The sequence below is a fragment of the Lactuca sativa genome, chromosome 2 (assembly GCF_002870075.4).
Source record: "Lactuca sativa cultivar Salinas chromosome 2, Lsat_Salinas_v11, whole genome shotgun sequence".
In the NCBI taxonomy this organism is placed as follows: Eukaryota; Viridiplantae; Streptophyta; class Magnoliopsida; order Asterales; family Asteraceae; genus Lactuca; species Lactuca sativa.
Genome location: NC_056624.2, coordinates 164528473 through 164600561, shown reverse-complemented (window position 1 = coordinate 164600561; position 72089 = coordinate 164528473). Strand labels below are relative to the sequence as shown.

The 72089-nt window shown below is 38.1% G+C and overlaps 2 protein-coding genes across 4 annotated transcripts; one reads left to right on the top strand and one right to left on the bottom strand.

Moving 5' to 3' along the window:
- The first annotated feature begins 60536 nt into the window (after positions 1–60536).
- LOC111902573 (aconitate hydratase 1) lies at positions 60537–65300 on the top strand. 3 transcript variants are annotated; one of them, XM_023898398.3, is made up of 20 exons: positions 60537–60665; positions 60759–60863; positions 61057–61217; positions 61332–61424; positions 61550–61735; positions 61804–61965; positions 62040–62184; positions 62264–62406; positions 62477–62533; positions 62629–62708; positions 62794–62869; positions 62937–63122; positions 63200–63267; positions 63350–63468; positions 63562–63668; positions 63738–63836; positions 63925–64404; positions 64557–64655; positions 64736–64978; positions 65079–65300. In XM_023898398.3, exons 1-20 carry the CDS (start codon positions 60662–60664, stop codon positions 65172–65174), a joined length of 2709 nt encoding a protein of 902 aa, XP_023754166.1. In that variant the 5' UTR covers positions 60537–60661; the 3' UTR covers positions 65175–65300. The 3 variants fall into 3 exon arrangements, with proteins under 3 accessions (XP_023754166.1, XP_023754165.1, XP_042755182.1); XM_023898397.3 differs by having other exon boundaries at positions 63547–63668; XM_042899248.2 differs by having other exon boundaries at positions 60648–60665; positions 60759–60924; positions 63547–63668.
- LOC111902575 (probable prolyl 4-hydroxylase 10) lies at positions 64650–67412 on the bottom strand. The gene is made up of 8 exons (XM_023898401.3): positions 67042–67412; positions 66866–66944; positions 66440–66537; positions 66056–66153; positions 65837–65966; positions 65539–65726; positions 65379–65466; positions 64650–65139 (listed from the first exon to the last, which is right to left on the bottom strand). The coding sequence occupies exons 1-7, from the start codon at positions 67245–67247 to the stop codon at positions 65393–65395; spliced, it is 873 nt and encodes a 290-aa protein (XP_023754169.1). The 5' UTR covers positions 67248–67412; the 3' UTR covers positions 64650–65139; positions 65379–65392.
- Positions 67413–72089: the final 4677 nt, after the last annotated feature.

Below are 72089 nucleotides of genomic sequence, written 5' to 3'. Positions count from 1 at the left end.
AAGATATGGACCAACTTTTGAGAGGCCAGCAGGGCCGAAGTTGGTGCAAAACTTGCGGGAAACTGCACGATAGAGTTTTCGTTCCAAGGGTTTGGGTAAGTGTATCTCTGGGTTTGTTTCCTTGCTTGTGTGGGTTACATCTTCGAGTGATGTCATATGTCATTTCCATGCCGTGAAGTATTAGTGGTTAACAAAAGGTCATTTCCCCATTTGCGGGTTGGGAGTGTTCGGTATTATCTTGGCTTATGGTCGAGATCGGTTCAGGGGTATTAAGTTGAAGGTCCGTGGACAGGGTTTTGAAGGATAGTCATTTAGTGGTTTTAGTAACCTTTATTAATTGGCAGATGAAAGCGCTATGTATGTATAAGAGATTTAATTATTATTGTGGGTTGAAAACCCTATGTGCTCACCAAGCTCCTAAGCGTAACCCACTTTGTTTCTTTGTATCACAAGTAGCAATACAAATGTATATGGATAGTGATATTTTGATCTTCTAAGAAATTGAAGGAGATGTAGGTCATTAGTATAATAATATTGTAACACTCAGTTTTGGGATGTTTCTTATTTCTAGATTTTGGACCGTAATTCAATCATGCAAAGGTCTTGGGGCTTCAAAGGAATAGGGTTTAGACCCTCTTGTATGTTGATGATGTTGGTTAAGTGATTTAAGCCTTGAATTGTACTTTGGAGCCGAAGGATAAAATGGGAAAAGTGATATTTCAGACTTCTTGCATGGATTTATGAATTTAGTTCGGTACATTTTAAGTCAAAACTAATTAAATAGAATTTGAGGGCTTGTTATTACCTTCACACACACACACACACACATACACACACACATATATATATATATATATATATATATATATATATATATATATATATATATATATATATATATTAATCACCTAAATGGATTTGAAATGAACAAGTTATGATTGTTTAAAGTTGAAATGGAAATTGGGAATTTTGCCCTACGCTAAGCGTAGGTGAAGAAAACTAGACGCATATTTAATGACCTACACTGAGTGTAGGTTATGCTACACTAAGCGTAACTGCTATGGAAAAGAAACCTAACCCTATGGTTTTGAGCCATATTTAATGGCTCTAAATTCTTGGGATCCTCCCCAAATGAGCTCCTTGAAACCCTAGCCACCATTTGAAGGTTTTGAGCTTTTATAGTGTTTTGTGCTCACTTTTGAAGGAAGAAAATGATTATACAACCACTTGGGAGCTCAAATCAGTGATGATCCATAAGTTGCATCCTCTTATCCATATCCAGAAGGTACGAAGTTTCTATCATGATGCTTATTCATGTTAGATCTAGTTTGGTCTTAATATTATAAGCTTTTGTCCGCATAATCTTAGTTTTTGTGATTATGGGTTACTATAAAACATGTGAGTGTCAATTTATGATGTCTTTGAGTTGGAAGAGTCATAAAAAAGATAGTTTGGACACTCTCATCTATCCATGCATGAGTTATTGAGCAAAAAGTGATATCTGGACTTAAGGTTTGTTTTGTGCTCTTCTTGGCCATGCAAAGGGATAAAATCAGAGACTTTATCCATTAATACATCCATTAGATTCATATTTAAGAGCTTGGGAGCTTGGCCTTCTGTATTGAGAGCTTAATGAAAAGTTTGGACATCGGCTCAGCTATGTTGAGCGTAGCTTTCTCTATGCTTAGCGTAGCATGAAAACCTCCTATTTTCCACCTGGAGCTTTACACCGAGCGTAGAGCAGTGTGTTATGCTAAGCATAGTTAAGTGCTACGCCGAGCGTAGCGCTGAACCGTTAACTTTTTTTGACTAGTTTGACTTTTGGTCAATTGTGTTGGGATTTAGTCTTGAAGGACAAAATGGTGTTTTGCCTAAATGAGGATTAATTATGAACCAAAACTCTTTGTGATTTAGTTATTCCTTTAATTGCTAGTTAGGTTTATTATGTGTATGTTTAGTGTGAGGAGACTCGGTATCATTAGCTTGGGTGCGTGGATTATATCGTCTTTAAATTAAGGTGAATCTCTAACTATGCCATGTATCCTATTGTATATCCTGTACATGGTAGGATAAAGGTAATATTGGAGTAAAATTATGCTAGTTGGCTAGGATAAATCCATGTTATGTATATACAATTTAGGACATTCAGTGTATTGGTAAGCTAGGATGGTAGGGTTTTATATGTTGATCGTATGATACTGCTAGGAGTTATTTTTAGTTAGCGTAACTGGGGTAGGCCAGTTATCTGGATTATGTATGACTAACCAACAAAGAACTTAATTGAGAAGTGGTTAATGACAGGGTAACTAGGGAAAGCTAGTTGTTAAGGGTATGGATATGCTAGTACTCTAGTTAAGTGTTTATGTTTGTATGGTTAGGTGGTAATGATAGTTTTGGGTTCTATGTAATTTAATTTGGATAACATAAGAACTCTTGATCTAATTGATGGCCTTCTTAGATTACAACTACAATGCTCAATGCCGAAAACATTTAACAATTAAGATTGGGCACATACAACCTAATAGGATCTATGTATTCAATTAAAGGAAACATACTTTCAATTAACAAAACTAATATGCATCTAGTAATTTTGAAAATCATATACTAGAGATACATACCTTAAACTTGTTGTAGTAAATAAGTTTTTTGATTCCTTCCTTTTGTAGACTTGAGAAGCTAGAACCAAAAGGATGATGCCTCTAATGGCTCACACCCAAACCCTAGAACTAGAAGATAATTAAGGAGATAGGAAGAGAGGGAAATTTTGTTCTACGCATGATGGGAAGAGAATGAACAAAATTTTAATGTATTGGGGTCCTATTTATAGCGTGGATGACTTGCAGAAAAAGCCAGATTTAAATTTATTAAATAATAGATTTAATCTCAATTCAAATCCTTTCCTTATATGCAAGTAGGAGACTTCTAGAACTCCTATAAACCTTTGAAAAACCTTCCACCCCTATAAGGGTTCTTCAATTTTCCTTCCTTGCTCAATTATGAACAATTACAATTCAAGACTTGGACCTTTAATTGATTTTACTTAATCCCAAACTAACTCCAAATTAATTCAAATTAATAGCTAATCAATTCTAATTGATCTCAAATTAATTTGTTAATCATATAAATTAAAAAATCATATTATTTAATAACTGATCTCATATTAATTTATTAATCACATAATAAATTAACAAATCAACTGTCCATTTTCAATTAATATATTAATCATATAATATATTAACAAATCATTTATTAAAATTTATTAATCATATAGTAAACTAATAAATTTATTCTCTATGTACAAATGTCATTCTAACCAAGTTCTAGTTATGAGGCCAACCCAAAAAAGACTTTGCTTCAAATTACAAGTTTATACCAATTTAGTTATGAGCCTAGACACCTTAATCTAACTGTCTCCCATTTGGATAAGTCTATAACTATAATTTCAAGTATAACCTTGTATCAAATAGCAAAGTGTGCTTCCCAAATCACTGCCAAAATTAGATTCAAATCAAACATGACCCTAAGATAAGTGATAAATTGTTCCTTCGTTATACAAGATATCGTATGAACAGACTCATGGATTAAATGATCAACCGTATGTTCATTTATTCTGTTTCCCAATTTCCTGATTTATGATCAAATTCAGACTACAAAATCGAACACATCAGGTTAGGTCAGACTAGGCCTTGTTCTTATAGATCAACTTAAATCACCGAGGGGCCCACAAAATATTGCATTTCTTGTTCAGGCAAAAGGAACGATTAAACTTTGACTATATAATCATACATTTTACTTACCAATTATTCATGGAATTACTCTTTATCACACCCAGTTACGAGATGTGTTGGAGTAAACCAATGCACATTTGTTTTGAAAAACATGACTTATAAATCTCTGTTTGAAGAATAGAAGATATTATCATCTTAGAAATATTTGTGATTGAATCTATGAACTAAAGAGCAAGATATGAACTTTATACTCACAAAGGTCTAGGAATTGAGTGAATTTTTTGGATCTACACTTGGAACCACTTTCCTTACAACAAAGGAAACCTTCTACACCTTCAAGTTTCACTAAATGGAAGAAATAATCTCTAAATCACCAAAATGCTCAAGCACAAGAGAGAGGGTGCTAGGGTTGAGAGAGAGAGAGAGAGTCTCTACAGTTGTATTTTAAGCGAATGACAAAACCTTAGATGTTCATGTCATTAAATAGGCCAAAATCCAGAGGTTCATGGCTTAGCCTAATATGCTAGGCACATTACGCCTAATATGCTAGGCACATTGCGCCTAAAATGAGGTGCCTCGCTCCCTCGGATAAAATTCTGACATTTAATAGTTAAATAAAATACTTACCAAAAATTAGGTGTTACAATAGAAATGCTTAAAGGCCAAAGATTTACGGTATCTAGTCTAATAGTATTTAACAATTCCATGGTTTTATTGGCAAAAGAACCGGTTTTTGATTCCTTTGTTTTTAAAAATCATGGGGAGTGGTTCGATTACTAAGTTGTGGGATATAAAATGGCTTGGTCCTGTTAGCAAATATTTCATAGATTGTATGATTTAGAAAATTAAGAAATTTGTTTGATTAATACGCGATTTATCAATGGTGTTTGGTGTTGGAAGTGTCATATATTTGGTGATTTCTTTACCAAAAGAAATATCAAGCATATTTTCCAAAACCAAAGATTTGGAAAGGGAACTTCCCTAACGAAGGTTTCCGGGCCAAAACCAAAGATTATCAAACACTAAAATAAGTCTTTCTAAACATGTATAAAAGGCTCTGATACTACATATGATTTTTGATAACTAAAAACAATCTTAATTAAAAAAAATAATTTTAGTGGCAAACGGAAGACTTTAAAAGTAACTAGTTTCTTTCTAGATCATTATAACAAAACCACCAAGAGGATCCATATACATGAACTAGAAAGATAATAACAACCTTAGGATGTTTAAGAAATAACCTCTGAAACCTTTGATCCCACTTGGAATTGGTGAGTTGATTAAGATAGTAAAATTCAATAATATAATTTCTCTACAATGTATCCACCATCAAGAGTAAGGTACTTGGAATGTTAGTTCTCATCTTGTATGAAGTACTTCTTAATCCTTTAAGTGTTTAACACCATTAAGCACTAAAAGAGAAGCACTTCTAAGCATCAAATCTTCATTAAACTTCAAAAGACAAGAAGAAGTAGATGAGATGAAGAGATATTTTTGGCCATGAGGCTTTTCTATGAGAAAGATTGGTCATTTTGAAAGCATTACACTTCTTTATATAGTCCAAGTAAAGCAAAAGCAACCCCATATAATAATCTAAAGTATTCTCTACACTTTAGAGGCATGGGGGACAAAGGAAGGAGATCGACAAGCAAACTCCATGCTTAAATAAAATATCTGGTCATGTCCTTTTAAGAAGAGAACAAAAAATTAGACTAGTTTTTTTAACCAAATAACTAACTAACTAGTAAGTTTAAAGTTAACCAAAGTATCTAAAACTTTGTATATGACTTAAAAAATCATACTTTTTGATATAATAACTAGTTTTGCTCTCTTTAATTATTATTTTCACAAAATAATAATTATTTCCTAATTAAATACAATAGCTGATTTTATTTATTAATAATCATATTAATGATAAATATTCAAAATTTGTCAACTTGATAAAGGTGTGACACTGTGACCTTATATGATCATATGTTTTAGCAATATTATTCAATAATAATTCTTGAGCATACATATCCAACGTAACTAAGTTAAAAAAAGATAAATAGTAAGTTAGTCCAATGTTGTAAAAAAAAGCATTCTGTTTTCGGATTTAGTCCAAAATAGATCATATTTTGAGTTAACAAACTTGAAAAAATTAGAGAAAGTGTAAAATTTGAGTTTAACCCAACGTTAGTTGTTATTTTTGAATTTAATACGTAGTTTTATTTATACATTTATCACATTTTAATCAAATTCAAGTTCAATACAAAATTGGAATAAATTTGTACATTAAAAAATCTAGAATCATCTCTTAACAATGTACTTTTTGACGCCTCTACTGCTCCAAAAGAGAATTTTCAGCTTTGGTAATAACATCCAATGACCTCCTATCCATAATAACTTTTGCTACATGTATAAATGACCCCCCTTTTATCGTCTTTCCATTGCAAAAAACATAGAGTGGCCTTTATGCAGCTAGCCTTATACATGTATCTTGTGTTATGTCATTATGCTTATTAGTATCGCCATTATGCAAGTGGTCTCTCTTTGCATTTCATCTCTTTTAGTAAATGACATGTTTTCTTTCTCTAGCATCCTGCTCCCGAGTTCATTAAAGGAAAGAAAAGAAATGAAAGGAAGAACAAGGAGAGAAAAGAAAAGAAAGGGAACGGAAATAATAAAGTATTCAGTGCTCCCGAGTTCGAAAGAAAAGAAAAGAAAGTATTCATTTTAGGTGCTCCCGAGTTCATTAAAGGAAAGAAAAGAAAGTAAAAAAAAAAAAAAACAATTATACCCTTTTAATTCTTAAACAATAACGACATTAACATTAAACTTGTAAGCAGTTTGAGCATTTCAAGTTAAGGGTATTACCTGTACAAACAAGTATAAATTCTCTGTTATTATGAACAAAAGATGGACAAAATATTACAATTTTTAGGAGGGACAAAATATTACAATTTTTGGTCCCATTGATAAATTTTTTTTTGTCAAACCGCATTTTCACGTTTGACAAAACTTTTTGCCAAATCTTCACATTTAAAAGTTTAGAAAATCAATTGTAGTTTCTTACGCTTTTGCTATTATTCTAAATATGTGAAAGACATTATTACTTCCACATAATTATAAAGGTTTACATTTTTTAAATCAATGTTTGTAGTTTTGTAGGATAGTTGGTGGTTAGGATACCTATTGGATGGGATTAATTAGTGCTATAATACAACACAGGAACACAGGCTAACCAAAAAAAAATAGGCAGAAGTCATAACAAAAGGCAGAAGGTGTAACACAAATTTAGTTTGTAACAAACATAAGACAGAAGCCTAATCAGGTAGAATAGAAGACAGAAGAATAACAAAAAAAAAAGAACAGAATAAGAAGAAATTGGGTACCTGTGTTTGTAACAGAGAAGAAGACGAGGCAGAAGCTGATCAATCACGTAGAATCACGGAACATATCCTTTTATTATTAGGCTAAAGGGTATTTTCGTCATAATCTAACATTTTATCTTCCAGGCGTTTTCTTTCTCTCCAATTCTGCCCATTTTGGGAGGAAAGTTTGGAACGATACAAATCCTCCCAAATCTGTTCTCTTCATCTCTTCTTTTCAAAAAACAAAAAAAAAAAAAAAAAAAAAAAAAAAAAAAAAAAAACACTAGGGAGCACCCAAACTTCTTTTCTTTCCTTCCAAATCCTCTCACTTCCGTTCTCTTCTTTCGTTAAGTGATTCTCAAGAGCAGGGTGTAGATGTCATGAACAGTTTGATTAAGTGTACTCCCATTTACCGTCATATTTAAATGTGGTGTGACTATTTTATCCATCCTAGAAGATAGTCGGCTTACCTTTTTATTTTTTTGTAAGTGTGGAGTTGTTATAGATATTCTTCTAATTTCTCAAAATTCTTGGGGTACAGTAAATAGGCATGCATATATGTAAATGTAGTTTTTACTAGCATTTTTTTGTGCTTTGTAATAACAATTTGCTTTTGTTATTGGTATATGTTCATTAATTTATTCAAAAAGTATTGTTAGGGAATATAGGTTGGTGATGTTTGGGAAAACTTTGTGGATCAAAAAATCATATGAAATATATGTAAAAAAGACATATAAAGTCTACACATTTAATAAAGATGGCCAGGTAGGTTGAAAAATCACCAACTGGTGATCATATTAAAAAATAATAATAATAAATAAATAAACTAATATATATATGGTTATATAAAGGATTTTCATATATTTAAGCTATATGATGAATAGTTGTGTTCTAAAGGGATTTTAAGGACGCTTGCCACAACTTTATTTTCCAACTATGTAATCTTTTTGTTTAATGTTTACTTACTACTTAATATTTTTTCTAATCACCTTCGTGTATTTCCATGTGACCATGTATGTTTGTTTTGGTTTTTTTTTTTCGATATATTAAATTTAATATTTTATTATATAAAATGATGATTTTATCATTAATCTTGAATTAAAAAATTGTTATGTTTTGAAACCATTTTAAAATTAATTAAAAATAATGTAGATAAACTTACAAACAAAACATCCAATATAATATAAAAGTAATGGTTTTTAAATTTATGATTAATGATTACAGTATTATTATTTTTTTTTTCATTACTTAACAAATAAAATTTGTCTCATATATCTTAAAAAATAATTTTACATATTTATTTGAATCAATGATTATAATTTTATATAAATAACAAAACATAAATTTTTTAATTAATAATTTATTAAAAATAATTGATTAATATCTATAAGTTTTTACTATAAAAAATTATTTATTTTTATAATCATGTTCCCACATACTATAGCCTAAAACAATATAGTAAAAAGGTTAGGTCAAATTTGTAAAGTAAGCTTGGGTTAAATTCATAAAGTTACAAATTTAGGTATTTTTTTTAAATGATCAAGTTATGTTCATGATATAGCATCTCAGAGAGACCAATTGGAGACAGCTTTAGTGTTACCTCTTTATATAATAACGTGTGATAGCTGGTGTTTTGGAAACAATTGAAATACTTTGTTGGCCAAAAGCCTCAAATTAGTGTTAACCAACTAAAAATCTAACAATGCACTAACCTTTTTCATATATATTTCGAGGAAGAAAATACAATATTTTTATAAAAGTTTGAAAAACCTTAAACGGTTGCATTACTTTATGATACAATATATCTTTGTGGCGTGAATCTCATCGCTAACTGGCAACCACGATTACTCTCGATTGATCTTTTACACTATAATGATGTAAAACGCAAGTTTTGTGGTCGAGAGATCCCTAACTTAGTTTTCTTAAATGACCTTTTGGTTTAAAAGCATGCATCTTCCAATTGTCATTTTCACACCATTATCCAAAAGCATGCATGGTTTAAAATGACAATGGCCGCATATTTATTTTTTAAAGACATGTCAAATAACCAACAATTGTAGCTCAACCACAAATTGGCCGGTGAAATTGTCAAATCTGACACCAATCATTCCTCACATTTTCAATAGAAAAGGGTGGCCATTCTTGTCATTTCACACCGTCAACTTTAGTTCTCATCCACCACTAAATTCATGATCATGGTTTAGTTACCGTGAATAATTGGATTCTATAATGTGATTGTAATTATTAATCCATCACCATCCTCCACCGACGATCTTAAAGTAGAAAACTAAGGTTCAATAATCATTCACATAATATTTTAAAACATATTAAAGAGATAAATCACATATATGGGAACACACTTTTAGTTTTTTTTCATTTTTAAAGAACATATTATAAAATTCAATATTTAAAAACCTTTTGTATATAATCGAGGACCCACAAGCTTTTATGAATTTCTTTAAAAGGTCCCTCGTATACATGTTTTTCGAATACATCCTTAAACTTAACATTAATTTGTTAAAAGTATATTGAATTTCTTTTTCGTGGTTTCACTGTTTAATCTTAGATTATGTGGATTTCTTTTTTTTCTTTTTGAGTAATAGGAAAAAAAAAACATCTCTCTCTCTCTCTCTCTCTCTCTCTCTCTCTCTCTCTCTCTCTCTCTCTCTCTCTCTCTCTCTCTCTCTCTCTCTCTCTCTCTCTCTCTCTCTCTCTCTCTCTCTCTCTCTCTCTCTCTCTCTCTCTCTCTCTCTCTAAATATGAAAATAACCTTCACTTCGATTCAATTCATCTCCTCATCCTCACCTCATCTAAAGAACTGTCAAGATATGTGGTTTCATTTATATATCACAGACATTATTAAATCATTGATCAGTTTCAACTAGTGATGGAAATTTGTTCCGTGTATGGGTTCTTCAGTTTCTTTGGTTTAACTTTTTTTGGTCCAATTCAAGAATTAAACCAAATCAAATTCAAATTCTTGCAGATCAAACTAAAAACTGAATTCTAATTCGGTTTGGTTTGGTTTAGAAACCGACGAAACCAAATATTGCCTTAAGAAAATAGGGTTGCAATTTTCCAAATATAAAATAGACGGAATGGCAAATGAGAAATCAATGATCGGAATTTCATGGCATGTCAGTCTCACATGGTGACTAGGCATGGGATTACCCGCTTACGCCTTCCGGATTTTTATAAGGATATTTTTAACACACAAATGTGACTTAATGTCGATAAAATGCAATATATATATATATATATATATATATATATATATATATATATATATATATATATATATATATATATATATATATATATATATATATATATATATATATATATATATATATATATATATATGGGTGAGCTTTTAGAACAAAACACAATAGTTACTAGGGTCTTAATGATATTATCCTTATAATTAACTAATAAACTTCATTACAGCATCACCTAAATTAATTAAACTTTTTCAAAGAACTTCTATATTTTTATTCACAAGAAGACAAGAGCCTTCACTGCCATTTAGTAGTAAAGGTTGAATATCTACTTCAAGGCTGCGCAAATCCAAATCATTAATCATTTTTTTGAAATTATTTATGACTACGAGATCAAACAAATTTTATTTTCACCGGACACCTATGATAAAAAGAAGTTCATCCTTATTCTTTACAATGCTTTCAACGCTTTAATTGATTGAAGCTTTGAATAAAGAAAAAGAAATAAGAGCCAACATTACCGGTCATCGCTTTGGATAGTCTGAGTCCACCACAAATACGTTTTGAGGTTTCTATATGGATAATTTAATCTTAACTTTTCCTAATTATGGGATTCTATGATGACAAATTGGTCCTTGATTTTTCAATCGGCAAGCCAAGATAGGTAAAAGGGAGATAAGAACCTAAACAAATTCCGTGGGTAGGCTCATTTAGTAATATAAGATGTGACACATTCACTCCCAAAAAATATGAATTCCGTTAACTATTCACTCCAAATCATTAATCATTTTTTGAAATTATTTGTGACTACGAGATCAAACAAATTTTATTTTCACCAGACACCCTATGCTAAAAAGAAGTTCATCCTTATTCTTTACAATGCTTTCAACGCTTTAATTGATTGAAGCTTTGAATAAAGAAAAAGAAATAGGAGCCAACACTACCCGACATCGCTTTGCATAGTCTGAGTCCACCACAGATAAGTTTTGAGGTTTCTATATGGATAACTTAATCTTAACTTTTCCTAATTATGGGATTCTATGATGACAAATTGGTCCTTGATTTTTTAATCGGCAAGCCAAGATAGGTAAATGGGAGATAAGAACCTAAACAAGTTACGTGGGTGGCCTCATTTAGTAATATAGGATGTGACGCATTCACTCCCAAAAAAATATGAATTTTGTTAACCATTCACTCCAAATCATTAATCATTTTTTTTGAAATTATTTGTGACTACGAGATCAAACAAATTTTATTTTCACCAGACACCCTATGCTAAAAAGAAGTTTATCCTTATTCTTTACAATGTTTTTAACGCTTTAATTGATTGAAGCTTTGAATAATGAAAAAGAAATAGGAGCCAACATTACCCGGCATCGTTTTGCATAGTCTGAGTCCACCACATATAAGTTTTGAGGTTTCTATATGGATAATTTAATCTAACTTTTCCTAATTATGGGATTCTATGACGACAAATTGGTCCTTGATTTTTCAATCGGCAAGCCAAGATAGGTAAAAGGGAGATAAGAACCTAAACAAATTATGTGGGTGGCCTCATTTAGTAATACAGGATGTGACACATTCACTCCCAAAAAAAAATCTGAATTTCGTTAACCATGCACAATTACTACCTATTCAACACCCCTTGAAGCTTGATTATTTATACTAGTTGTGAAACCCGTATATTATACGGGTTGATAAAAACAAAATGTTAAATAGAAACGATTAAATGAGAAATCTATTTGAATTTGAAATTTGAAATAAATAAAAATTATGAGAAAAAAAAACATGCAAAAAATAAATAAATTAAAATTATTGTTTAGTTATCAGACTCGTATACTAAACAGGTTAATTATAAAAAAATGTTAAACACAAAGGTTTAAATTGTGAATTTATTTGAAATTGAAATTGAAATTTAAAATTTAAAATTTAAAATTTAAAATTAATATCATTATGGTAGGTTTAAATTATGGAAACTAATTAATAATATATTAGAAATAGAAAATGAAATAAATGACAAGTGGAAAATAAATATATCTCTAAATTATGACAAAATGACATGTGACAAATTGAATGAGAGAAGGACATGTGGCAAAATCATTCTTATTTATTAGGGTAGATTCGATATTTAATCAACGAGTCCCTAATAGAGGTAACTTGTTCAAAGATACGACAACTTTTTATGGGAGACAAGTGAGTTGACACTCTAGATTTCAATCACCTTTTCTTCCAACTCTTTATAACTCATTATCATGATTTGGGAAGATAAAGTGATAAATTTTTTTAATAGACAAATTTATTTCTTTAACTCGATCATGATTGGAGTTCGTATGCAGCTTGATATACGGGGCTAAAGGTAAGCATATGAGACAATCCTAAACTAACTATAACACCCCTCTCCATGTGATTTGTAAATACCATTTTAGAAACATTTTTAAATCTTTCATAGTTCAAAAGTATAAAGCTTTCATCATAAATGCAAAAAAGTTTAGGGGTAGGTCCCAAAAGTATTAAGTAGGGTGTTTCAAAATCAAGGTTGTTATTAGGTATTATACCAAAGGTTCAAGTACCCCACTAGTCAGAGCCTTCTACAACTCTTTGCTACCTCCTAGACTCAATATTCTTCAACCCGAACATACATCAAACTAAGTTAGACAATGGAAATTCTTAGTGAGTTAAAGGAGGGTTGATTCATTTTAACTAAGGGATGGTAATTCCACTTACTCGAATGAATTCTCCAAAACAACAAAACACATAACACTTGTGTTTAATAACCCAAAACATAAAAAGGGACTTATATGCCAAAAGTTTCATTTGAAATATTATTAGTTTCCAAAATAAAGAAAAATCATGTTCCAATAGTGTAAAATTGTAACGTCCCAAAATGCCAATAAAGTTTTCCTTCAAACCATTGAGTCATACAACCAATTGTTCCAAACCAAACCAAGTAAAATGTATTTTCAAACATCATAGTATATCAAAAGTAATCAATAAGGAAAAAAGCCATCAAGGATGCGATGCAGTCAAGTCGCATCATTCTCTCTGGAACTGGAAGTACCTGAAAATGTTTAAACCATAAAAACCGTAAGCACAAAGCTTAGTGAGTTCCCTAAAATACCATATACCATACATAAGATAGGGAATGAAATGGGTCATCCATAGTATTATTGTCACTATCATCCATGAGCCAATCATGACATTTATTTGTCACACCAGGAGCCAAATCATGGTCTTGTGTACAAGTGCCAAGATCCACCTCCTAGTGTTCCTTGCAAGCATCACAAAGACAACTAGCAACATACATATAATTTTTGGGGGCCAGACCCTGGTCTGGCATATAATTTCCAGGAACCACCACTTACTTTTTCATACACATTCCAAGGGCCACCACCTGATCTTCCATGCAAGTATCACTAAGACAACTAGCATCCTACACACTATAGTGAGAAGACTCACCAAACTCACAAAGTTAGCTAAACCACTGCTCAAAGACATGCAACCAGTGCCACACCACACATATCCAAATATACTAGGTCCAACCTTAGTCTATAAACTAAATCTAGAAATCTTGATCAATAATCAACCCAGGTCAACAAGTCAAAGTCAACGGTCCAAAGTCAAACATCCAAAAACACCTCAGTGAGTCGCCACTTTGTATCCTCCTATTGGCCACGTTGTAGCAGCAAGATAACAAAACAGTTGGGCTTAATCTAGTTGCCACGTTGTGGCGGCAAAGTGTCACATCTTGGGAACTAGATCTTCAGCAGCTTAATGTGTTAAGATACTTCCAACCAAACTAATGGCTCCAAAGTTCAGATGTACTTTTTCCTAAGGTCTTGATGGATAAAGTTTCCAACTTTATCCCTTAGGACCTACCCATACACCAAGATCTCAAAACCTAGATCCTAAAGGTAACTTAAGGTATGAATCAACCATTAAGCAATTAATCATAAAAGCCATTTCCCTAAAGTTCTAGAAGGGTTTCCTACACCTAATGGACCATAAAAATCGCAGATTTATGGACATTCATGCCTCCTCTATTTTTAGGTCAAAACATGGTAGGAAATAAAATTAAACTTTTTCATGGGACCAAATACTCCAAGATACTCCAGATCTACAACATATGACCTCAAAGAGACTTGATGGATCCATAAAGTTGCCAACTTTATGGAATCCATTCCTTCAACATTCACAATCATGAAGAAAAGGAACAAGAAATCTAGATCTAGCAGCATATCACCAAAAAGCTAGGATCTTGAACACTTAGAAAGTTGTAGTTGAGTTTGGTCATTATTTGATGTATAGGTGACTTATAGAGTTGATATTCGGAGCCGTGTCCAGTTCAACTATCTTTACAGACTTAGAGGTGAGTTGTTCATTACAGTACTTGTGGTTTGAATATACTAATGTAGGCCCACTAGGTTATGTATCCTAGTATATAGGATGATGTTATGATGTAGTGATCTTTTAGATCTGTATCCTGATATATAAGGTGTGTTATGTAGTAGTGATCTGTAGATCTGCCTGTTGCTTGTTGATTGTTTATATGTTTATCTGTTGCATATGTCGACATACTATGGCTTGGGGTTGAGGCTTTACTACAATGTGCATGAGCCAACAGACTAGGGGTAATCCAGACCGATGGTTGTAGACTCGAGGGCATACCAGTCTGATGACTTGTAACGTCCCAAAAATACGGTCCAAAAATTTCATTTTAAAGTATTAAAATAACCATATCATTCAGAATCATTCCATCCAAAATATAAATCAAAGTATCAAATCAAGTACCTCATCAAAAACCCATATCAAAATATCAGAATAAAAACATCCCAGGCTATAACAAATGGTGTGTGCACTCGAGTCATCCCGAGCTCTTCCCCTTGCTAGCAGAAGTACCCGAAACCAAAACTGAAAATTGTAAGCACGCAGCTTAGTGAGTCTCCCCAAACTACCACATACCATACACATATTCATATAATCACATAATAACAGACATTGGCCCTTGCCCGCTACAACGACCCCGCCCGACATTGGACAAGTTCTGCATTGGGCCCCGCCCGGCATCAGACCGAAATCTGGTATACATATAAACATATCAACAAATACATATAAACATAATCACATATCATGAACATATAAACATTCCTCGGGCCCCGCCCAACATCGTACCGAAATACGGAAACATATAAGCATTCCTCGGGCTTACCTCAGCATCGGACCAAAATATGGAACATATAAAACAAGCACATTTAAGAATCACGAAGACATCAAGCATACGAACATTCCTCGCGCTTTCCCTGGCATCAGACCGAAGTCCGGAAACATATAAACCTACATCGAGCTGTCCCCGGCATCGGACCTAAGCCCAAAACATACTAGCATACATATACGGGCCGGTATTGGTGCCTTTGACCCATTCATACAGGAGGAAACTGACCTCGTAAAGCTGACTGTGACGTCTCGCGGTAAGGAATCTCTAACGGCGGCTCCAACGACTCCCTGACTATCATTATCACAATGTCACTTAGTCAAAATCCATTAATCCTTATTAGGGTAAAATGACCATTTTACCCCCTGGTAAAAGTCAACATTCTGGTCAAAGTCAACATTCTGGGTTGACTCAACTCTCCGATTTTCATAAATCATAAACTCTGAAATCACGATCCAACTCGTCGAGTTTCTCCTATCATCAGAATCAAGAATTTCTAACTCCATTCATCGAGTCCATCCTAAACTCGTCGAGTTTTTCCTTCTACGGGGTCGGGGCATTTCGACCCAACTCGTCGAGTTCCTTTATGAACTCGTCAAGTTCTTGACTCAAAAGCCATTAATACTTCAAGCTAAAGCATATAAAATGAGATCTAGAACCTATACACTTCATGAACACGTAAAGTCTCTGGCTTTCTCTCCATTCATGGGCTTTTGGAGCTTAAAAGGTCAAAATGACATCCTAAAGCTTGCATGGGGCTTCAATAGCCATAAAGTTTGCACCTTTATGCCATGGAAGCCCTTAAAGGTCCTAGATCTGGAAGTATACTCACTTGGGACATCCATTTCCTAAGGATCAAGATATTTGGACCAAAAACCCAATAAAAGTGAAGATGTAGAGATCTAAGTAATCATTGAGCAAGTTTGAGACTTGCTTACCAGAAAATGCTGAAAATGGAGTGAAGTTTCTGGATCTACTCTCTTCTTCTTGAGTCCTCAAGCTTCTTCTTCTTCCACAAGCTTCAAATGCACAAGTTTCTCTCAAAAATGACTAACAAGCTCACACAAGGCATTAGGGTTTTGAGATTTAGGGTTTGGGACTTGGAGGTTGTAAATGAGGCCATCCTTTGGAGGTTAAGTAATTGAAATAGGGTGCAAAACCCTAAAAATTAGGGTTTCACTATGCCAGTTCTACTCATCGAGTTGAGGCTCTCAAATCATCGAGTTGACTTTACAAGTCGCGTCAAATTTCCATTCCTACTCCACGAGTTTGGGGCCTCCAACTCGTCGAGTTTCTATACAAAAATGAATAATTCTTTAATTAAATACATACCAGGAACTAGGTGTTACATGACTAATTAGACCTATCGTATAATGGCATTCCAGTATGATGACTGATCAGACCGAGGGTAATCCAACTCGATGGCTGTGGACCTAAAGGTATTCCAGTCTGATGATTGATTGGACCTAGCATGCATGATTGAATATGTTATAGATGTTGTGTGTGGTACTTTGGAGGAACTCACTAAGCTTTGGTTTATAGATTCATTTTATTGTTTCAGGTACTTTAGATGAATGTGTGAAGGCGAAGGTGTGATCACATCCTTATATGACATGTTATTAGAGATTTATGATACACTGATCTTGGGATATTTGTACTTTATACTTTGATTTGTTATGGGTTTTGTTTGATAACAATGGTTTCTTTTGATTTGAAAATGAAAAAAGTTTTATCTTAATTTTGGGATGTTACAAGTTGGTATCAGAGCCCTAGTTGTAGAGAATTGGATGAGCATTCGTGCGAATCCTGTAACATCCCAAAAATCAGAGTAAATTTAATTTTTTCAAAAACAACCCCACGACAATAATTATTTACAAAAAAAAATTATTTCAAAAGTATAATTCGTAAATCAGAGTATTCCAGAATCCAATAACATAAAATCGGAAGGATGTGCACGATCATGCCTTCGCCTTGCCAAGATCATCTGAAGTACCTAAAACAATAATTAAAACCGTAAGCACGAAGCTTAGTGAGTTCCCCCAAAGTACCAAAACACACAACATATATTGGGTCCACAGCTAAAAGACTGGATTACCCATGAGCCTACAGTATGATTCTGTCGTGCCTATCGGGCCCACAACTCATATTTGTCTTGCTCTCGAGCCCACAACATAAGTCTAGCTTGCTCTCGGGGCCCATAGCTTATGTCTTGTGTGCTCCCAAACCCACAATATAAGACTGGCTTGCCCTCGGGGCCCACAACTTATGTCTGGCTTGCTCCCGGGTTTGTTGGCTACCACACAAAGCAGTACTATCTCAACTCAACCCTACTATGTCGACATATACATAACACATAACATATATCCGGCTGACGAATAAGCATATAACCAGTTATCAGACAAACATGCAGATTTACAAACCACTACCGCATACTACATTCTATTTACCAGGATATTGATCTAACAGATCACTATAACATATCAACATCCTCTACACCAGGATACATAATCTAGTGGGCCGACATTGGTGGATTCGACCTACAAGTACATTGAGGAAAACTCGACTCTCATTCCAAACAAATAGTTGAATAAATCTTTGCTCCGAATACCGACTCTACTCATCACCTATTATTCAAATCATGACCCAAATTAACTTAATATTAAAATACCAAAAATAATCTTTGGTCAAACCTTGGTCAAAGTCATAAAAGTTAAAAGTCAAACTTGGTCAATTGTGTTGAGTACGCCCATCGTACTCAGCTTGTACATTAACCATACACAACTTGACCAGAAAATGGGGTGGATGACCACGAACGCCCAGTGTTCGTGACTATATCCTTTTCCTTCTTAATAAAAGCTTAATCTTTAAGCTCATTTGTCAAACTTCTAGATCTAGCCCTCAAATAATGTTCTTAAACATAAAGTTTCCAACTTTATGTTCTTGTATGGCCAATAAGTTCCCAAATACAAAAACTCTAACAACTTAACCCATTAAGACAACCTAGATCATGCATGGAAGCAAACTAATAACCAAAACTACATTTTTATGCTTCTAAATGCTCCAAAAGGTCTGAAGGGACAACTTATATGGATTCGAGTAATCCATTCTCATAATACCAAGCTTATGGGACCAAAAGAACACCATTTCATGTATTAAACAAGATCTAATCAGTGCTTCATCAAGTTTAGAGCTTTTAACCTACAAATGGTGCCAAATGATGTTGTTATTCAGGATCCAAAGTGTTCCACTCCTCCAAGATGATCTTCTATTCTTTCCCCCTCCTTCAAGATCACTAAAACACACTCAAAGGCTCACAAATGCTCTTAAATGGATTAGGGTTTGCAAAGGTTGAAGTTGGGGCTGGAGGCTGAGGAAAGAATAGAGGCTTGGGACTTAAGGAAGTTTAAATGGGGTCTAAACCCTAAATATTAGGGTTTGGGATTCTGGAACGAACGCCCAGCGTTCCTAGGGGAACGCCCAACGTTTGCGAGCTTTGCCTAATAATTACGGAAATGGCATTATGGGCCAATTTTGAAATTAATTCACATCCAAGGGTCAAAATGCAATTAGTTCTCATACTTAGGGTTAAAAGTGGAAATACCAAAATATCAAGATGTTACAATTCTCCCCCAATTGAACTACACTTCGTCCTTCAAGTCCACTGATGTAAACAACTCAGGGTAATGCTCTCGCATCTCTGTCTCTGTGACATCCCCAAATTTCACAGCCAGAAAAGACCGGTTTGTTTATGCTTTATTTTAAAATCAGAGTAATCGTTTAAAGAAAACGGTTGCGGAATTTGTTCCCAAAACAAGATATGATAAAAACTTATCAAAACATTTCTCAAAGAGAATGTATTTTCATTAAATAATAAAACCTCAGGATGTCATGTTCCGATACAGACACAAAAGCATAAACAGAACATACATTCATTTACTCTAGTGATTTACATCTCCTTTAATCTCTTAGTTCAAAGCAGCTTCGTATCGATACCTGTGATACAATTAAACTGAGTGGGTCAAGCTTGGGAGCCTGGTGAGCATATAGGTTTTCAACCCACAATAATATAATTATTATATTTAATTATCAAATAATCAATCCAATTACCCACCCCCTTTATCTCCATTTATTTCTTAAATATTTATCCTAAGAATCGATTACCCTTCTCCCATTCATTCCTAAGGATTGCCCTAAGGAATTGGCCCAAAGTATAGTGCTGCCATGGTTCTTGGATCACCTTTGGTGAACACGCAATTCACAATAATTAATGGACACCTAGTTTAAGAACACATAAAGAACATTTAGTTCCAATATTACCCAATGAACCTAATTATCTAAGGAACATAGAGTATGAAAGCTCTTAATTAAAACAACGTGATAATAAAGTATATCTTGATCCTGCAAAACCACTGATATTATGAACACATATTATATTTCTAAAACAACATATCCCATCCCGTCGATCCCCACATACTAACCCTATACAATGATCTTACGAGATCTAGCCTAAGGATTCGATATGAATAACAACTGACGAAGCTGCTTCGGAAATTCCCTGGCGGCAAACGAGGATCAATAAAGACATCAAATGAGGGGAATGGAATAAGTTTCACCACGAACCTTCGTTCGTAAAAGAAAGAACCACAAGACATAAAATGTACTTCTGTACGTAGGACGTACTCCACCGATCATCAATCTCACCCCACACGTACTCTTAATAAGAGACTACCTAAATCCCAATCCTAATTGAACTAAACATCCCATTTAAGTCTTAACCCATCACTAGGCAAACCTACAATGTTTATAATCAATTTTTTTGATACTATCTCCGTTTAGGAAACGCTAACTAGTGTATACTTAACACAAGGTTTTTAAGTAATAGTATCATATATACACATCCTAACACATATTGAACCATATCTGATTCGCACGTTGTATATTATCAAATATATCTAACACGTATTTCGGACAATGACAAATAGTTCACATACATATGTACATTTCATATTATAATCAATACTCGTATTTAAAATCACGATTCCTAAAAGGGACTATACACATGATACCTTATCGAATGAATACGTAGTTCTAAAATACATAATCCGTACTCCCTGATCTTAAATTTTCCTCATTACCTAATCCATATTCCTGGACCTAAAACTAACCTCTTGATCTTATCCATACCCTTGGATCTAAAATTAACCTCCTGCTCTGCTCCATACTCTCAGATCTAAAACAAGTTTATCTCTTTATCCTTTTATCTCATGGTCCAAACCACCTTTTATCACCTACCAACAACCGCATCTACTCATGTTCTACCCAACATATTTTTAGATACAAAATACATATATAGTTTAACTCATTAAAACTTATATAATTCATCCATTCCACAATCATCTCAAACAAACAACAATATATTATACACATAGCACGTATTTCATAGCAAATACTTAATATTTATGTGTTAGAAGAAAGTGACCACACACTCACCTGATCAGAAGATGATCGGGCAACACTACGGCTTGTAGAAGTAGTATCCTTCGGTGAAACTGTGATCTCTTCACACACCGGACTTCTCGCGGGTAGAGCTTCGGCTCGGAAACTCTTTTCTTATCGGGATCTTCAGGCTTCGGGACTTGCTTCGGATCTCGGGGTTGATACCGGAGCTTTTGGGATATTAAATCGAGGTAAAACGAGAGAGAGAGAGAGAGAGAGAGAGAGAGAGAGAAGAGAGAATGAGCAAAAAACGGGAGAGAGAGAGAAGAGAGAATGAACAACCAAACTCGGCTGGCCCTTCAAATCTATTTATAAGGCAAAACTGGCCCTTGCCACGTCGTGGAACCCTTTTCCACGTCGTGGGCTTGGTCGTCACTGCATGCGTCATCGCAAGTTGCATCTGGGGGACTCCCAGAGGTGTCAAAAGACTTGCCACGTTGTGGCACTACTTGCCACGTCGTGGTATCTGACAGTTTTGGGGTTTCGCGCCCCGAACTTCAGAAACTCATAACTTTCGCATACGAACTTCGTTTTCGACGTTCTTTATATCGACGCATAGGTAAAAACAAGATCTACAAGTTTCATTTAGACTTTGTAGGCTAATTTTGAATTTATTTTTAATATATTAATAATATACTATTTTTAGTAGGCCGGGACAGGAAAACTTCGTTCGAAATTTATAACTCCTTCATCTGAACTCCGTTTCCGTCTGTCTTTTTATCGTTGGATTACTATTGATGAGATCTTAAATTCTCATTTAGAAAGTTTTGGCTAAATATCACTCGACCTCAATCTCGAGTTTCAGGCTGCATACTGCTAATGCTGAAACTTCGAAAAATCATAACTTCCTCATACGAAGTCAAATTTAGACGTTCTTTTTATGCACGCTCTCGGTTTAACGTATTCTACGACTTTCATTTAGATTTCTAAGGCCAAATATCGCTCTAACATAAATTCATTATTTACGTCGCGCTGTGTCGTGCCGGTTCTGTCGCGAAACTTCGACAGGTCATAACTTCTTCATTATAACTCGGATTTCGGCGTTCTTTATATGCACGGAAACCTTGTGACATATACTCCAACTTAGTTAAGATTAATCCTTCTAAATAATCTTCCGTCAAAAAGTCATTTTTGATGCTTATCATCTCTAATTGACAAGCCCTGATCTACGGGCGTTACAGTCTCGGGTTCCATCGACCATTCGAAACCCTTCTAATGCTGCCACTGATCCTTGACCATAGACACCACCTTGTTGTACAAGGCCTTCATCTTTCAATTCAAAAATTGCCATTAGCCTCTCAACATAATTCATCAGATCATCAACCTGAATATCATCCAAAGGAACAACCGTTGAATCATCAGTCACGCACTTCCAAAGCTGTGAAACATGGAAGGTGGTGTGGATCTAACTGAGCTCTTCAGGAAAATCCAACTGGTAAGCTACCTTGCCAACCCTGGCATCCACTCGAAATGGTCTAATATACCGATAACTTGAAGTTACTCAATCATAAAGACTATCTTTCTCTCTCTAACTGAAGACCTACTTACCAGCGAGAACCAAACAACCGATGAATGCTACAACTATACTCACAACTAATTCTACCAATATATTTTTGGGAATCGGGAACCCCTTAATTCTAAACTTCAGAAACCGTACTCTAAATTGGAGAAAATCTGTATGTTGTACATATCCCTAGTCCGTGACTAGTAATACCATCAAAACATGCGGAAAGAATAATCCTCATATAAATGTGCTGACAAGACCAGAACGGAAGTTAGTCGGTCGCATCCTAGACTAACACAAACACTCCTTCGGTTCAACATCTCTACCATCCGCTGGCCACACTCAAGTTTACCATCGATTTGCTTGACCCATAACCATGCTCGGGCTTACCCTTGATTTGATAACTAATATTTGCACTTGGATAATAAACAAACATGAACACTGGGCCCACAGCCTATGTCTAGAATACCTCTACAAGGTCCTCAGCATAATTTTGGATTGCCTCCGAGCTGACAACTTGAGTCTAGAATGCCCTTCCCAACCCTTAGCCCATGTCAGGAATGCTCCCAGTATCTTGGCCTCCCAAAAGACTACCGATCCCAAACATGTCAATAAGACTAATGATCTTGAGACCTAAAAGTTTCAATCAAATGACTATCGATTCCTGCATATAAGAAACATATGGCCACTGGTTCACGATACATCATGACACTTTCTAACCACTAAAATGATAAATTCACGGTACTATGCTGATCTTGCCGTCATTCCATCACTAGCCTGAAAACTCACGACTGTCACCACATGGGACTAAAGCACTTAACCATCAATCCATCGTCTTGCAGGAACTCAATCACCATCCCTATCAATGCTAACCGAACACAACACGGGCCATACTTTTTCCCCATGCACAATTCCTTTCATAGTATAGGCTGCCACCAATGTGAAGTCAGGTGAAACATGGTTGCACATAACCAGAATGAGATAAGTGGTTGTACTCTTGTTCCAATCTAAAGGCTACAAAGCAATTAAGAACCATGCCAATAAATCAAGCCAAGTACTCTTATGTTATCATACTCAGCCTACATACATCCCTCGTGACAATATCTAATGAACTTATCACCATCACACTCTCAAGAGAATTCCATAAACAACCCTAGATCTACTGCATTTCTTCTTCCTCACAACCTTACCCAAAGGTGAAGTACTAGTAGATTTAATGAAATTACGACCCTCAATCACGAACAGAAGCACCCTTATGAACGGCCGAAACATATTCCATTAATATGTAACTAGCTCGATAAAACTTTTAAAGTTAACCATAATTTTTGTTAAAACCATGGATATCCTCCAAACTCTAGCCAAACTTAACGACAGGCTGATGAATCCATTAAACTTCAACTGATACAACTCGAAACTTCCAAAGAATCTCCGCTTTGATGATGAATGAAATATCCAATTTACCGAAAATGCATTGACACCTAATCTAATGAACCAATACACTACTTAACCAAAACCCACGTCGATTTGAGCATACCCATCTTTGAAACTGGTTCACTGAATGAAAAATACTCAATCTATACTATAAATAGCAATTCATACAACGAGCTGAAAATTCCATCAACAACCGATACTCAGCCTGAGTGATCATAGTGCCTCTTTATATATTCATTGTTATCCCAAAAGGACCCAATGGCTACAACAAACTCCTGGACCAACTACTTCATGATGCGAGACAACTCGTGTATTTTCTGAACACATACATCTAATATCCACTTGATCTACACCCCTGACTTGACCAAATCTTGAATCAAAGTCCCATATACCCACACAGTAGATCCCTATTTCCTATTCTTCTAAAACCAAATCTCGAACATATCGATAATTCTCCAACCAGAATATCCAGCTCTCCCCCACTTAGGGTTCGAACCACCACCAACTGACATCGCAAAAAAAAACAAAACTCAAACCGGCTTATCCAGATATATAGCATTCCAGACCTTTTGAATGTATAACACAACACAGGATGATCTTCCAGATATAGACCAAGCAACCTCAAAGAGATTCTAGAGCTTAGAGGGAAACCTCAGAAATTTCCAATCATAACTGCCTCTAACACCCAATATTTCATGCAGATGCACTAGCAAAGTACCAACTTACTGTCCAAAAACATACACTCCTCACCTGAAATCCCAACCATCAATTCATCGCAAGAATCGTTCATAAATACCGAAAGGCCTCATTCTTATAGTCGGGATACATCATAAACAACAAAAGTTGTTGCTCTTGATTCACCTAAAACCATCAACTAGCACCTGACAAGCCTATATCCCAAGAAGCATACCCTTGGTCTCATCACGAGGCATCCATACCACAAGAATCCTACTGCGCATTCCCACATTGTCATACTGTTGCTAAACACCGCGGCCAACTAGCCCCATGTTGGGTTTAAATCCTAACTATGAAAGTCGCAAGCCTATTCACTCCTTCTCTGAACTCAAAACACTAGAAGGACATAACCCTTGCTATAGATAGTGACATTGCAATCCATCTGTCAACCACTCAGCCTCCGACTGCAATTCTCGATCCGCTCACAACAAACGCTTCCTTCTTGAATCTCATGGCCTAACTGGCACCACTTGAGAAAGGCTCCTGAGACGTCAAAATCAACTAACTCATTCAGGTATACGCAATTCAAACCCAAACCGGCATAGACACTAAAGCCCAAACAATCACCAGACTCATCCTCATCCCGAACAACCATAACTAAAAGATTGACAGATATGGAACCACTACCATGAATCATGGTATCAAACCATGCTATCTTCCCCCGACTAACTCCTTAGAATCCCTGATATTTTCCTCGATTCGAGTATGGATCATGTGCTTCCAGTAGTACGGGCCCAATACTACTTTCCACGCCTATATATACTTTCCTCAAAAATCATCCAAAGTCCTCTATGCTACCTACTCATAATAGTACTACCCAAACCCATTAAACAACATAGCAACTGCACTAAAGCACTTCTTAGGCTCTCCTAAATTCCCACCTCCCCTGCCATCAGCAGCCGAAAAGCCTTATTAATGTCAGCTAACCACTTCATGAATACAATTACATGCAACAAAACTTAAATACTCTTTCTACTAAAAGACTCAACCTGTAACAGCCCGAAATCTCAGGTATTGTTTAAATTATGTTTTTGGATGATTTAAGAGGGGACTCGGCGAGTTGGGGCCAAGACTCGCCGAGTAGGATCGCAGACTTGGTCGCGGGTCCGCGACTGGACTCGACGAGTCCAGATATGGACTCGGCGAGTCGACGCTGTTCAGCAGAAACCCTAACCGTTCAGTTTGAATCGTATATAACGCCTCTTAGGCCGTCATTTTCCGTCTTTTGATCGATTGAAAGGAACCCTAATCGTTGTGGACGTCTAGGGCAGGAGAGAAAGCTATTGGAACTTGGAGGAATTTGCTAGGCAAGAAGAAGAAGAAATTGGCCAAAGGAATATCAAGGAGGATCGAGTCCTGAGGTTTGGGGAACACAGAGGGAACGTTCTCAGGTAATACTCGGATCAATTCTGTTAGTTAATGTGTTTATGGACCTAGGGTTTATGAAAAACCCATTTAGTGATTAGATGGGTTATTATGTTATTACCCAGATGTTATACCCTCTGTAATGAGATGTTTAGAAGTCCAGAGAGTCCCATAGTTGTATATCTTGGGACCATACGTAATTCAGGAAGCAGTTGCTCGTCTGCATGGCATGGACTCGCCGAGTTGTTCTTCAGACTCGGCGAGTAGCATGAAGATTTACTGGGACTCGCCGAGTTGTTCTTCAGACTCGGCGAGTGGAGTCGGGGTGGCCCCGCGATTCTTACAAGGGTAACTCGTCGGGTCGAGGAGGGTACTCGACGAGTAGATAAGGAATCTCAGAAAGTTGAAAGACGTCTAGACTCGTCGAGTCGCCATGGGACTCGCCGAGTCCGGTCGAGCTGACCGTTGACCGTTGACCAGAGTTGACCTAAGTCTGACTTCTTAGGGATAGTCACCCTTAGAAGTTATAAGTGTTAATGAGATATGTGATGTTATAGGAAGGTTGTAGCTCGTCGGATTGTGCACGAGTGATTTCAGGAGTTGCTAGCTTTCAGCATTTACGAGGTGAGTCTTCTCACTATACTGTACCCGGAAGGGTTTGACTGTGTGACCGGAAGGTCGGACATGTTATGTGATATGTATGCTATAAGTGGTAAGTTAATTGTTATGTGTGCTTATGTATGATATGTGGGCCGGAAGGCAATATGTTACGGGCCGGAAGGCGATTATGTTATGAGGACCGGAAGGTCAGGGCCTGGAAGGGCGTATGTGCGTAAGTGTATATTGGGGAACTCACTAAGCATTTATGCTTACAGTTGTTGTGCATGTATTTCAGGTACTAGCGAGGACCGTGGGAAGGCGCCGGCATGATCGATACACACTGAAGATGGTTTTTATGATCTTGGGATTTTGAATAATTGTATTGACTGAATAATTAACTATTTATGCCTTGTTTTTAATGAACACAATTATGTTTTAAAATGGAAAAATTTGTTTGAAAAATTTGAGTCGTTACAATTGGTATCAGAGCCTTGGTTTGAGGGATTCGGGTGCACCTTAGGGGGTAACTGAACTCAAACCGAGGATTTGAGGAAGCTTTTTTCAAATAAAGGCATAAACTTTTGTAAATGGTTTTGTGGTAAGCAAGAAAGAAGCAGTGTGTACGATCAGTCAGCGCCCGAACGGTAAAGATCCCCAAAATACCTTACAATATTATATGATATGAATTGTTATGCATGCTAGAAGACTAGGTATTCATGATAGGACTAGAGTGGCCTGATTTGTGATGCCTTAGTCTAGGGAAGTTGCCTATATGAGATGCTTTGCTAGTATGCGGGTAGATAGAGCGTATCAGAAGTAGAGTACTCACTATCCGGAGTTTGGGGAGGAGGACTTGGGATGAACATTGATGCGGTGTGGTCGGTAGTATTGGGCCCGTACTACCGAGGACACCGGGTCAGTGGGAGGCCCAAGTAAGAATCCCTGGATATCTGGGACTGAGTAGGGTTGCGTATCGAGTACGATTATACTCAGTAGAATCTCTGATAGTTTTATGTTGTATTTCAGAGATATCATGGTTAGACCGCGTCACGGAGCAAGTACGAGCGGTGTGAGTGACGAGGATATTCGTCAGATGATCCACGAGGAGGTGGCGGCGGCGATCCAGGCTGAGATCCCGGAGATGTTTGGGTCTATCAAGACCACCCTGATGGAGACGTTCGACGAGCGGTACGCCGCGTTGACTGAGGCTGCAACCGCTGCAGCTACCGCAGCTGTGGCCGCTGCTAGGCCACAGGGGGGTGATTCGTTGCTGTTCCGAGAGTTCAGCAACACGAAGCCACCAGAGTTCGATGGGACGCAGGATCCGATTGCTGCGATGAGGTGGATCGCAGATATAGAGGGGTGCTTCTACACTTGTTCATGCCCGGAGCACCTGAGGGTACGGTTCGCTTTGAACCAGCTCCGTCTGGGAGCAAAGGACTGGTGGAAGTTTGTGACGGCGAACTTCACTTTGGCAGAGACTGCGGCAGTGACATGGGAGGGGTTCACTACCATGTTCAGGGAGGAGTACGTTCCCCCGGTGGAGCGGGAACGATTGGTTCAGGAGTTCTTAACCCTCAAGCAGGGTACTGATTCGGTGGCGGCGATCACGCGGAAGTTCCATGAGAGGGCGATGTTTTGCCCTGAGCTGGTGGCCACAGAGCAGGCTCGGATGAGCCGGTACTTGGGTGTTCTGAGGAGGGAGATCCGGGAGTTTGTGTCAAACTCCACTTATCATACTTTTACTGAGCTTCAGGCGAATGCCAGGAAGCGTGAGATCGAGTTAGAGACTCAGGCCAGGGAGGAGGCCGAGTCTCAGCAGGCAGACCGGCGGCCGGCTCAGTCTCAGCCGGCAGCCAAGCGGATCAAGTCCGCCGATTCGAGGACGGGAGGTTCGAAGAACCGCACTTGCGTAAAGTGCGGCAAGGGTCACGATGGGGCGTGTCGAGCCGGTGCCTGCTACAAGTGCGGCAAGGAGGGGCACATTGCTAGGGAGTGCCCCAAGGGGTTTATGGTTTGCTTCCATTGCAACCAGACCGGCCATCGAAAGGCCGAGTGTCCGCAGCTTCGTCAGGGATCTGCACCTGTTGCCAGGACTACTGAGACTCGACCGGTGAAGGTCGAGGCCCCGAGGGCTCGTGGGAGAGCCTTTCAGCTGACTGCGGAGGAGGTCCGCGCTGCGCCCGATGTTGTGGCAGGTATGTTGTAATTCGTGTAATTATTTTAATGTCGATATGTTATGCTTATGTTATTATGCGCGTAGGTACTTTCCTTGTGAACTCTGTGCCTGCTTTAGTGTTATTTGACTCGGGTGCGAGTAGGTCCTTTGTGTCCTTAGCCTTTAGTCAGCAGATTGGCGTTAGTCGTGAGTCGTTGAGTCGACCTTTGAGAGTTTCTATAGCTGACGAGAAAGTGATTCGTGCTACGGAGGTTCTTCGGGGATGTGTACTAGATATTTTCGGGGTTGAATTCGCGATTGACCTGATTCCTATTGCGATGGGGGATGTTTGTGTTATCGTGGGCATGGATTGGTTGAGCCGATTCGGCGCTGTCATCGACTGCGAGCGTCAGTTGGTGACCATACGAGACCATAGTGGGGGAGTTCTTTCGGTGTACGGTGAGGGTACTCGCTCAGGATCAGCTTTTTGTTCGGCCGCTAGGGCGAGGCAGTGTCTACAGCAGGGCTGTAAGGGTTTTGTGGCGTATGTGGTGGATACGCGGGAGGTTTCCGAGAGACCGAAGTCAATTAAGGAGGTCCCTGTGGTGCGTGAGTTTTCAGATGTTTTTCCCGAGGAACTGCCGGGAGTACCTCCTGTGAGGCAAGTAGAGTTTGGTATCGATCTGGTTCCGGGGGCTGCGCCTATTGCTAAAGTGCCCTATCGTCTTGCACCTCCAGAGATGCAAGAGTTGTCCTCGCAACTCCAGGAGTTGCTGGGAAAGGGATTCATTCAGCCGAGCAGCTCGCCATGGGGAGCACCTATTCTGTTCGTCAAGAAGAAGGATGGTTCACACCGGATGTGCATTGATTACCAGGAGTTGAACAAGCTAACGGTCAAGAACCGTTACCCGTTGCCGAGGATCGATGATTTATTCGATCAGTTGCAGGGAGCATCTTGGTTTTCCAAGATCGATCTGAGATCAGGATACCATCAGGTGAGGGTACGGGAAGAGGACGTCCAGAAGACAGCGTTTAGGACGCGATATGGGCATTATGAGTTTGTGGTGATGCCTTTTGGACTCACCAATGCCCCGGCTGTGTTCATGGATCTCATGAACAGGGTATGCAGGCCGATGTTGGATCGGTCAGTGATTGTATTTATCGACGACATTCTGGTGTATTCGAGGTCTAGAGAGCAGCATGAGGAGCATTTGAGGGAGGTCCTTGAGGTATTGAGGTTGGAGAAACTTTATGCAAAGTTCTCCAAATGTGACTTCTGGTTGCGGGAGGTCCAGTTTCTAGGACATGTGGTTAATCAGAAAGGGATATTAGTCGATCCGGCCAAGGTTGAGGCGGTGATGAGTTGGGAGGTGCCGAAGTCACCCTCTGAGATCAGGAGTTTCCTTGGGTTGGCAGGGTATTATCGGAGATTTATCAAGGATTTCTCCAAGATCGCAGTGCCACTCACCAGATTGACCCGGAAGGGTGTTGCATTCTCATGGGGGCCCGAGCAGCAGACCTCCTTTGAGACACTTCGCCAGAGATTGTGCGAAGCCCCGGTATTAGCTCTCCCAGAAGGGATGGAAGATTTCGTGGTATATTGCGACGCATCGATTTCGGGATTGGGTGCAGTGTTGATGCAGAGGGGTCATGTGATAGCTTATGCATCGAGGCAGCTGAAGCCTCATGAGGCGAGATATCCCACGCATGATTTGGAGTTGGGGGCAGTAGTGTTCGCTCTCAAAATTTGGCGTCACTACTTGTATGGGGTTCGATGTACGATATATACGGACCATAAGAGTTTGAAGTATTTGATGGATCAACCCAACCTAAATATGCGTCAGAGGAGATGGTTGGATGTGGTCAAGGATTATGATTGTGAGATCCTGTACCATCCAGGCAAGGCTAATGTGGTAGCCGATGCATTGAGCCGCAGGGCGGAAAGCACTCCATTGCGAGATGTATGCTTGAGACTGACTGTGATGACTCCAGTGTTGGACGCTATTCGTGGAGCCCAGGCAGAGGCTGTGCGACCAGAAATGCGGAAGAAAGAGCGGGTTGTGGGATTAATCTCAGAGTTTGTCAAGGATAGTCGAGGCCTTATGACGTTTCAGGGTCGGATTTGGGTGCCGTTCGTGGGCGGTACGCGTATTACGTTGATGGAAGAGGCTCATAGATCTAAATTCTCGATCCATCCCGGTGCTACAAAGATGTATTTGGATTTAAGGAAGGAATATTGGTGGCCCTGTATGAAGAGGGACGTAGCATGGTTCGTTGAGAGGTGTTTGACCTGCCGTAGGGTTAAGGCTGAACACCAGAGACCGCATGGCAAGTTGCAGCCATTGGAGATCCCCGAGTGGAAGTGGGAACAGATCACTATGGATTTTATCACCAAATTGCCAAGGACTGCTAGGGGAGTTGACGCAATTTGGGTGATTGTGGATAGGTTGACGAAGAGTGCTCACTTCCTTGCCATCAGTGAGAGTTCTTCAGCGGAAAAGTTGGCGGAGATATACGTGAAAGAGGTGGTGTCTAGGCACGGGGTGCCGATCTCGATTGTGTCAGACCGCGATGTGCGCTTCACTTCCAGGTTCTGGAAGAAATTCCATGAGGAGCTGGGTACTAAATTGCATTTTAGTACCGCATACCATCCCCAGACAGACGGTCAGAGCGAGCGGACGATTCAGACGCTGGAGGACATGCTCCGAGCGTGTGTGTTAGACTTCGGGGGTAGTTGGGATGCGCATTTACCGTTGGCGGAGTTCTCCTACAACAACAGCCATCATTCGAGCATTGGTATGCCGCCTTTCGAGCTGTTGTATGGTAGGAGGTGTCGGACTCCCATTTGCTGGGGAGAGGTGGGACAAAGAGTGATGGGCAGCACGGAGATCATACTCCAGACGACAGAGCAGATTCAACAAGTGAGACAAAGATTAGTGACTGCCCAGAGCCGACAGAAGAGTTATGCAGACAGGCGCCGATCCGAGCTTGAATTTCAGGTCGGCGACTTCGTCCTCCTGAAGGTCTCTCCTTGGAAAGGAGTGATTCGGTTCAGGAAGAGAGGCAAGTTGGGGCCCCGGTATATTGGGCCATTTCGTGTGATTGCAAGGATAGGTCGGGTAGCCTATCGGTTGGAGTTACCAGCGGAGTTGGGTCAGATCCATGACACTTTTCATGTGTCGCAGTTGAGAAAGTGCATAGCCGATGAGTCGGCAGTGGTTCCATTGGAGGATATTCAGGTGGATGCGAGCCTGAATTACGCGGAGAGACTAGTGGCGATCAGAGATCGGAAGATCAAGGTTCTGAGGAACAAGGAGGTACCCTTGGTGTTGGTTCAATGGCAACACCGTAAGGGATCGGAAATGACTTGGGAACCGGAACGCGAGATGCGGGGGCAGCATCCGGAACTATTTGCGGAGTGAGACTTCGAGGGCGAAGTCTAATCCAAGTGGGGGAGAGTTGTAACAGCCCGAAATCTCAGGTATTGTTTAAATTATGTTTTTGGATGATTTAAGAGGGGACTCGGCGAGTTGGGGCCAAGACTCGCCGAGTAGGATCGCAGACTTGGTCGCGGGTCCGCGACTGGACTCGACGAGTCCAGATATGGACTCGGCGAGTCGACGCTGTTCAGCAGAAACCCTAACCGTTCAGTTTGAATCGTATATAACGCCTCTTAGGCCGTCATTTTCCGTCTTTTGATCGATTGAAAGGAACCCTAATCGTTGTGGACGTCTAGGGCAGGAGAGAAAGCTATTGGAACTTGGAGGAATTTGTTAGGCAAGAAGAAGAAGAAATTGGCCAAAGGAATATCAAGGAGGATCGAGTCCTGAGGTTTGGGGAACACAGAGGGAACGTTCTCAGGTAATACTCGGATCAATTCTGTTAGTTAATGTGTTTATGGACCTAGGGTTTATGAAAAACCCATTTAGTGATTAGATGGGTTATTATGTTATTACCCAGATGTTATACCCTCTGTAATGAGATGTTTAGAAGTCCAGAGAGTCCCATAGTTGTATATCTTGGGACCATACGTAATTCAGGAAGCAGTTGCTCGTCTGCATGGCATGGACTCGCCGAGTTGTTCTTCAGACTCGGCGAGTAGCATGAAGATTTACTGGGACTCGCCGAGTTGTTCTTCAGACTCGGCGAGTGGAGTCGGGGTGGCCCCGCGATTCTTACAAGGGTAACTCGTCGGGTCGAGGAGGGTACTCGACGAGTAGATAAGGAATCTCAGAAAGTTGAAAGACGTCTAGACTCGCCGAGTCGCCATGGGACTCGCCGAGTCCGGTCGAGCTGACCGTTGACCGTTGACCAGAGTTGACCTAAGTCTGACTTCTTAGGGATAGTCACCCTTAGAAGTTATAAGTGTTAATGAGATATGTGATGTTATAGGAAGGTTGTAGCTCGTCGGATTGTGCACGAGTGATTTCAGGAGTTGCTAGCTTTCAGCATTTACGAGGTGAGTCGTCTCACTATACTGTACCCGGAAGGGTTTGACTGTGTGACCGGAAGGTCGGACATGTTATGTGATATGTATGCTATAAGTGGTAAGTTAATTGTTATGTGTGCTTATGTATGATATGTGGGCCGGAAGGCAATATGTTACGGGCCGGAAGGCGATTATGTTATGAGGACCGGAAGGTCAGGGCCTGGAAGGGCGTATGTGCGTAAGTGTATATTGGGGAACTCACTAAGCATTTATGCTTACAGTTGTTGTGCATGTATTTCAGGTACTAGCGAGGACCGTGGGAAGGCGCCGGCATGATCGATACACACTGAAGATGGTTTTTATGATCTTGGGATTTTGAATAATTGTATTGACTGAATAATTAACTATTTATGCCTTGTTTTTAATGAACACAATTATGTTTTAAAATGGAAAAATTTGTTTGAAAAATTTGAGTCGTTACACAACCGTACAACAGTTATACTCGGACAAGAGATTAGCAATAGGACCAAATCCCTCACTCTAAGATTATTTAACCTTCATAGCATGGAATTTAATGTATTCATTTGATAGTTAACTCACATCAATATGAGTCCTACAAAGCACAAAGCAAGCAACATTCGAGCAGTGGAATCGACTGGCACTAAGACACAATAAAAATCAACCAGACCCTAATACAAACTTCTCAACCTCTAAGCACAAGCATCTATGATACACATTTATCTTGTCCTTACTCTTTCAAGAGTGTTATGACGTTTGTCACCCCATACCTACCAGTCTAACTATAGCTAACAGTTCAGGTGCGGGATTGTCAATCCCGTATGGATCTATATACAAGTATCACGCTCTCCCTACAAGAGATTATGGTATATAATACAGGACTTTAACTGCACACTCAAAAGTACATGTAGTTGAACGTCTCACAAAAATTAGTATCAAAAAGATTTACGTATGAAAAGCTCATTTGTTCTTGTATATGAAAGTATTTCTTTGATATAGTACTTATAGTATGTAAAACCTCTTGAATATCTAGTAAACTGTAACAGCCCAGAATTCCAGGTATCATTGTATTTATGATTTTGGGTGTTTTAAGAGGGGACTCGGTGAGTTGGAGCTCAGACTCGCCGAGTAGGGTCGCGGATTCGCGACTGGACTCGACGAGTCTGGATATGGACTCGGCGAGTCCGAGCTGTTTAGCGAAACCCTAACCGTCCAGGTTTGGGACGTATATGAGGGGCCTTATGGCCGTCATTGTTCACCCTAGTCCTCTAAAAGAAACCCTAATTCGATTGTGAGCATCTGGAGCAAGGTAGAAGACCATTGTTGATTTTGGAAGTGTTGTTTTGCGAGGAAGAGGAGGCTTGGTTAAGGGAACAACAAGAAAAGCCACATTCTGAGGATTGGGGACACAGAGAGCACGTTATTCAGGTAATATTTCGAGTTGCATTCTTCTATGTTGATGTGTATATGGATTTAGGGTTTATTGAACCCTTTTGTGGCTAGATTGAGTGTTACCTTAGTCCCCCAAGCGATTGGAACCCTATATTGGGACCTTTGGAAGTCCAGAATGTCCCATGCCTGAGCATTTCGGGAATCAATGGAGGTTTTGGATTGGAATCCTTATGCCTTAGGTCAAAATGTAAATTATGAGTCATGGGGTGTATTATGAGCACCGAAATGAGGACCTTACGTGATGAATCAGTCTAGGAAGGCCAGACCTATGAATGGTCGGAGCAGATCTGACCTTAGAAAGCAGTTTGAGCGGTTGCATGGCATGGACTCGCCGAGTCCGATGAACAGACTCGGCGAGTAGCTTGAAGATTATCTGGGACTCGCCGAGTCGTTCTTCACACTCGGCGAGTTGAGTCGGGGTGGCCCCGCGATTCTTCCAGGAGGAACTCGTCGAGTCAAGGAGGATACTCGACGAGTAGAAAGGGAATCTTAGAGAATTGGTGAGGACGTCTAGACTCGCTGAGTCGCCCTAGTGCTCGCCGAGTCCGGTCAAGCTGACCGTTAACCGTTGACCATTGACTAGAGTTGACCTATGTTTGACTTCTTGGGGATAGTCAAACTTAGAAGATAAAAGTGTTAATGAGAGATGTATGATATTATAGGGAGATTGTAGCTCAGCGGATCGAGCACGAGTGACTTCGGGATTTGCTAGCTTTCGATATTCACGAGGTGAGTCTTCTCACTATACTGTACCCGGAAGGGTTTGACTGTGTGATCGGAAGGTCGGATATGATATGTGATATATGTGCTATATGTGATAAGATAATTGTTATGCGTGCTATGTATGTATATGTGGGCCAGAAGGCATTATGTTATGGGCCGGAAGGTGTTGTGTAATCTGGACCGTAAGGTTGGCGTGGGTAGGACCGGAAGGTTTACCCAGCAGGGACGGAAGTCCCCTGAGACACATGGACTGGAAGGTCAGGGCCTGGAAAGGCGTATGGGCGTAAGTTGTATTTTGGGGAACTCACTAAGCATTTATGCTTACAGTTGTTATGTATGTGTTTCAGGTACTAGCGAGGACCGTGGGAAGGCGCCGGCGTGATCTGTACACACTGATAGATGTTTTGTGATTCTGGGATTCATATGATTTGTATTTTGACATGACACTTGGAATGTTTATGCCTTGTTTTGAATGAACTACTTTATTTTGAAATGAAAATTTTGTTTGAAAATTTACGTTGTTACATAAACTATACCGATTATAGTTTTTCTCGAATGTATGATTCTTTGTATGATAACCCTAGTGCAGTATCAACTTGGTATGTTAGTATAACATTTATAATAACCCTATTGAACATTTATTCACCAAAATATAAATGAAGTGTTTGATATTCGTATAACAGCATGTTTATATTCTTAAAGGACAAGATGTTATTGAATAGGGGTTGCATGCGAACATTTCCATATGATAGTTAAGAATCACATATGATTTGCTATATAAAGATAAGTGTAGTAAAAGCTTATTGTTTTCCACACGAGAGTAACCGTGTGTTTACTTGTATTTCCCCCCTTTGAAAGCGTATAAAAGCATTTATAAAGTGTTTGAAAACGTAATTGTAGGGGTATGAGCTCACTTGATAGATAGAAGAAGATGAAACTATAACTGAGCAGAACTTCGACTAGGGAAAGTTGAATTTCTCGGGATTCTCGGAAATCTCGGGTGTCTCGGGGGTGAAAAACCTTCCTTCGGAACTTGGGTATGAAGACTGGGGCTTCGGGATGGCTTCAGGGGTTTAAACGCAGAGCTTCGGCATGGGAGATAGAGAGAGAGAGAGAGAGAGAGAGAGAGAAGAAATGAGCAATGAAACCCAACACCTTCAGCTGCTATTTGTAGCCCTAAATTGGGCGCCACATCATGGTACGCCTCACCACGTCGTGGTGAGTGATTCTATCCTCTTCCATTGATGAGATGTTTTCTGACGCACCTGGCACCCAGCAGTCATAATACCACGTCGTGGGCTTCTTCACCACGTCGTGGTAGGCTTGACAGCCTCGGATTTCGGGTCTCGAACTTGTAAAATGCATAACTTTCGCGTACGAGCTCTGATTTCGACATTATTTATCTGCACGTGAAGGTGAGAATATACTCTACAACTCTCGTTTAGACTCCGTCGGCTAATTTTGAATTTAATTTTTATTATTTATTTTTAACAGGCCGGGACACGAAAAGTCCGTTAAAAATCCATAACTTCTTCATGTGATGTCCGTTCTCGTCAGACTTTATACCGTTGTGCTACTATTATTGACATCTTCGATTCTCATTTAGGTTGTATCGGCTAAAAATCTCTCGATCTCTATTTCGAGTATTTTAGCTGTCTGCTGCTATATCCAAAACTTGGAAAAATCACAACTTCCTCATACGAAGTCAGATTTGGACGTTCTTTTTATGTATGTTCTCGGTTTAATGATATCTACGACTTTCATTTAGTTACTTAAGGTTAAAAAGTATTTTATTAAAACTTCGCGTTTTACATTTAATCGTATTGACGGTTTTGCTGTGAATCTTAGGTTGGTCATAACTTCTTTGTTATAACTCGGATTTTAGCGTTCTTTATATTTCTGAAAACCTTGACATGATAACTATCATTTTAGGCAACCCAATAGAGACTTTTGAACATTTTATTTTTGACGCTAATTTCATTATATCAAAATAGATTACAATTCTTGACTTTTTAGGTTATTACATTGATTTGAAATATCAGGTTGTCACAACATCCCCCCGTTAGAGGGAATTTCATCCCGAAATTAAATATAAAGCTAACATTTGTGGATTAGGGAAAAAAGATGCGGGGACTTTTTTTCATCTGATCTTCGCGTTCCCAAGTATATTCAGGTCCCCGCTTTGCATTCTAGCGGACCTTCACAATGGGTATGCGACTTTGTTTTGTTCTTTTAATTTCCCTATCCATGATCTCAATTGGTTCCTCTACAAAGTGAAGACTCTCATTGATTTCGATTTTGTCTAGAGGGACGACGAGGGTCTCATCGAACAAACATTTCTTCAAGTTTAACACATGAAAGGTAGGATGTACGTTATTGAGTTCCTGCAGCAGTCGAAGTGTGTATGCTACCGGGCCGATCCTTGCAAGGATCTCGAATGGTCCAATATATCTTGGTTTTAGTTTCCTACATTTTCCGAAACGTATTAACCCCTTCCAGGGCGAGACCTTCAATAGCACTCGGTCCCTAACCTTAAATTCTAAGGGCTTTTCGTTTTTTGTCTGCATAACTCTTTTGTCTATCTCTTGAAGCCTTTAGTCGTTCCCGAATTTGTACAATCTTCTCAGTCGTTTCTCTTATAATTTTTGGGCCTGTGAGAGCGTTTTCGGGTACTTGTCCCTTAGCTAGTTGCGTGTCACCCACTTCAGCCCAGCACAGTGGTGATCTGCACTTCCGGACATAAAGGGCTTCCAATGGAGCAACTTTAATGTTGGAGTGATAGCTATTGTTGTATGAAAATTCGACTAGTGGTAAATGGGTATCCCATGCTTTACCAAAATCGATTACACAAGCTCTTAGCATATCTTCCAAGGTCTGTATGGTCCTCTCACTTTGACCGTCAGTTTGTGGATGGTAAGCGGTACTCATGTCTAGTTTCGTTCCAATAGATTCTTGTAGCGACTGCCAGAATCGTGAGGTGAACCTACTATCTCTGTCAGAGATAATGGATATTGGCACACCATGTAGGCGTACAATCTCTCGGATGTATGTTCGAGCTAGCTTCTCCATCTTGTCGGTTTCCTTTATGGGTAGGAAGTTTGCGGATTTTTTTAATATATCTACGATTACCCAGATGGTGTCTAGCCCACCTGTTGTCTTGGGTAATTTGGTTATGAAGTCCATGGTTATCTGTTCCCACTTCCACTCGGATATTTCGGGTTGTTGTAGTAATCCCGATGGCTTTTGGTACTCTACCTTGACTTTGGCACAAGTCAGACACTTGCCCACATAGGTAGCGATCTCTGCTTTCATGTTCAGCCACCAATACAGTTTCTTGAGGTCCAAATACATCTTATCCGAACCTGGATGCACGGAGTATCGAGTCTTATGAGCCTCATTCAAGACCACGTCTCTGAATCCACCAAACTTCGGTGTCCAGATCCGACCCACGAAGTAATGAACTCCGTCATCCTTGATTTCAAAATTCTTATCCATTCCTCTCAAGGCTTCACCTGTCACATTCTCTGCTTTCAAAGCTTCCTTCTGAGCTTCCTTGAGTTGCGTGGACAGGTGTGAATGGATCGTCATGGTTAAGGATTTCACTCGGCGGCCCGAGTATTCCTTTCGACTAAGAGCATCAGCTACCACATTCGCTTTTCCTGGATGATAACGAATTTCACATTCGTAGTCATTCAACAGCTCAACCCATCGTCTTTGCCTCATGTTGAGTTCCTTTTGATTGAGGATGTGTTGAAGGCTCTTATGATCAGTAAAGATTGTGCATTTCGTGCCATAGAGATAGTGTCTCCAAATCTTTAAGGCGAAAATGACTGCTCCCAGTTCGAGGTCGTGTGTAGTGTGGTTAACTTCGTGCGTCTTGAGTTGTCTCGAGGCGTAGGCGATGACCTTTCCACGTTGCATAAGAACACATCCAAGACCTTGATTAGATGCATCACAGTAGACCACGAAGTCTTCTGTTCCTTCTGGTAAGGACAATATAGGTGCGATGCATAAGGTTTGCTTCAGTGTTTGGAATGCAGCATCTTGTCTTTCTTCCCAATTGAAAATTACACCCTTTTGGGTCAGGGTGGTAAGAGGTTTAGCAATCTTTGAGAAGTTTTGTATAAACCTTCGATAGTAGCCAGCAAGGCCCAAGAATTGTCGGATTTCCGTTGGGGTTTTGGGAGCTGACCAGTTCTTGATTGCCTTAATTTTGGAGGGGTCCACATGTATCCCTTCTTTGCTAACCACGTGACCTAGGAAATCTACTTTCCGAATCCAAAATTCACACTTTGAGAATTTTGCGTATAGCTTTTCTTTTCTTAGAGTTTCCAAGATTTGTCGGAGGTTTTGACCATGTTCCTCTTTACTCTTTGAATAGATGAGTATATCGTCTATGAACACGATCACAAATTTGTCCAGGAATGAACACACACTCGATTCATTAAGTCCATGAACACCGTCGGTGCATTTGTTAATCCAAAAGGCATCACTACAAACTCGTAGTGACCATAATGAGTTCGAAAGGTTGTTTTGGGGACATCTCCTTCCAAGACTCGTAGCTAATGATACCCGGATCTCAAATCGATCTTCGATAAATAACTTGATCAGTTGGTCGAACAATTCGTCGATGTGTGGTAAGGGATATCGGTTCTTGATAGCGAGCTTGTTGAATTCCCGGTAGTCGATGCACATGCGGAAATATCCATCCTTCTTCTTTACGAACAGGACTGGCGCTCCCCAAGGTGAGAAGCTCGGTCTAATGAATCCTTTGTTGAGTAGTCCATTCAATTAGCTGGATAATTCCTGCATCTCAGCTGGCGCCAAACGATACGGCGACTTAGCTACTGGGGTAGCTCCGGGAATTAAATCGATCCTGAACTCGACTTGTCGTTCTGGTGGGACACCTGGAAGATCTTCAGGGAAGACATCAGGAAAATCGCAGACTTCTGGAATGTCTTTGAGGTCTTTCGCTTCTTTTTCCTTATCTACTATGTGGGCTAAGAAGGCATGGTACTCCTTACACAGGTATTTCTAGGCTTTGACGCAAGAGATGATCTGTAAATTGGTACCGGGCTTGTCACCATAAATGACAAGAGTTTCACCATTTGGCAGATTCAGGCGAACGTCCCTTTCGTGACAAAGTATATCGGCATGGTGTAGGCTTAACAAATCCATACCGATGATGATATCAAATCTCTTTATAGTGATCGGCATTAGATCAATTTGAAATGAATGTTCTTTTAGAGTTAGTGTGCAGCCTATATACATATCGTTCGTGCTTTTTGTTCTAGCGTTTGCCATTTCTACTGTAAATATCATATTGAGTGATTGAGGGTTCTGTTTTAGTACGTGCTTGAATTTATGACTCACGAAACTCCTATCCGCACCACAATCAAAGAGTATGCATGCATAAGCGTTATTGAGGAGAAACGTACCCGTAACCACCGTGAGGGTCAGCTATTGCTTCGTTCTGCCCTATTGCCAGCACTCTTCCTATGCCGCCAGCATTCCTTGTCTTAGGGCAGTCCCTCTTGTACTGTCCAGCCTCACCAAACCCATAACACGCCTGGCCCACACCGACTCCAAGGACTTGAGTGATCGGTCGTGCCGGTGCCTTACAAAAACGGGCAGTATGCCCCTTCTTGTTGCAGTTGTTGCAGTGCATCTCCCGACAATTTCCGTTGTGATGGAAATTGCATTTGCTGCACTTCGGTAGGTTCCCGGCGTATTGCTTCGCTGGTGCAGAGGTAACCAAAGCAGCAGTGGGGGTAGTAGCGGCATGGACTGCCATTATTTGTTGCTTCTTGGAAGGTTCCTATGAAGACCGACCCTTCCTCTTGTTCCAAAACTTCTTCTTGCTGTTGTTGTTGGTACTGATGTTGTTGTTGTTGTTGTTGTTTCCTATGGTTTGCTCCGGGACAACAGTTGCAAAGCCTTGACATATTCCATGGTCAACGAGAGCTTATGCCAACTGTTTGGCGCTATCGAAAGTGACTCGTTTGGAAACTAGTACACTTCCTCGAATCTAGGGTGACAGTCCCCAGATGCATCTTTCAATCTTCTTGCTCTCTAGAGCAACCATCCCTGGGCAAAGGATTGCCAAATCACTAAACCTATTGGTATAGGTTTTGATGTCCGAGCCTACCATAGTAAGGCCCCAAAGTTCTTGCTCTAGCTTTTTTACTTCGCCCCTTGGACAGTACTCTTGCATTAACATTTGCTTTAGATTCTCCCAACCCATAGAATTTGCCACTATCAGAGTTAGTGACTTGATGTGTCCATTCCACCACGTCAGGGCTCTCTCGGATAATGTACAAGCGACAAATTTTACCTTGCTCACTTCCAGACATGCACAGATCTCGAAAACCGCTTTTGTTTTCTCTATCCATTGTGATAGAGCCATTATCCCTTCGGATCCGTTAAAAGTCATGGGCTTGCTATTGGTGACGTCCTTGAAGGTGCAATCCCCTGAACGACCTTGACATTGGCCATTCGTAGAGCTATTTACTCCTCCTCCAGACCCATTATTACTCATCTGTGCCATTGTTGCTGTCACTGCAGCTGTTACAGCAGCTATCAGTGCGACATTTTCTGTCGATGGAGGGGGTGGTGGTGGAGGTGTTGCGTTGTTGACACGGGGTGTAGATCTACGGGGCGGTATCATGCTGCTAAAGAAATAGAATTAAGAACATAAGTTTTTAATGATTGGAAGTTGTATGTTAATAAATTTGTTATTTTTATCAATTTATAAATTTGACTGATCTACCCAAGGTTTAGAGCTTGACTCATAATAAAAGTTTGCATAGTGATAGATAAACTTATGAATTTGAGTGGTAGTCAAAGAATTTACACACAAAGGAAATTCTTCATATATATTAAACATATGTTGAGTTACATTTGAAGTTAGGAAAATTTCGACCCTTCTAAGGATCTTCGATACAGAACTTAAAGAAAAGTAAGACTTTTAGCCGAGTTCCTATTTTATAACAAAATTTTGGGATTTGGCAAGTACTACTTGCGACGTAGGTTGGGCTTGGAGCTCGACTCCGTGTCTATTTGCTTTGCTTCCATAAGACGCCTATCGAAGGCGGCTTGTTGTTCCCTTATCTCAGAGAGGGCTGCAATCAGTTGTGCTTGGAATGTGTCGGTTCGGAGTTGGGCATTATCCTATGCCCTGTCCAGTCGACGGATGTCGAAAGTGTGAACTTATACTTCCACGCTGACTTCACGAATCCGGTTATCTTGAAACCCAAATTAATAGAACTGGTTGGCTAGTTTGCCCACCATGACTGGGAGTGCTCGGTCGGCTGAACCTCCGTCCCTGATGTCGTAGAAGTCCCGACACATATCGTAGGGAGGACGTAACCCTTGTTGTTGGCTCCAATGGTGAAAGTGACTTCCCCAAACGGGAGTTGGTCCATGAAAGTTTCTCCTAACAGTGGGAGGTTGAGCGGCTGGAGGGTCGATTACTTTTGGTTCTGAGTCTGTCCCAGAGTTATCCCCTTCCTCCAACTCGATAGGTTCTTCATCCTCTTCGGGGTCCTCCTCTACCCATCCTCCATTGCCCTGATTCGGGTAGTAGGGATCCCCTGGTGGGTGGAATCCAGCCATTGTGTCTGTGCAAGAATAGAGGTATGAGAATTGTCTAGAAGTTAATATATGTAAATCTAAACACGTAAGTTAAACTATTGTATTTACCAAATACTCAGATAGTATTTAGATTTGTATGTTTGATACTAATGTCATTTTTGGTAAGTTTTGACTTGTTGCTCACTACGATCATTCCTCGACATACCTTAGTCCGATCTCGGATAAATATAGTTGATCAGGCTATATTCGTCCCAAATCCGACTACATATTCCGAGGCTTAGTCGTAGTGTCCAACTTGTCTTAATACTTCTTGTATAGTTCTAACTATGAAAATAAATCATTGTATGCATGTATTTGTACTTTCACGACCCAAATAATTTAAGTTAAATGAAACGCAACTTAGGTGTAAAAACGTTTTGTCAGAGGGTTTTAGTCCCTTATGCATTTATAGTTATCTTATGTGGTTCGATGTACTTAGTACACTATAAACAATGCTCTGATATCAATCTGACACACCCCTAAACCAGAACGGCGGAAACGTTCGAGGGCGGATGACTTCATGTAGTATCGAAACAATTGAATACATAGTAAAGAAAGTAAACACAACCATCATATATATAATTTCAAAGTTACATTGTATTATGATACTTGTTTCAAAAACAAATTACAATATGATGACAAAATGAGTTTAAAACTGACGCCTTAGCATCACTTCTCCAAAACCTGAAGTTTATCTGTATTACTGAATCCCTGAGAAATACAAGTAGATTTGAAAGAGTAGATCAGCATATAAGCTGGTGAGTTCATAAGTATTTAATGACCATGTTTGTATAAATTTGAATGAAAATGTTTGTGGATGTTTGAAAACTCCAAGAAAATCTCATCTTTCCTACTAATATAAAAGTATTCTTCTACAAGACCCGACTGTTTTGGATGTTGTTTCTAAAATTCCAATATTTTTCCATAAGTGTATGGTAATTTAAAAGTTCCGAATACGATAATGCAATGTGTTTTTCATGCCTAGAATAGTAGAGTTATGTATGTATAAAATCGTTAAAGCATTTGATAACCCCGTAAAACAACGTGTTTTTAATACTCCATGTGAGTTTTACAACCATGCTATTGACCCAGACTGCCTGTAACAACGTTCTTCAGGCGTTGAAGTGTTATGACATTTGTCACCCCATACCTACCGGTCTAACTGTAGCTAACAGTCTAGGTGCGGGATTCTCAATCCCGTATAGATCTATACATAAGGGTATACCAACCCGACGGTTGTGGGCCAAGGGTATACCATCATGTGTATGATTGGACCCATAGTATGTTGGCATTCCAACCTGATGGTTGATTGGGCCCATAGTATGTTGTTATTATACGTGTTTTATTTGTTGTGCGGTATTTTGGGGGAACTCACTAAGCTTCGGGCTTACAGTTTTGAGTTTTGTTTCAGGTACTTCAGATGATCGCGGGAAGGCGAAGGCGTGATCTTGCACCTCCTCATATTTTTTATGCTCTTGATTTCTGGGATACTTTGATATGAAACTATTTTGAAAACAAATTTGTAATAATTATTGGTTTTTGAATGATTTAAAAAGTTTTAAATTGGCATGATTTTTATGGATGTTACACTAATCACTCTTCACGCCATCCTACTATGAACTGCACCCACTCATGAAACTTCCACCAACTCTGCAGATACAAGTACATGCTAATCATACAAAACATTGGATCTCGTAGATAATCGAATACTTGACTCTACCCTGAGCCCTTAATCAGACAAGAAGAGGAAATAAAGCTAAATCAAACATTCTTTGGCTATATAATCTTTGTTATGTATAACTCTGATCCACACATTAAGCGACTTCAGTAATGATGTCAAATGGATAACCAAAACACATTTAAAGGCTCACAAATTCTCTTAAATGGATTAGGGTTTGCAAAGCTCCAAGTTGGGACTGGAGGTTGATGAAAGAAGAGAGGATTGGGACTTAAGGAAGTTTAAATAAGGTCCAACCCTAAATATTAGGGTTTGGGATTCTAGCACGAACGCCCAACATTCTTGGGGGAGCACCCAGCATTCGTGAGCTTTGCCCAATAATTAAAAAAATGCCATTATGGGCCACTTTTGCAATTAATTCACATCCAATGGTCAAAATGCAATTAATTCTCATACTAAGGGTTAAAAGTGGAAATACCTAAATATCACGATGTTACAAATCTAGAATCAAACTAAGGATCTGTAAAAGTTTTCTAAATTGTTTTCAAAAGTAACCAAGGAAGGACGACATGTGTACAATCAGCCGGAGTAAGAAAGTATACCCTAAGTTACCCACACTGTTATTTGTTATTGATGATTATGATAGAACTACATGTTAGTTATAGGCTAGGGATCTTTAGGGATTGCATGATAGAATTTCCTAATGTGTGATGTTTGATAGCCTAGGAAGACTTCTTGTATGTTAGATGAAATTAACATCATTACTGTAGTTACTTAGAGTGTGCATCATAGTTGTACATAACAATATTCTATAGCATGAGAATGTTTGATTTTTTCTTATTTCATATTCTTGTCTGATGAAGGGCTTAGGGTAGAATCAACTATTCGTCTATCTATAGGATCCAGTGTTATGTATGATTAGCATCATGAGTGGATGTAGGGTTGTGAATATTTTATGAGTGACTAAGTGGTATAGCAGGCTATTTGAGGAGGGATTTTCCACTCTCTAGAGAGCGAGGACATGATTTATGAGTATTTTAGTTATGGGTTTGTTTTCGGGTAGTTTGTGATGATCCATTGAGACAAATACAGGTAGGTGTGTAAGGTAGTATGGGCCTGTACTACTGAAAGCAAAGGACCCATATGCATAGCAAGGAAGTCACAAACCCCGAGGGTTAGTCTTGTCATGATGGTTATAACGGTATGAATTGTGGCCTTTCTGATGTATATCTTGGTTTAATTTCAATATGGTGATTACGAGAGGTTCTAGTTCAGGAGCTGGAAGCCAGGATAGGTCGAGATTAATAGATGATGACATTCGTGAGTTGATCACTACTGAGGGAGATGCTACTCTCCGGAGCTCTATTCTGAAGCTATTTGGGTCTATCAAGACTGTTATGATTGAGATTTTTGATTATCACTATTCTGCACTCACTAATGTTGCTGCCGCAGCTACCATGACTGTTGTTGTTGCAAGGATTCAAGGGGAGAGATCATTTCAGTATCAGGACTTCGACAATACAAATCCTCCACAGTTTGATGGGGTCAAGGACCCAATTGTAGCTATGAAGTGGTTGTCTGATGTAGAGGATTTTTTCTTCTCATGTTCTTATTCGAATGACCAGAAGGCCAAGTGCGCCCTGAACCTTCTCCGGTTAAGGGAAAAGGATTGGTGGAGATTAGTGACCAGTCCGTACACTCCTGAGAAGATGGATGTTGTTACTTGGGAGCAGTTGTCAGAGATGTTCCGTTTGAGATATGCTCCCTTGGTGGAGAGGGTCAGATTTGGATCAGGAGTACCTGGATCTAAGACAGACGACCGAGACGGTGACGGAGATCACCAAGAGGTTTACGGAGAAGGCTTTGTTCGGTCCTGAGTTCGCAGCTTCAAAGCAGGTAGTACTTAAGTATGCTCAAGACTGACATCTGACAGTTTGTGTCCACCCAACGTTATGGTAACCTAACTGAGCTTCAGAATGTCGCGAGGAAGAGATAGATCGACATGGAGCTTCAAACAAGGGAGCAGCAGTGGGATCCCATTCGGTCATAGACGGCGGCGAAGTGGTTCAAGCCCTATGATTCACGTTTTGGGGGACAGATGGGATATACTTGTGGCAAGTGTGGCAAGGTTCATGAGGTTGCATGTCGAACTTCTTCTGGATGCCATAAATATGGAAGGAATGGACACATTTCTAGGGACTGTCGTCAACAGGCCCCGTTGGTGAGCACCAGGATTTATTACCAATGTGAGCAGGTTGGCCATATGAAGGCCAGCTATCCCTTGCTCATTGTGGAACCAGTTCAGACTCCAACACCATCTACTTTGAGGATCATGGGTGGATGCCAGTGTAGGGCAGAACCCCTGAGGGCTCGGGATCATGCTTTCCAGCTCACATCGGAGGAGGCCAGGACGGAGCCAGACGTCGTTACTGGTATCTTTTCATTTATTATTTTGTCAGTTATTTTAGGGTATGCTTATATTTATGATTGACCTGATCCTTATTCTCATGGAGGATGTATGCGTAATAGTAAGGATGGACTAATTGAGTAGGTGTGGTGCGATGATTGACTGTGAGAGGCAGCAGGTGGTAGTTCAAACCCTAAGTGGGGGAGAACTAGTTATTTATGGAGAGGGTACCAGGATTGGATCAACCTTTTTTTGCTGCCAGGGCTCGACGGTATCTGCAGCATGAGTGTATGAGTTATCTCGCATATGTGGTTGACACTCAGGTCAGGAAGGAGGTTTTAGTTTCGGATGTACCTGTAATTAGGGAGTTCCCATATGTCTTTCCAAAGGAATTACCACGTATGCCTCCTAAGAGGCTGGTTCAGTTTAGGTTCGATTTGGTCCCTGGTACGGCCTCAATTGCTAAGGCACAGTACCGATTAGCACCATCAGAGATGCATGAGTTGTCCTCGTAGCTCTAGGAGCTGTTGGGCAAGCAGTTTATTAGACTGAGCAGTTCGCCGTGGGGAGATCTGTATCCTGATATATGGGGTGTGCTATGTGGTAGTGATCTGTATATCTACCTATTGTCTGTTTATTGTTTATATGTTTATCTATTGCATATGTCTACATACTATGGCTTGGGGTTGAGGCTTTATTGCAGCGTGCATGAGCCAACAAACCGGGAGTAATCCATCCTGATGGCTATGGACCCGAGGGTATAACAGTCTGATGACTTATTGGACCCGTTGTATAGTGGCGTTCCATTCTGATGACTAATTTGGGCGGGGTTAATCCAGCCTGATGGCTGTGGACCTGAAGGTATTCCAGTCTGATGACTGATTGGACCTAGCATGCATGATTGTATATGTTATATATGTTGTTTGTGGTACTTTGGGGGAACTCACTAAGCTTTGGCTTACATATTTAGTTTATTGTTGCATGTATTTCAAATGATTGTGGCAAGGTGAAGGCATGATCGTACACATCCTTCTATGACATGTTATTGGAGATTTACGATACACTGATCTTGGGATATTCGTACTTTATACTTGGCTTTGTTATGGGGTTTTTTTTAAAACAATTGTAACGACCAAATTTTCAAATCCAAAAATTTCATTTTTAATTAAACACTTTGCAAAACATTTGAAAATAAACAACATTCGATCATATCATTTCTTAAAACATATTACGTGTCTGAAAACTAAAACATGGAATCAACCATAGTGTCAGAGTACAAATCCCAGAACAATCTCATAGTGCGGAAACAAGATGTGTCTTTGAAGTGCTGCTACCGCGCCAACTCCTTCCCCTTCGCCGAAGAGGTACCTGAAACCAAAATTATAAACTGTAAGCACGAAGCTTAGTGAGTTCCCCCATCGTATCGCATACCATACAATCATATAAAATACATACTGCCAGACAATTCTAGGGTGCCCGACCTACCTGGTACGGCCATTCTGGGGTGCCGACCTACCCGTGCGGCCATTCTGGGGTGTCGTCCTACCCGTGTCAAGCCATTCTAGATAGACCTGGCAATTCGTGTATTCGTGTCATAAAAATGTGTTAACCACGAATTTGACACGATACGATTACACGATGAGAAATAAGCTTTATCTTAATTTTCAAAATGTATTCATGTTGTGTCGTGTCTCTCACAGATTCGTATATTCGTGTCTGGAATTGCCAGGTCTAATTCTGGGGTGCTGACCTACCCATCGATCCTAACAACCGAACTTGGGGACTATTCCCCTCCTACTACCGCTATCTCATATAACATATCATGTCATCATATAAACATATAATCACATACTGTCAGACATTTCTGGGGTGCCTGACCTACCCTTCGGTTCTAACAACCGAACTCTACCACTATCACATATAACATATCACGCCAACATATAACATATCAGGTAGCAGCAAACCTAGATGATATCACAAAGACGATCATCTAACATACAACTCTTACTGGCGGGTCGGCATTGTGGCCGTAGGACCACCACTACTGGAAGGTAACTCACCTCGAAAAGTAGTTGCTGAAAGTCTGCTTGCTAGATGTCTAACTGCTGCACCGGTAATCCTTCGGCTATAAATCCATAAACATATATTAGCCACTCATAAATACCCTTAGGTCGAATGACTGACCCACCCCTGGTCCAAGGTCAACTCCTTGGTTAAAGTCAACTTCCAGTTGACTGGACTCGTCGAGTCATGGCACAGACTCGCCGAGTCCTTCTCCTACTAACTCGGTCCTACTCGACAAGTCCCTCTTCCCACTCACTGAGTCACCCTTAACTCCCTACTTGGGACGATTGAACCGACTCGCGTTCCGACTCGCCGAGTCCCCACGAGCAGATCTCCTACTCGCTTCCAAATCCTCACCAGAGCATCCTTTATGAGGATTTGGGTTTCTGGGACTATTGCTACACATTAAATTGCTAATTCCGCGTGCAGATACGAAGGGTTGGACCTCCAACACTTAAACCCCTCTTACTCAGTAACAGTTCATATGACTCGCCAAGTTTTAAGAACAACTCGTCGAGTTCCAAGCAATCTTCATAGGACTCGCCGAGTTGTTCATCCAACTCGTCGAGTCTAAGACCATCTTCATAGAACTCGACGAGTTCCACTTTGGGACTCGCCGAGTCCCTTCGACCCATTTCCCATACAAACCAAATTTGAGACATGCAAAGCTTCTAAACCATAGATCTATGTTCCTAGGGCATGCTTATCACATAAAGTTGCAAACTTTACGTGCATGCATGACCCTATAAGCTCAAAAAGGCAAATCCAAGCTCTTTATGAGGTCATACACTCAATAGGGACCCCAATCACTTCCACCATAGAGACTTTATACTTCTAAGATGCCCATAAGGTCCAGATCTGAAGTCCTTTCAAAACATAGAGCATAAACACATGGAGTTTGAGGTTTTAGGGCTTGAAAACCACCAATTTGGGACAAAAAGGGGATCTAATGAACTAGTTATCAAGGTAATAACTTTTCTACCTGAATGAAAGCTTCTCACAGTGTAGATTCTGGATTTACCTCCCTTCCTTGCACTCTTCAACCTCCTCCTTCTTCTCTTAAGCTCCAAACTCCCTTCACAAAGCCAAAATCACTCACAAGAACAATATGGGGGCTAGGGTTTCGCTCTACAGCTCTCTGGAAGTGTTAGGGACAAAGGAGGCCAAGTTAGAGCGCTTAAATAGGTTGCAAACACCCGGGTTAGGGTTTTTGCGAAAACAGGGTCTACTCGCCTATTCCGGGAACCGACTCGCCGAGTCCAAAGCTCAGACCCCGCATCTTATCCCGCTCTTACTCGGCGAGTTAGTCCTTCAACTCGCCGAGTCCAAGGTAAAAATGCATTATTTAAAAATATTAATTACAAGGAGTACGTACCATGAACCAGGTGCTACAACAATGGTTTCTTTTGATTTGAAAATGAAAAAATAATTATTGTTACTTTTGGATATTACAGCTCGTATAAGAAAGATACAATTTTTAGAAGTTTTTCGAAGTAGGACGCATACAGGGTAGGGAGAAATGATCCTACCTTCTAGAATGGGGGACACGGACCATTGCATGCTTGAAAAATGGCACAAAAGGGCTAGGGGGATATCAACCAGAGACGTGGTGCGCCCTTGGTACAGGCGTGGTGCGCCTCCATAGAACCCTTATAAATACAAGTCGAATTCAGCTTATTTCTTCATCCATTCAATACCAGATCCTCAGGAAACCTTTTCGAATTTCTAGCCCCAATACTCCCTTGTTCCCGACTAATTTAGCGAGGCCTTGCGGTATCATAGAGCCCAGCAAATAGAATCTTTTGGTTCGGAATTCTATCTTTGTAATTCTCAACTTTTCGCTAGAAACTTTGCAAGTTAAGCTACACTTGTGTATGCTTTAAGTGTAACCCATGTTTAAGTTCATTATCATTATTATGAACCTATAAACAAGACTCATCAGTGATTCCATGTCATAATATTGATTGATCTACTTACGGGAATGTTTCGAGGTTAGATTTAGTGATGTGTTAAAAGTGAGATTTCCATACAGTATAGTTTGTATACCAAACAGACCCTACCTCCGATACGATCTTACCTAATTGTTCCATATCAACTATAGATCAGTATTCGTTGGCATTATTTAGGAATCTAGACTATCACAATCACGAGGAATATAAGACTAAGATGTAGTGATGTTCATACCTAGGTCATATCAAATGAAAAGCTCAGGCGTTAAGCGAAGCGCTACCCAAATCATCAATCATCCACTTTTAACAAGCGAATACATGGTCACTTTCATCTTACACATACCCGCTCCCCCCACACCCCCCCCCCCACACACACACACACACACATATATATATATATATATATATATATATATATATATATATATATATATATATATATATATATATATACTAGATGTGTGCCCGCACAAAGCAGCGACGATAAATAGTTTTTTGGGCGAATAGTTTTCTTACAAGAAAATAATTATTTAATTTTGTTATTAGTTATTATGTAATAAGAAGAATTACCACTTTTAATTAAAATATTTATGTTTAGAACTTATATTTATATTGTATGTTTATATATTTGATGTAAATTAATTATTATCAGCATCTTGTTTAAGAAATGTAAATTAACTTATACTGATGAATTTAATATTTTAAAATTGTTATTTTGTTCCAAATTAATTTTTTAATAACTTTCCATAATTCAAGTGTTTAAAGTTTTGGCAATTATTAATGGTTTTGTTATACATAATTGATTTGTACAAAAAACTTTGTATCTTGTACCTCTTAAAATTCAAGATATGACCAATATGTTTTATATATAGTATACGATATACGATATACGATATAAGATATATATATATATATATATATATATATATATATATATATATGTGTGTGTGTGTGTGTGTGTGTGTGTGTGAAGTATTTAGATAATTAAATAACTAAAACGATTAGTCCACAATTAATCCTACATTCACACAATAGTTAGTAGAAACATTTGAACCTATATATATATATATATATATATATATATATATATATATATATATATATATATATATATATATAGTGTTTAGATAATTAAATGTTATATGTGTCTATTATCTGTGTTCTTGATATATGTGAGAGACCATGCATTGTATTATTGTACTACTAGGGACCAGTCATTTAACATAGTATATATGATGACCATTAACTATTCTAGACAATCTCGTGGAATACTAGCAAGTTCATCACCTGTAGGTGTTAATGATCATGCTTTTCGGTGGAAATGAAAGAATGTTCATTCAGGTACTCTATCCCCCTCATTGTTGCTACGAAATCTCGGAAGCATTACTGTCTACTCATTACTTATAGCGATCCTTTAAGGTAGATCTCTTGAGATCATCATTTTAGGAAAACCCTATGTACTCACCAGACTCTCAAGCCTGACCCATTTAATTTCCTTATATCATAAGTAGCGGTACCAAGGTTTGGGATATTGATGTTTGAATCTACCGAGATATTTAAGGAGTTTTAGTCCATTAAATAAATTGGTATAAGGCATGTAAATACTAATTTTTGCTTATGTTTCTATAGCAGTTATGACATCCTAAACTTTTAAATACTAATGAAAAAAAATTCTTCGGAAATGCTTTTGATATTGATATCATTCCACATTAATACTGTTTTAGGACAAATTTCACACTAGTAAAATAATACTCTATTTTAAATAAGCATAAAGAAAAATGTTTTTTTCGGATCGTAAAATTGAAGATGTCACAGAAAACATTTTTATTTTTATTATAAGATATTAAAATTTGTTGTTTTAATTATTTTATTAGTTTATCTATGAATTGGATTGAATCGGTCAAATTTACCAAATTCCGATTGAATTGTTAACTCGTAGCCTCGTCCCATTACACAAACCATATTTCTTATCAATATTCCTTAATAACATAACTGAGACATCGAATTTTAATACCAACTTATTAATTGTCAAACCTACCGTTTAAGACCATTTAGAACATCATTAGAGTATAAATTTTCATTACTATCATCATCAATAAAATATGGATGATGACTTGTGGGTGAAGTAATCCTTGATGTTGACTTTCTAGAACTTTGATTTTCACAGTGACACAAATGAGCCCAACTAATAACATTAACCCAAAAAATTAATATGAACTCATATTTATAGATGAAATTGATAATCAAGTTTGGAAAATATTAGAATATTTGTGTGAAGGTAATTGCAGCATCCAAAATTAAAATTAAAACTCATTTTCATATTTTCCATATAAAATACTTGATTTCTCTTGATTGAGCAAACAAACTTAACATATGAATTCATAAATAAAATGTTGTTGTCGACATTAATATATATACTAATTAATATATTAATTAAATTAATTAATATTAATATATACTAATTAATATATTAATAAAATTAATTAATATGAGGTTGCATTTTGTATAAACAACCTAGTTGATCAGTATTATTTTTGGATAGTGATACAAATTCACAAATAGTTACTATCCACATTAATATATATTAATTAATGTATTTTTAAAATCAATTAATATAGTGTGGCATGTATTAGGTGAAATTTAAATACAAAAATACAAAAATAACACATAGATGAGTATTAAATAATTTAACAAAAGCTAGAAAATGACAAATGTTTAATTGAATGGGAGAACAACATAAGAAAGAATAAATTTTTATTTATTATTATAGATATAAAATTACGGCTTATATGTTTTTATTCAAGGAAAAAAAAATCAATCATCCCGATCTTGAATTTATTTATGAAAGATTACATCACTATAGAAAATGAAACTAAATTATAAGGGCCAAATATACATTACGATTGAATTTATTTATCATTTTTAGTTTATTTAAATAAAAAAGAAATCATGTCGTTTAAACTTTAATAAATCATTCTTCCATAAGTTTTGGTTCACACAATTACACAAATGAAATTAGAATGCAGTTAAAAGCCTAAAATAAGTCCGAGTACAAAACTGAAATTAGAATATGATTAAAAAGATTGTGAAATCTTTAATGGAGATTATCCGAAAACACGTATGTAAAAATCATTTTTGTGAAATAAGGATTGTCAATTGTGAATAAGGAAGTTGAGAAAATCAAGGAGCTGAAGAAATCAATAATTCATTTAGTTATATTTTAATTTAAAGCGACGTAGTGTTATGTAATTTTATATTTAAGTTTAGGCATATAACAGATTTATATTTAAGTTTAGGCATATAAGAGATTTATATTTAGTTTTCACACATAGTATATGCATGCATGTATATATAAAATACATAAAAAAATCTAAAAACCAGATTATTTTTATTTTAATAGTTGAATCGTTCCATTGAATTAGATAAATAACTGGTTTTAAAACAATGGTCAACACTCTTCTTAATTTGCCTACCAGCCGCACTTTTCTTAATTTGCCTACCAGCCTCCCCATTTATTAGAAAGAAGATTTTCTCCTCCTCTCTTTCCATCAACCATATATGTGGGACACCCGATTACTTATGCCGAACCCAAATTCCATAGGCCCTTCGTATACCATTTTTCTTCACAATACATAAGATATGTATTCTTTTTATATGATTGTTTTGTTTAATTTATTGTAGTATATTTATATATAATTATTATTTAGGTTACACGACCACTTAAAAATAGTCTTTTAATCCCCAGTGGCGGAGCTTGAAGTTTTGGTTTAGGGGCCGAAAATAAAATATATATAAAAATTGAACACATGGGGAGGACAAAGTCAAATTTTATGCGCCCCCTGGCCCTACATAAGCTCCGCAATTGCGGGGGTGAAATAGACTTGTTCATTATGTACTTGTTGTTTTTGTGACTCTTGTTGATATGCATGTACGATATGTATGTGGGGTGAAATATACCCGTTCAGTTGAAAAACATTGATTGAGTTGAAATAGACTCAGGGGGTGAAATAGACCCGTTAGGTTGAAAAACACCGATTGAGTTAAAACATAATCAAGGGTAAAATAAACTTATATAGCTTTAAGTTGATATATATATATATATATATGATATGGGGTATTTTGGAGAACTCACTAAGTTTTGTGCTTACGGTTTTATGTTTATGATTTCAAGTACTTTCGGTTCCAAGATAAAGAGTTCGAAATGATTGTACCGTATCCAACAGTGTTCTGCATTATTCGACTTGTATTGTACTTTAATGATTGTATGACATGTTATATACTCTTAAGGGATTTCTAAATGAATGAATGGTTGATTTTGATCGATTTAGAGAAAAAATTTCACTTAGAATTTTTAGGACGTTACATTCAACCCACTCAACTTTTAATTTTAAAATAAATACACAATAATTAAAATCATTCAAAATTAATACACAAAAACATTAAAAATATACAAAACTAATTAAAAACATACAAATGCAATTTGGTACAAGTTTTAAAGCATGAGGTATAGCAGAGTGATGCATAGAAGAATTAAGAGAGAGTAGAAAGATAAAGAGGTCGAACAAGGGTTCGCAAACCCGCTCAATGGCTTTTCTCCTCCAAACCGCTCAACACACTGGAGCAGGGTATCGTTACACGGCGGTACCTCCAATACCCCTCGTCCCACTTCCCCAAACCACTACGTCTATCTCATCCCTTATTAATAGGAAATTATCACTTCTTACTCTCTTCATTTTTTTAATATTTAAATATGTATAAATAATATGTCAATATTATACTATATCCATAAGAAATGAAAAACCATAAATTTTGATTTATTTTTTAATAATTTTTTAATATATATATATATATATATATATATATATATATATATATATATATATATATATATATATATATATATATATATCATGGTTGCAGAAATCGGGATTAATCGGCGATTAATCGTGGATTAATCGTTTGGCGTTCTCCAACCGTCGAGGATTAGGGCATTAATCGGGTTTGGCGAGATTAATCGGCCTTGGCGGGATTAATCGATCAACAAAAGTTAAAAAAAAATCGAAAAAAGTTAAAAAAAAAAAAAGTCAAAAAAAAAGTCAAGAAAGGGTTAAAAAAATTTAAAAATTCAAAAAACCAACTTTATTTTTTTACTCCAAAATTTTCATATTTTCGTATTTCCAAATTTCCAAATTACAATTTTTCTTATTCTCGACGACTCCATCTCCAATCGAAGCTAGCTTCTATCTCCAATAGTTGGTCAAAGAGATTTCTACAATTTAATTTATCAGACTTGCAATTCCATTCCATAGAAAACAAGTTTTTTTCTTCGTTCTTCCAACTAGCCAATTTCTACAATTTCAACTTTTAGTTTTAGATTTTTATAATGGTGTTGAAATATATTGTTGTTCATATGAATTTGATGTTGATGGTTCTGAATTGGATTTTTTTTCATTCATGATTCATAGAAAATGTGGTGCTTTAGGGAGCGTCCTTAAAGTGTTTGATAAATGCCAAAGAAAAATATGACAATCTCAGATTGTATTCATGGTTAGCGATGGAATGTTTATTGTTGTGCATCTCATCTCCTAAGGTAAACAAATTAAAAACAATGAATTATGTTATTCTATCATACTTTAAATTTAGAATTACTCTCATTTTCTTTCAATATTGAAAGAGAGAGAATCATTTTTCGATTATGAAATAAAGTGTTGGAAATCACATAAGAATATTTCTGTAAATAATTATTGGGTGTTTATTCTTATCTTCAATTTTTTCATTATGTAAGAATAATTATTTCATTCTTTAAGAATATTCTGTGGAGAGTATTATCATCTTGGAAATCACATATGAATGATTCTGCCAGAATTGTATTTCCGGTATAATCACATAAGAATGATTATGCAAGGTTGTATTGCAATTGGCTGATGTTTTAACATGAGTTTTGTTTCTTATGTTTTTCAGATTTTTGAAGTTTTGCCAATGGATCACTTACCATCCTCGAGTTTATCTCCTTTTGCAGCTCCTATAAAATCATTCTCATGCAATACAATTCTGACAGAATGCAAATCTCACAAAATGTTAATCTCATAGAATGCTAGATATTTTGAAGTAGCTTAGAGGTCAAACATACACAAGACATCTAGGAACGAAACAAGAAAGTGAATGAGGATTCTTTCAAGAATGTCGATATTTTTTTTGCAAGAGATTTCAAGAATGAATGTAATTTATGTTCATAGTTGTATTCTTTAAGAATGAATGTAATTATTTATTCTAAACTATTAAACTTCGTCTTATATAACATTTGTATTCATTAAAAATTATTGATCTTGATAATATGTGTTTATAATATTATGTTCATAGTTGTATACCATTCTGACAGAATTACAGAATATCATTCTAACAAAATGACATTCTGATAGAATAAAATCGTATATGCTTACAAATTACGTTTGAAATTGAATTAATTTGAAAAAAAATCAGATTTTTTAAATCAAAATCATTTATTATCCCATAAATCTCGATTTTTCCTTTTTTAAATTTGTTTTAATTGACTAAAATGTCCTTATGCTGAAATTTTTGTGATTATATGGTACATGTTACCCTATTGTAATATTATAGACCCTCAGATCATGACCTTTGATTCTATTCCATCCAGTGGTCCAGATCTGTGCATTCTGGCACACAATAGTTAGTAAAAACAAAATAACTTAACCATATATATATATATATATATATATATATATATATATATATATATATATATATATGCACAAATCTAGCAGATCACTACAGTACAACAACAAACTATACATAAGGATACATAGCCACAATCCAAGGAATGCATAACTGTATATACTCAAAGGTGAGATAGACACCTGAACAGGTGATCCTACTTTAGAGCCACAACCAAACAAGAAACATGCAAGAAATTCTAGATCAAGAGTCCTCAGTCTATCCTACGTGACTACATACAGTCCTTATGGAATCCCTCTACTAGAAGATAACCAAAACTAGTGGGCCGACATTGGTGCCTTTGACCCACGGCACAATGAGGCAAAACTCACCTGAATCGGAGAACTCTGAAACACTACGATACTATCCTTTTTTCTGCACTGCTTGCACCCGCGAATCCGTAATCACCACAACCAGGTAAACTCTTAATCACCAGTCAAACCCTCAAGTTTGAACTAAAGTCAAACTTGGTTAGAAATTCAATGCTCAACGGAAGTCAACAGTCAAAAACCCCTCACGACGTGACCATCTATGGCTCACATCGTGAGACACTACGGGACAAAATAGTCGGGTCTCATAATCCTCACGACGTGACAGGGATAACCTCATGTCGTGGGATCAGTCTGAATGCCATTTTGATCCATAAACTTCTTAATCCATTAAGCCACTAATTCATCTTTTCTAGGAGGCTTCCTACCACCCCAAGGATCATAAAAATTGATGCTTTAAGGTCTTGTATGTCCAATACAAGAATTGAGCTCAAACTAGAGCATTCATGGAGAAAAAGGAGATTAAATCTCAATCATGAACTCAAACATCATCCAAACTTCATATCTATAACATATAATCACCAAGGGACCCTAAGGACCCATAAAGTTGCAAACTTTCTGGAGTCCCAACACTTAAACTCTTGTAGCCATGGATAAACATGCATAAAACCTTAGATCTAGTAATAAGGAAACAAAAAGCTTGAATCTTGGTTACTCACAATGGTCCAGAGGTGTTGCTAGGGGTTGCAAATGGAACTTCCAAGCTGAATTTATGCTTCAATGGTGATCTATTCTTCTTTAAACCACCAAAACTCCACCAAAAGCTCAAGAATCACAAAGAGAGATTAGGGTTAGGGTTTTTCTATGCTTAGGGAGGAATGAAGCTATTTTGGAACCGTAAAATGAAGTTTATGGGGTTTAAATACAAAGAAAAACCTAAAAGATCAATGGTTGCAGCGCATCTCACGTCGTGAGCTCAGCATAATTCAGCGTCTTCATTTAATCACTCTTCACGTCGTGACCCCTCTATGGTCATGTAGTGAGCCTTGGTTTAACCCAAAAATCATATATTTGACTCTTTGAAGCCCTAAATCGATCTAATCTGAAAATCGGGCGTTACACATCACCTCTATTGCATGGTACGATAAAAAGTATACCCACCAGCCTTAGTGGGTGCGTTGGATATGGAGTATGGAATTGTGGATGTGGTTGGCAAGGTCTTGGTTTGATGCCTGACAACGCTCATGAAACGAGATCTTTATATTTTCTTAGCTAAATTCGCATTATTATATCATTGAACTAAATAAAAATATTAAGTTATAGAAAATTCTTTTGTGTTTCTAAAATTCGGAAGTACGTGCGAGTTTTTTTTTTGGAATGGTTGATTAATGGCTAAAAATTAAATGAAATCACCTTCGGATTATAATTCGGGACCTCCAATCTATAAAACAAAGATGATACCAAATAAGCCAGTCATGCAAGTTAATTAGGTTTTCCTTTACTTTTTCTTTTTCTACATCTTTAGCTCAACTTTGACATATATAATGATATAATTATAAATCTATAACACTAGAAAGAGGCTATGACAACTTTGTGAATTTTGATTTCCTCACTTGTAGTTTCCCGATACAAAAAACAAGTAAAAACAAAAGAGAAATTATATTTAAGTATTTAATAATTAATTAATCATTTCTAATAAATGAAAATAATTTTGTCATATGTCACTTTTTCATTAACTTTGACACATGTCATTTTTGATATTTTTGAATAAATGTTTTTTCCATTTGTCATTTTCTCATTTTTTTATCTTTTTTTAATTAATACATTATATTTACACATCAATTAATAATTGTCTTAATTTAAAATAATCAATAAATTACAATATTAATACTCATATAATCCTTCTTAATAAATGAAAATAATTTTGCCACATGTCACTCTCTCATTAACTTGGACACATGTCATTTTTTGGTATTTTTGAATAAATGTTTTTTCCATGTGTCATTTTCTCATTGTTTATCTTTTTTTAATTAACACATCATATTTAAACCTCAATTATTAATTGTCTTATTTGAAAATAATAATTAAATTACAATATTACAACTCATATTATTAAATATGTTTCATTTTAAATTTTAAATTTTAAATTTAAATAATTTTTTGTTTAAACCTTCATATTTAATTTTTTTGTTTTATCCAACTCATATAACATACGGGTCTCATAACTAGTATTGGGTCTCATAACTAGTATTTAATATGTTTCTTTTAAATTCAAATTTTAAGTTTTAAATTTCAATTTTAAATAAATTTTTGTTTAAACTTTCATATTTAATTGTTTGTTTTATGAAACCCATATAGTAAATTAATTAATAAAAAATAAATATGAAGTGGCGCCATTCTCATGAGCCTTGTGTGAAACGGTGACACCCGGACACACACGCCGATTCACACAGTCGTACTTTAAACTTAAAGCCCTAGTAGTAGATCAACTTGAATCCTAGCTAGTAATCGATGGGTATGTATGTATGAATCTAGAATTCGCTTTTCTTCTTCTGAGTTCGATCATGAATGTTAATCGAATGTCGTTCGTTGTTTCATCGAATTGCAGGGAGCCGTAATTCATTTTCGAGGATATTGAAGACATTAGAGAAGCAAGGCGGTGGTGAATTCGGCAAATACTACAGCTTACCTTCTCTCAGTGATTCCAGAATCGGTACTACTCATCTAAATGTTTAAGTAAAGCTGCTGTGAGATTCGTAAACTAAAACTGAAATGTAATCTCATCACTCTATGATAGTTTTTGTGTTATTTGAAATCATCAAGCTTTAAATATCATGCTTAATCAAATCAGTTTCGTAACAATTGGACATTAGAATCATGACGATATATACATGATGATTGGACAGATTGGCTACCATTCTCGATTAGAATACTTTTGGAGTCTGCAATCCGTAACTGCGACGACTTCCAAGTGACAACCAAGGATGTTGAAAACATTCTTGACTGGGAGAAGACTTCTCCAAAAAAAGTTGAAATACCATTTAAACCTGCTAGAGTTCTCCTTCAGGTATGCCAAGCAACGACGTCGTTTCTCATCTACTCATATGCAATTACAATTTACAATTAATTAGTTTGCGAGTTTATTGAACTCAGTGAATTCATGAGTGCAAGTGTACTGCAGGATTTTACTGGTGTTCCTACAGTTGTTGACCTTGCGGGCATGCGTAATGCTATGAACAAGCTCGGTGGCGATCCTAGTAAAATTAATCCATTGGTAACATTTTCATTTTTCAACATCATCCAGAGGTTGTTATAGACCTCTGAATGAATGAGACTTACATTCCACAAAACAACCCAGATGTTTTTCTTAACAATTGGGTGAAAGCGTTACATGTACAGGTTCCAGTGGACCTTGTGATTGATCATTCAGTCCAGGTTGACGTGTCAAGATCAGAAAACGCCCTACAGGCCAACATGGAACTTGAATTAGAACGAAATAAAGAAAGGTACTCTTTCTTGAAATGGGGTGCAAACGCTTTCAATAACATGATTGTTATTCCTCCAGGAGCCGGGATTGTTCATCAGGTAATTAATATTGAGTTGTAGATTTTTCATTTTTCATTTATTTAACAAGATGACAAAATTATTTTCAGGTGAACCTTGAATACCTTGCAAGAGTCGTATTTAACACAAACGGTATTTTGTATCCGGATACTGTTTTTGGGACAGATTCTCATACAAGTATGGTAGATGGATTAGGTGTTGCGGGGTGGGGAGTTGGTGGAATAGAAGCTGAAGCTGCAATGCTTGGTCAGGTATATATATAGACTACAGTAGCTCACAACTTAATAAAGTATGATTCTTAATGAAAATTTTGATTTGTATATAGGCGATTAGCATGGTTCTTCCAGGTGTAGTTGGGTTTGAGCTATCTGGAAGTTTGAAAAATGGAGTTACAGCTACGGATTTGGTCTTGACAGTGGCTAAAATGCTTAGACAACATGGGGTTGTTGGTAATTTCGTTGAGTTTTATGGTAAGTTTAGTAATTAATATATAACGCCGAGATTGTGACATAATTTTTCATGGTTTTTTTTTGTCATGTGATCTTGTAGGTAAAGGCATGAGTGAAATATCGTTACCAGATCGTGCAACAATTGCAAACATGTCTCCTGAATATGGTGCAACCATGGGTTTCTTTCCTGTGGACCATGTCACACTTCAATATCTAAAGCTAACTGGCAGAAGTGATGATATGGTAATTTGGTAAATACCTTGATTTATATTGTCTTTTTGATATACTTAAAGCGAGTATAAAAATCATGTAGATATCCATGATAGAGACGTATTTGCGGGCAAACAAGATGTTCATGGATTACAGTAAGGTACATACAAATATAGTCGGATATGCTTAAGATTGTACCTCGTGCTTATACAGTTGTACTTACTATTCCCTATGTTTTTTACCCAATTGTGGTAGCCTGAGAAGGAGATGGCATTTAGTTCTCATTTGAAGTTGAATCTTGAAGATGTGGAGCCCTGTGTGTCTGGACCAAAGAGGTATATGAATCTTTTGTTGTATAAGCTTGTAACGCATGCTTGTACGCTTGTACTTATGTATGTTGTTTTGTTTTCTTGTGTGTAGGCCTCATGATCAAGTTCTTCTGAAAGATATGAAAGCTGATTGGCATGCATGCTTGGATAGGAAAGTTGGATTCAAGGTTGTGTATTTGAGTTCTTAAGATCCTTTTTCTTCTTCTATCTAACTTGTTTGAAATAAGTTTTTAGGGATATGGTATACTAAAAGAGGACCAAAGCAAGATTGTGAAGTTTGAATCGGGTGGGTTGCCAGCACAACTTAAACATGGAGATATTGTAATCGCAGCCATCACGAGCTGTACAAATACATCAAATCCTAGTGTCATGATTCACTCTGGTTTGTTAGCAAAAAAAGCTTGCAATTTGGGGCTTGAGGTTAGATTCCCTTTTTTATATATTTTGACTAATAAGTTTTTAATCATTTACAATAATTATTCAACCTTTATGTTTAGGTGAAACCGTGGATTAAAACGAGCCTAGCCCCCGGTTCCAGAGTTGTGACGAAGTATCTGGAGAAAAGGTAAGAAGGGTAAAATAGTCATTTACTCCACATACATACGCAAAAAGGAAACACCAACACACTTTGTGTATTGTATTTGCAGTGGATTGCTGAGTTATTTGAAAAAGTTGGGCTTCCATATTGTTGGTTATGGATGCAGCACTTGTATTGGCAATTCTGGTGACCTGGACGAATCGGTGGCATCTGCTATTTCTGAAAATGGTAATGTACTTAATTAATAAGTTCTTCATTATTTCTCTTTATAAAAGAAAAGTTTCACTTTCACCCCTATATTTTCAGACATTGTCACTGCAGCTGTTTTATCTGGAAATCGTAATTTCGAGGGCCGTATACATCCACTTACAAGAGCAAATTATCTCGCTTCTCCTCCCCTCGTTGTTGCATATGCTCTTGCTGGCACGGTATACAATTTATAAAATACCCGACCCGCCCTTTGACTTCAGAAAGTCAAACTTTGACTTTTTCCTCAGGTTGACATTGACTTTGAGACGGAACCAATTGGAGTAAGTAAAGACGGGAAGGAATTCTTTTTGAGGGACATTTGGCCATCTAGCGAAGAAGTAGCAGAAGTAAGCTAAGTTAAACAAATAGTTCATCCCTTTATAAATTATAAATTATAATCTACCTCTGATTGAATAACTTATGTTTTTGAATCAGATTGTGCAATCTAACGTGTTGCCCGACATGTTTAAATCCGTGTATGAAACAATAACTGAAGGGCACCCAACATGGAATGATTTATATGTAGCTTCAAACAGGTTATACGAATGGGATCCAAAATCGAGTTATATACGTGAACCTCCTAATTTGAAAGATATAAGTGTTACCCCTCCAGGTCCATATGAAGTAAAAGATGCATACTGTTTGTTAAACTTGGGTGATAGTATTACAACGGATCATATTTCACCAGGGGGGAGTATCCATAGAGATAGTCCAGCTGCAAAATATTTAAAGGAACTTGGGGTTGATAGGAGGGATTTCAATTCATATGGTAGTCGACGTGGAAACGATGAGGTCATGGTTAGGGGTACTTTTGGTAATATAAGACTTGTGAATAAATTAATGGAAGGTGAAGTTGGACCTAATACCATTCATATTCCTAGTGGAGAGAAGCTATCTGTGTTTGATGCTGCCATGGTATTTACTACTATTACCCTCAACCCTGTTTGGTGTGATCGCATGGAATGTAATGACTCATTCCATTCCATTGCTTATTACATTCCATCCAACCAAACAAACTGGAATTTTGTTTCAAATCAAACATTTAACCAAAATTTCTTTATGACCAGAGATACAAGAAGAAGGGGCAAGATACAATAGTTTTGGCTGGTGCTGAGTATGGAACTGGAAGCGCTCGAGATTGGGCTGCAAAAGGTCCAAAGTTGATGGTAAACTTGACTTTGACTTTGACTTTGACTTTTTGACAACTATAACATGTTTATTTATATAATAATTTATATCTAAACAGGGTGTTAAAGCAGTAATAGCTAAAAGCTTTGAAAGGATTCATCGCAGTAATCTAGCTGGCATGGGAATAATTCCACTTTGTTTCCAGCCTGGCGAGGATGCAGAGACTCTAGAGTTGACCGGACATGAGCGCTACACCATTGACCTCCCGAATGACATCAGCAAGATTACACCCGGCCAAAATATCATAGTCAAAACAAACAATGGGAAATTATTTAAATGTAAACTAAGGTTTGACACAGAGGTAATAAAGATTTTCATTTACCCGGTCCTTTTTTTTTTTTTTGTCTAATATGGTAGAAAACCAGTCATGCTCATGAATCATAATAACTTCCAAATTGCAGGTGGAACTGGCTTACTTTGATCATGGTGACATTTTGCAATTTGTTATTAGGAGCTTCATTACTTCAAAAAATGGCAATGTGCATGCAAGTAGTTAGTAGTTACGACCATATATATTATATAGTAACAAAAATACATAAAACCCGAATATGGAAATGTTTATATTTATTTTGCAGTTTGTAGAATTGAATCAAGATATGTAAAAGAAAGGGGGTTTTGGTCCACAGATTTACATGTCCACTGAATCAGTTAAATAAGCTTATATGTGCATCAAAATTGGCGAGCTTTAACAAAGTGAGTACCTTTGGAGCCAAAATTAAGTGTAATACGGGTTGACCCGGATCCATTTTGTAGAGGACCATTTGTTCCCCTTAATAACGGGGCAACCACCTATGAAAATAAGAAGAGAAGGTACGTTAGTTTCGTGAAACTAAACCCTAAACCCTAAAAAAAATAACTAACCATGCAAACTTGAAGGATCTATTGTGGCATCCGGTGTCATACTCCAGAAAAGTAAAGCATCCCCCTTTTTTGGTTTAACAGATAACCCTTTTTTCGCACAATCAGATAGTTCATTCCACCAAGGTACAGCACTAATGTTTCCCTTTGCTTGTGGGAACACTGTTTCGCCTCCTTCTTCAACATCTGATCTGTAAAAACCATGAGAGAAATGAAAATTTTATAGATGCTGATGATATAATATATATGATACATGATACATGATACATACATAAGTTACAACAACAATAAGATTACTTACAGGTACATGAGAACTGTAGCCATCCTTTGACCCCCATTCTTGATGTTATATTCATCACGAAAGTAATCATAATGTGGTTCATATTTTTGACCTACTTCATAGTGGAGAACTTGAAATCCTTCACCATGTTCTTAAGCAGAAAGTCAAATCACTAAATTAATCAGTTTATGTGAAATCAGATTCGGATCAACAAAAGATTGATAAATGATAATGCCATACCTACAGGTAAGAAGGTGAAGTCTGCAATCCTTTTCTCAATGGATTCAACTGTTTTATCTTGTCCTCTCGCTAGAAATGTCCCGGAACTTGTACGGACTCTGAATCAAAAGATGTGGTTTAAGTAATACATAATAAAAGCCACTATATTTTGGTTTTTTTGCAGTTTAACCACTATACTTTTTTGTTCAATGAAAAGCCCCAGCCTTTTTGAAAGAAATTTCCTTATTTACCTACATGTCAGTTTTCGCAGTGAAAAAAAAATTCAAAAAAGGGTGGCTTATAGTGATTAAACCGAAAAAAAAGTGTTAAAATATAGTGGCTTTCCTTTCCTATATATTTCCTAAATAATTACAAAAGTAGCAAGAATGATAAAAAACTGCACACCTACTATCTTTGTTTTTACCAGTCACACTATCGACCACAGTTGACTTTTCCATATGAGGTTTAGCAAGTGTAATCAGATGTTCACACTCGTCTTCTGACTGCCAATATAGAGAAGGAAATGAGTTTGAGTTACCTGAGTAATTGTTTGAGACTAAACATGATATAATTGGTGACTAATTAACCATTTTAATTATGAAGCCATCAAACTTTCAAACACGATAAATTAACTATAGAAAGCTATAGGAAATGCAAGCAACAAAAGTGGCACTTCCTCTTTTCAGAAGTGGAATAGCATTTCTTCAAGTGGTCTGAATGGATCAAAATAAACATTACTACTGTTATCTGGACATACAGAAGTATTACAGTTGAATGTAAGTGGTTATTTGATTGTGTATTGAAAGAAATTGATCAAAAAAAAACACTGACCAGGAAATTATGATAGATGACAGCTCTAGGCTCCCATGATATCACTTCAGTCCAACGATCGTTATGGCTGCGATCGCTTCTACATTCAGTGAAAAGTTGAAGCAGTTTAAGTAGAATGCGTTATCGAATCGAATTACAACAAATTGGGACAAACTTGAATCTAAACGTAAACTGACCTGACAGCGTCGGTAGTCCGTTGAACGATGGAGCTGAGATCATGAGCACCCGGGAAAGTGTTTGATGTTCTTGGAATCGATAGAATTCCAAGAGCAAGAAGGATCAATACGAAGAACAAACAGATAATTAGTATTGAAAAGATGAGCGTTGATGATGAAGATCTCCGCGAAGGACCCCGAACGGGTAATCTCCCTTTGGGCACCATTTTCAAAAATCCTAAGACACGGATCGCGAGCAAAACCCTAGAATTAACGCTTAATTAATCCGGAGATTTGTTTATTGATGGGAAATTCGAAAGGTGAAATGAGATCTCTCAGCTGTTCATCGTTTTGATTCAAGTGATTATTACCCGCAGTTTGTGTGGCACAAATGACAAAACTGTTATTATTTTATTACAAAATCTAATGAACACAGGATTAGCAAGCAAACGATGTCGGGTCTTTCTTAAATAATTTCGATTAAAAAAGAAAAAAAAATGGCTTAAAACTATGAAATATAGTTTTTTTTTTTAAATAGCCATTTTGCATGGCATTTCGAAGGCTGTCGTGCAAAATGTTCCTTGCACTGCAAAATGGTTTATTTAGCCATTTTTAGATTATTGCCTTGAATAGTGAATACTCTTGTTAGCATAGGATTTGGTACTTTTGGTACTTGGCAACTATAAATTAAGGTTTTTTTTTTAATTAAAAAAAATGTTTCCCCGATACCTTGTGAAATGACTATTTTGAATTGTCGTTGATTTGGTCATTTCTTAGTGTTTATAAATAACAAAATTTGAAGGTCATTTCGCAATGTTTTTGAAATACATTTGTGTCATTTCACAGGGTGATTTTGAATCGCTGTTTGATTTTGTCATTTTTTTATAATAACAGGAGTATTGAAATTTGTCATTCTAAGGTGATATTAGAGAAATTATTGTTTACGGTAACTGGTCTATAACAAAAATATACATGATTTATTACTTAAATTAAACCGATATATAAAAATAAAATGGTCAAAAATATATTAGTAGCAGGTTCATGGTTGTAGAACTCGCTACTCGGCACCTGTTCAGCTGACTACCGAGTAGCGAGTACTCAAGAGTATTTGGAGAGTACTCGGATTCGGTAATGAATGTATAAATATTTTTAGTGAAATTATATAGGTCAAAATCATAAGTTGATTGATATATATATATATATATATATATATATATATATATATATATATATATATATATATATATATATATATATATATATATGTGTGTGTGTGTGTGTGTGTGTGTGTGTGTGTGTGTTTGTGTGTGTAACACCCCGAGTTCAGAAGTGCAAGTTCAGGGTTCTTAGTGTAAATAAGGAAGGTCGACTCGACGAGTCGATGGATAGAATCGGCGAGTCAAGTCGCGATTCTGGTCATATGTTAAGTGACCAACTCTGCGAGTCAGAAGTTGGATTTAGCGAGTTGGTGTTGAAGGGAAAAAACCCTAATTCCGGGAGTTATGCCCTATATAGAGCACATTATAGCCACCCCCATCCTCTTTACTGCCCATTTGAGTTCCAGAAACCCTAATTAGTGTGTGTGAGCCTCCATTGTTAAAGTTTGAGCTTGGAAGAAGAATTTAAGAGGAAAAAGTTAGAAGATCAAGAGGCTAGCATCGGGGGATCTTTGTAGATCCGGAACCTACTCCTTCTTCGACACATTTCTGAGGTAATAGGTCGTTACCTTGAGTTTTCTCCTTCTAGATCCATTCTTGGTTGTTGTTTTGGGAATACTAGCTTGTTTGGAATCCATTTCGGGTTTAGAGGTTAGATCTGAAGTTGCAACTTCAGATCTAGGTTAATAATGAGCCATGGAAGCTTAAAGCATCAGCCATGGGGCTTGATTTAGAGTATCTTTGTCCCAAAACCTCCTTGTAGCTTGATTGGAGCTTGTTGAGCCTTGTATGCACGTAAAGTTGGAAACTTTACGTGTGAATTTGGCCCTAGGAGTCCAGATCTATGTATTGGAAGCATTGAAATGGCCTGAAATCGTCTGAATGAAGATGTCACGTTTGGACTCGGCAAGTTAGAAGAACAACTCGGCGAGTCTGTTGAAGATTGCCTTGGACTCGGCGAGTCTGTTCTTGGACTCGGCGAGTCTGGTCGTGGAACCCTAACCTTTTCTGGTTAAGCCTCTAATCGGTGAGTCGAGGGACGACTCGGTGAGTTAAGCAGGATGGGACACTGAGATTGTTGGACTCGACGAGTCTTGGGGCGACTCGGCGAGTTGAGTCATTTTATGGGAGTTCTGAGTAAAGGAACTTGACGAGTCGACGGGTTGACTCGGCAAGTAGGGTCAACCAGGAAGGTTGACTTTGACTGAGGACTTTAACTTAGACTAAGGATTGACCAATGTGACTTCCAAAGGTATTTTGGTAATTATTGGTGTTTTTTTGTTTTGGTTATTTGGTAATGATCAGTGGTGGAGTTCGTGCTGGTGGTCGGAGCAGCGTGGTCTTATTTCTTCAAGTTGGCAGTTGCAGGTGAGTTATCCTCACTATATCAACAGGGTCTAAGGCACCAAGGCCGGCCCTTTATCGGATGGAAATACGGGTAGTTGTTGTTATGTTATTCCTTTGCTATGTCTGCATCCTGGTAGTTAGGATGGTATATGTTAGAGACCTGATGAAGGTCGGTATCCTGGCATACAGGATGATGTTATGCTAGTGATCGGTTAGGTCGGTATCCTGGTTAGGATGTTGCTATGTTATGTGATATGCTGGATCGTTTTGATTAGTTGTGTGATGTTATATGATTATATGTTTATGTGCACATGGTTGTTCGACTGGGGCTGGGTTGAGGCGGGTCCTGCTTTGTGCTGTAGGCCAACATACCCAGGGCAGACCGGTTAGACCGAAGGCCCCACAAGCGGTCCAGATAGGCTGAAGGCCCCAAAAGGGCGGACCAGACATGCCGATGCTCGGAGAGTGGACCAGACAGACTGAAGACCCGGTGTAGCACCTAGTTCCTGGTTTGTAAAATTTATCTTAGTGTTTTTCATTTTTAGCCTTGGACTCGGCGAGTTGTAGGTCCAACTCGCCGAGTAGAGACGGGATCCGGAGCATGTTTAAGTTGGCGACTCGGCGAGTCCCCGTTGTCTGATGAAACCCTAATTCCAAGGGTTTGCCTCCTATTTAAGCTAGCTTGTGCGGCCCAATCTCGCCCCCTTTCACCCTCAGAGCGCCCTACATCAAACCCTAACTCGTTTCTTGTGAGATTGAAGTGATTAGAGTGATTCCTTGAAGTTTTTGGGAGAAGAAGGAGAGTGGATCAAGAAGAGGAGAAGGAGACCAGATATCTTGGTGCTATTTCAAAGTTCTTTGAGGTATATCTCTGCTCCATTCTGTTTGTATGCTTAAAACCCCATTAGAGCACCTTTTGAGCTCTTCTTGAACCTTTTTCCAAGCTTGTGCATGAAGTAGAATTCGTAATAGGTTGATTATCCACTAGATCTAGTCATGTTTGAGCTCTAGAAGCTCAGATCTATAACCTTTATGGGAGTAAATTGCTTGAATGTCCTAGATCTACCTTCTTAGCCCTTATTTCGCCTTTAATCCCCATTCTATGCATTTCTACATGTAAAGTTGGAAACTTTACGTGAAAATCCTGCCCTAAGAACCCAGATCTGTAAATGGCATGGACTGGATTCGAACAAGATCGAGTGTATAGTATTTGCATGTAGCAGACTCAGTGAGTCGCTCATCGAACTCGGCGAGTCGGGTCGCGAGTCCCCGAGTTTTCCCCCTTTTCGTTTATGCCGAGTAGAGTAGTGAGTCCTAGGTGGACTCGGTGAGTTGGAAGCTGAACTCATCCGGGAAGGAACTCGGCGAGTCAATGCCCTGACTCGGCGAGTTCAAGGCAACCTTCTTAGATCAAGAACAGACACGACGAGTTGTTCATACAACTCGGCGAGTCACAACATAAAGTGTTCGTCGGATGAAGATGAACTCGACGAGTTGTTCATACAACTCGGCGAGTAGGATGAAGGACTATTGGCCTTGGGTATAGAAGGAAAACTCGTCGAGTCAACGTCTAACTTGACGGGTAGAGACGGATTTATGGTCAGACTAAGGGAAAGGGACTCGGTGAGTTGGCAAGCCAACTCGGCGAGTCTGGTCAACTGGCAGTTGACTGTGACTTGACTCTCGATTTGTTAAGGATAAATGGTCAATTTACCCTGAAGTCGGTTAGAAATATTTGACTAAGGGTTTTGTGGGAATTATAGCCGGAGGATTTCCGGAGCAGCAGTAGCAGCGGACAGTCAGTTCCCACACAGATCGGCAGTTACTTTGAGGTGAGTTTCCTTCCAGTAGTAACGGGTCTAAGGCACCAAGGCCGGCCCGTATAGACGAGATGTTAGTATTAGAGTGTGGGCCGAGCCCGTATCTCTTGGTTGAGTTGATTATGATATATGCCAGTATCTCTCCGAGAGTGGAGTGTGGGCGAGGCCCGTATCTCCCAGATAGTGGAGTGTGGGCGAGGCTCGTATCTCCCGGCTAGCAGAGTGTGGGCAAGGCCCGTATCTTCATGAGTGTGGGAGAGGCCTGTATCTCCTAGCTGTACATTGTATGCTTGCCTGGTATGAGGTATTATGGGGGAACTCACTAAGCTTCGTGCTTATAGTTTTCAGTTTTGGTTTCAGGTACCTCTTCTTCGAAGGGGAAGGAGTTGGCGCGGTAGCGGTACATCACACACACCTGCTTGTATTCCGCATTATGATATCTTCCTAGGAAATTGTACTCTGACATTTTTATGATTATGACAATGTTTTCTGACATGCAACATCTTTTGTGAAATGAAATGATTGTTGAATGAATTATTCCTAAATGTTTTGCTAAGTACATGTTTTAAAAATGAAATTTTTGGCTCGTATTTTTGGGATGTTACACCCGGTGCGAGCGGACCAGTCACACTGTAGACTCAGAGAGTGGACCAAGTAGACTGAAGGCCCGGTGCGGGCGGAGCAGTCATACTGCAGACTCGGAGAGAGAGTGGACCGGGTGGACTGAAGGCCTGGTGCAGGCGGA

Coding starts and splice junctions, on each gene's coding strand:
- LOC111902573 (XM_023898397.3), top strand. Junction 61,966..62,039: donor AAGCTGCAATGCTTGGTCAG/GTATATATATAG, acceptor ATTTGTATATAG/GCGATTAGCATGGTTCTTCC. Junction 62,870..62,936: donor ATAGGAAAGTTGGATTCAAG/GTTGTGTATTTG, acceptor ATAAGTTTTTAG/GGATATGGTATACTAAAAGA.
- LOC111902575 (XM_023898401.3), bottom strand. CDS start 67,247: ATGGTGCCCAAAGGGAGATTACCCGTTCGGGGTCCTTCGCGGAGATCT. Junction 66,945..67,041: donor CGGACTACCGACGCTGTCAG/GTCAGTTTACGT, acceptor CACTGAATGTAG/AAGCGATCGCAGCCATAACG. Junction 66,154..66,439: donor GGTAAAAACAAAGATAGTAG/GTGTGCAGTTTT, acceptor CTTTTGATTCAG/AGTCCGTACAAGTTCCGGGA.